This window comes from Lolium rigidum, chromosome 2 (assembly GCF_022539505.1).
Source record: "Lolium rigidum isolate FL_2022 chromosome 2, APGP_CSIRO_Lrig_0.1, whole genome shotgun sequence".
NCBI classification, from domain to species: Eukaryota; Viridiplantae; Streptophyta; class Magnoliopsida; order Poales; family Poaceae; genus Lolium; species Lolium rigidum.
The window spans coordinates 6,260,521-6,332,609 of record NC_061509.1 but is presented as its reverse complement, the minus strand read 5'-3'; the positions used below and the strand labels follow the sequence as shown (position 1 = coordinate 6,332,609).

The window sequence follows — 72,089 nt, the reverse complement described above, 5'->3', positions numbered from 1 at the left end:
TCCTCGCACGGGCCCACCTGGCAGCGACCTTTGTCGATGCGTCTTCTCAGTCGTGCCAGTACTGGCGATGAGGCATCACTTCGGCAGTCTGCGCCACGTTAATGACGATGTCTTGCCTGCCAAGCGTTTGTCACCCACCTCTGCTAACGAAGTTAATGGCGATGCCACGCATGCCGCGCCCCTCGGTTGCCTCCGGCATATATAAAGAGGGGCGCGTGCGCGGCTGCCTCATCTCCTCCACACAAACCCTAGCCGTCGCACAACCTCTATCGTAGTGCCGCCTCGCACTTCTCCTCCACCTTTGCCATGATGAGTAGCGCCGGCGGCGGCAAGGATACTCCGCCTCCACCTCCGACTCCACCTCTCCCGACCGACAGCTCCGACGACGAGAACGAAGATAGCGCGGACAACGTCATCGATGCAGCCATGGACGCGAAATTCATGGCTGGCGCAGAGTAGGATGCAGAGGAGGAGCGGGCGGCCCACGCGGCGTCGACACGGAGCAGCATCGCCGCAGGGAGGCAGCGGCCGCAGAGGAGGAGTCTGACGATGACGACGACTTCCACTGGAGCGGGCCTGACCCGGAAGATAAGGTGGCGGAGAAGGGAGCCAACGACGGGACCGGGCTGTCAACCGCCCCGAGGGGCGACAAATAGTCTAGGGGCGTGGGAGTGTGAAGCAATGGAACTCGGCGACATATGATCTCGCGGGAACTCGGTGTTTCATTGGTCCAGCAACACATCTGTGGTCCAGCGCTGGAGATGTGCTTTACGTATCAAGTGGTGAAAACTAGGCACAATACATGTCTCTGGGCCCGCTTTGTTGAGAGGGACGAATTTTGGTTGATATTTTAGGGCTGCAGCTGCTTCATGACTGCAGTACCGCAGGTCATTATTATGAGTTTAGGCAGAGACGTCTGCACTCTGCACTAGATATGCAGTGGCGACGTCGCAGCTCCTCATCTCCGTCCTCCGTCGCGCCCTATCTGTAGAAGCTCACCCTCGCCGCCCACGCCGCCTCTGGCCGGAGCTCGCCAGCGTCGTCCATCGGCCACTGCTCGTGTAGTCATGCGCCGTGGCGTCCGGAGCTCGCCGATGCAGCTCGCGGTCGCTGGACTCCGGACTCGGGGACGGAGATGAGGAGCTGGCTGGCGCCATGATCCTATCCGCGCTCGCCGCCATGGCCGCGGGGAACTACCCGTACCCGCGCTCGCCCGCGGCCGTCCCCGGTCGGAGATCGCTCGGGCGCGCCATGGTCAAGCTCATTCAGATGTGGTCCGGTTGGTGGCCGCATCGGAGACCGAGGATGCTAGCATGATAGCAGCTGCTCATGCGGCGGCGTGCGGGATACTTCGTGCTGCGGAGCTTCGAGCTGTTGTTGTCATGTTCTAGCACGTGCAGGTGAGTCCGGGCGATTATTCATGATACATGCATCGGTCTCCGGACCGGCAGGAGCTTCGGCAGCCCGGCGGTGGAGCGTTCGATCACCGGGGTCGGGATACCATCGCGTGCCTCTGGACCAACAGGAGTTGGCACAAACGACGTTGACGAGAAGGTTCCCCTAGTCCGGGAAATTTGAAGCCTTGAAGGGTTCCGGCAAGCCCCCTCCGCGTGCGACGCTGGTGCAGCCCCGCTTGCCTGCAACTATGACTCAGCCCGCCGTCGTCAACAAGAGACGAAGGAGAGAGAGAGCAAGAAAATTTGGGGAAGATACTCTGTTCATTGTTGGTGGAGTAAAGATAGAGAGGACAGTGGACACGGCTTGGTGGACAGTGGACACGGCTTTACCATTAATGCTTGCCCCACGTGTAGCGTATTCTGCTGGTATTGTTTGCTGTACCAAAACAATGGCTGCTGCTATAGTGGGTCCTATCTCCGCCTGGACCAACAGAAATCAGGCGCGTGCCCGGATCATATGTCGCCCGGTTCAACCAGTCATTTTCCAGGGGCGTTGTTCCTTCTTGTTTTTCCTTTATTTTGTATTTACATTATGTTTTTTAGTGGAATGAAAAATTTGTTGGAAAAATAATATGCATCGGTCGGGTGGAGGCACACCGAGATGCAAACGGATGCGTGGAAAAAAAATGATTATTTTGGTGTCCGTTGGACGACTCTAACGGACGCAGCCGGTTGATTTTGACGTCCGATTTGCCTCATCCTGTTGGAGATGTCCTTAACGAAAGTGAAACCGTGGACACAGATGAAAGACGAAAACTGTGGCGTCCTCCATCGGCCGGCGCGGACATATATATACGTACCACACCATTGTAGTGTTATAACTTGGGGTGCTTCCTTAACGGAACGAACAATTGATGTACCTCCGCTGTTCCAGAAAGCATGCATAAATTAAGCAACGTACATGCATGTCCCGTGGGGTGAGGTAAGGGCATCTCCAACCGGCTGATCCAAACGGACGCGCTGCGCCATCCATTTTGAGCCATTTGGGTGGCCGAGCGGACACGCGGACAGCGGCCCGCGTCCGCGTGTCCGTTTGGGTCGCGCGCTGCGTCCAACGCGCGGACGCGGCGCATATGAAATAAATGAAACAAAAATCAAAATGAAAAAAGAAAAACAACAAAACATAAATTTAAACTAGTTGGTAATTAAACTTAGCCCTATTTTGGGTAATTTTTACAGAAAAGAAAGCCCTATATGGGCTTTAAACTAAAAAAAAACCCTAGCCAGGGTTTGCGAGCAGGCGGTGGCCGCCGGCAGTACTACCCCCAGTAGTACTCGTCGTCGTCGGCGTCGATGACGACGAGGCCCCCCGGCGGCGAGGCGCTGTTCTGGCTAGAAACGTCGGAGGGCGGCGGGGACTCAGGCCAGGGCGACCACTGCGCCCTTTCCCAGCCGGAGTGCGGGTTCGGCGGGCTCGCCGGCCTACGCAATCGCGCCCTCCGCGCGGACTCCTTGCGGAGCTGCTCCTCCTCCTCCGCCCGGAGCGCGGCCCGGCGCTCCTCCTCCGCCAGGAGCGCGGCACGGCGCTCCTCCTCCTCCCGGAGCGCCGCCTGGCGCGTGTCCTCCTCCTGCCGGCGCGCCATCTTGAGGAAGGCCCACGCCTCCGCCTGGGCGTTCTCCTGGGCCTTCCTGGCCTTGTCCGCCAGGGCGGAGGCGCGCAACGTCTCGGCGAGGAGCGGCCATTTGGCCAGCTCGTCGAGGTCGCACTGCTCGCGGGACGCCGCGAGCGCCGCCTGCAGCTCCGGGTCGTCTTCGTCCTCCTGCTGATGGGCCTGCGGCAGGGGCTGCCTGCCAGGGCTGCGGCTGCGGCTCGTCGATGTACGGGCCGGCCGGGCGGCGGCCTCGCCGCCTTGCAGGTGTGCGCGGCTGCGCGCGAGGCCGCGCCGTCGGCGACGTGAAGCACGTGTGCCGGCGCGCATCGTGCTCCACCTCGAACCACAAGTCCCAGTTGGGACTTGCGTCGCCGTACGCGGGGTCCTCCTGGAGGTCCACCGGCAGCTGCGCGCGGCGCCTCCGGATCTCCGCGACGGCGGGCGCGGCCCGACGCCGGGATGGGCGGCACCGGAACCCGATCCGGGCTCGAGGTGCCGGCCGTGGGGAGGTGCACGTCCCCCACGGCATTGGGACGCCGGCGTCCCGGAACATCTGCGCCACCGCTACGGTGACGTAGATCCGGTCCGCGTCCGGGCATCGCCGGAGGCCCCATGGCGAGCAGCCGGCGGCGCGACCTGGCCGGCTGCGCTGCCGGCCTCGTGGTCGTTGGCGGACGGCGCGAACTCACGCTTCGGGGCCATGGCGGCGCGGAAGCCTCGAGCTCGCGCGTGCGGCCGGAGTGGATAGTGGGGACCGGATAGGGACAGTCCCCTCCCCGGTCCACATTTAATAGGGCCCAGGGCACCGACATGTGGGCCGGCCGGGCGGACCAGGGCGGACACGCGAGGACGGCGCGTGCCATCCGCGGCCACGCAAACCCGGCCCAGATTTGGGCCGGGTTTGCGTCGTTCCGGACGCCGCGGCCATCCGCTTTTGCGGTGCGTCCCAGCGTTGGGCCGCATTTTTGTTCGGCTCTACGGACGCGCGGGCGCGGTTTGGGTTGCCCCGTTGGAGATGCCCTAAACCATCCATGCAATCCGTACCCGGCGTACACACCCATGCATACACTTTACTGATCTGTACCCGGCGGCGCTGTTGAATGCCCCGCAAGTACTACTAAGCTTAGCGCGCACGCAAACCGTCTCATCTTATCCGCAATCAATCCGTAATGAAGCTCCTCTAACCGACGGCCCCGGCCGGGCAGCTAGCAGCACAGGTCACAGGACCTTCCTTCAAATTATTGGGGGTGGCGCCAAACGCCAGCTCGTCACCTCGCCCGCGCGCTACAAATACCCCTGCCTCGGTGCTCCTCTGGATCACTCATCGATCGAGATCCAACACCTCCTCAAGCCTCGTGTGTGTGTCTCTCTCTCTTCTCCTCCAGCAACTGGAGCCGTGGCCGCGAGCTCTGCAACTCGGACATGGCGGCGGTGTCGCTCCTCGTTAGCGCGCTGCTTCTGCTGTCGCCGGCCGCGGCGGAGCTGCAGCGGGTGCAGCACGCGCCCAAGGATGATGGGTCGCTCACCGTGCTAGCCGTCGGCGACTGGGGGAGGGGCGGGCAGTTTAACCAGACTCTTGTGGCCGAGCAGGTATACGTTAAAACTTCCGTCTCATGCTTGTAGATTGCTACTTAGAGAAATATTCCTGGAGCTGCGAGTCTGCGACATCACCAATGATCACCTGCATGGAATTTCAGATCAGCATTACAGAAAAATTTCACAAGATATATAAGTAGCCAATAGCACTTCTGGCAACTAGCTACTCCAAAATCTTAGCGGGGATCAGTACGGGATAAGTACACATGAATAAGCATCACGAGGACTGGGCCCTACAACTAATGGTCACCCATGACAACAACAAATAGAAGACAGTTGATATAAAGAACACCTTAAGATGCTAGCAACTTCTCACTGAAGTTATTTAGCATTACAGAAAGTTTTCACTGAAGGTACAAGTAGCTAACATCACTTCTAGCAATCTGCTATGAGCGACTCCAAAATCTAAGCTGGATCAGTATTGCTAGTACTCCACTACACTCGTATCTGTGAAGTTTTGGCAGGATAGCATCAGTATTCAGTAACCCTATAGTGATTAGTCCCATTAACGCACATGTTTGGTGCTCTAACGCGATTTCAGTTGGTCTTTCTTTAAGTAACTAGCCGAAAGCGCGAAAGTAGTGGGACGGCCGTCATTTATATCTCTAGTATTTGTTAGAATACGGTCGCACTATACACTTCCCTTTTAACCAGGAGATCTTTTTCTTCTTTTCGAAAAGACGCCCATATCTTACATATTTATCAGGGGAAACATATGATGATATTACAAGCAACACACAGCAAGCCTCAAAACAACCAATAATGACAAAGAAAACCATAATGACCGTCTTCTTCCTTCGCTCGCTCTTCGTCATCCGGAGATTAAAATAAGCACCATAATAGACAGCAAACACCCCTCTCGCCGTACAAGACTTTGAAGACAGCAAGCCACTTGATGATGTATAAAAAAGTGGCCGGTCATTCTATGAACGGATTATATATTTATATGTGTCAAAGTACTGGGCGATGCATTAAAAGTTTGATTAGCAGGCGCGTTCTGCGCACCTGCACATCTTTTGACTTTCTCTTTTTTGTATCTTTCAAATTATATAATATTTTAATTTAATTTTTTTGCATGTCACTCAAAAATAACAAATAAAATGGGAGAAAAATAGTTCAGAATTTTTTGCCCCTAAGAAGTCAACTTAGAACTGGCCTATTTCTCAGCTAGCCTAGAGCTAGCAAAATTGTTCAATTAAGAAGCTAGTTATCTGTGTAATGTATATGATTGTCTAGTTCTTTGTCCACTAGATCGGTCTATTGGTTGCTCTATCTAGAGCATGAAATTCCAAACTTGGTCGTTCCAGAATTACTTAATTCTCGGTTAGATGACCTCACCCGATTTCATATGCTATTGGAAAAAAAGATGTGTAATTACGAACTCATGAGCAATTCTCATGTGCACTACGAGATTATGGCTCACACAAACCAGTATAAGCTTGACTAGCATATTGGAAAGGTTAGCTTTTCACATAATTAATGACCACATGTGTCTTTGGTCGCTGGTTGCTCGATGGCATAGCTATTATTCAAAAAACAAATCGTTATTTTTACCATTGCCAAACCCCTAAAATACAAAATTTATTCTCTAATTTCAATTAGCGGAAGATGAAGGTCCGGGCCAAGTGACTATTTACGAGGCTTCATTGAAATATTTATGTTGCTCTTTTAGTAAAGTTTTGTATTGCGCCAGCTAGCGATTTTGTGGCAGATCCTCAACAAGATTCCTCAACCAATGCCTAGAACTATCTTGATCTTAGTAGATCGACCTAGAACCAAAAAAAAAAATTGAACAGTAAACATTTTTATTTAACTTAGCAACATTTTACAGAGAGAAGTGTGAAAGGGGTCACACTTGACATAGAGAGAACATCTCTGATTGTACATAGACCTGTATGTGAAGAGAGACATCTAAAAGCTAGAGAAGAAGCTTGAATTCTAAGGCCTAGTCTAGCTTGATGATGAACTTTAAAATTGAAGCATCTGTTGACATGAGAAATTCTGTTTGGATGGAAAGCCTGCGTTTTTTGGATATCTGCCAGAATTGGCCTTATTATCCAATGACCTGGGGAGCACCAAGGATTGAAGTTGTACTTGCAGCAGATTCCAGAATAGAACAATCAGTAAAGAAGTCAGGTTCCTGTATGTGGAGCAGATCCGCCACCTTCGAAGCTAGTAGGAGTGCATAAGCTTCCGCCTGTAGAGGAGAGTGGGCTGGTGGTGACAAGGCAGTGATATGTATCTGCTGACAATGTTGATTGCCTTGAATTTGAATGATGATTCCTACACCAGCTGGAGTTGGGTCTTGGTTGCTTCCACACTTCCAAGCGGCGTCAGTGCAGATTACATTGCCTGTAATAGAAAATGGATCCTGCTTTGACTTCAAGCATTGTTTAGTCAAGTGAGCCTGATTGTCTTGTTTGGATACATCATCTTAATCAGCCAATCTTGTTTACACGTACAGATGGGAGTAGTCGGGGAGAAGCTGAGCGCTGATTTCATCATCTCCACCGGCGACAACTTCTACAACGACGGCCTCTCGGGTGACAACGACACGGCTTTCTTCAAAGCGTCCTTCACCGACATCTACACCGCCGACAGCCTCCAGAAGCCATGGTACATCGGTAATGCCACCACAACCAGTTAATTTTGTGTATCCAAAAGATCTACGTACGTACGGAGCAAGCTGATGTACACGTTCGTACTATGTCTGGAGAGACTTAGCTTATGTCTTGTGTGCCACGCAGTGCTTGGCAACCATGACTACACCGGCGACGCTCTGGCGCAGCAAAGCGCCGCCATCCGGGAAGTCGACAGCCGGTGGACCTCCGTTAATAAGTCCTTCATCGTCGAAGCAGGTATAGTATACCATATGGTGTGATTTTTTTTTGTTATCTTAATTTGTATTTTGCTGAACACTACACACAAACAAATAGATATGGTGGACTTCTTCCTGGTGGACACTTCGCCCTTCGTGCTCAAGTACTGGAACGAGAGCAAGTTCGACTGGAGGAACGTTGCTCCTCGTGACACCTACATCGCCAACCTCCTCAACGACCTGGAGGACGCCCTGACGGGGTCCAAAGCGACATGGAAGATCGTGGTCGGCCACCACCCCATCAGCAGCGGCTGCGAGCACGGCAACACCACGGAGCTCCGTGAGCACCTCCTCCCAGTCCTCAAGGTATTAACCAAACTAGCTGCTAGCTATTGCGCATTATTGGCATCAGCAGTTTAATCAGAAATGTTTGATCTTTTCGCAGACCCATGGAGTGGACATGTACCTGAACGGCCACGACCACTGTCTACAGCGTATCAGCAGCGTAGACAGGTGATGAGAGCATGTTTATCCGTCAAATAGCTAATTCGCCTTCAAACTTCTTTCATCTTTTCTTATTTTTTCATGAATCAAAAAGTAGAAATAAGATATATTTTTTTCTGTACGAGCGCAGCCCCGTGGAGTTCGTGACCAGCGGCGGAGGATCTAAAGCGTGGGCGGGTAAGTTCAAGCCGACCTCCGACAAGATGGAGTTCCTCTACGACGGGCAGGGGTTCCTGTCCATGCATCTCACCGCGGCGGAGGCCAACTTTGTCTTTTATGACGTTGCCGGGACAGTCCTGCACACCTGGGGTCTCACCAAGTCGGCCGCCGCCATCATCGTGAGCTGATCCATTTCACACGTCGGACCGACGACACCATGTTATTACTGTTAACCTGTCGCAACCGATGGGATGCAAATGCTTCTCCTAGTTCTTCTTTGTGTCGAACCAGCGTACCTCTCTGTAACAAAATGTTCTGCTCGGTTCATTACTTAATTATTACAATTGTGCCCACTGTGGAAGTTTTTATTTTGAAACCAGGGCAAAAGCCTTGCTCCAATATATTAATTAAGAAGAAGAAAGTTTTACAAGACCGTAAATATTTATTACACGAATTGCTCTCCCGGCATCATTTCGCCTAAGCGTTTCGCACCCGCAAGCACCCAAAGCCGCGCCTCTCTCTTAATCTTATCCAAGATGGTACGGCCTAAGACCCGTGGGTTGCCCGATATCACAAATTGACCACGAACACGAGGGGTTAAGGGATGAACATGAAGAACATGTTGAACACACGCACAACTAACCCGATACAATCATGTTCACTACAGGAATGGCGCGATACGCCGAGGGCCTTTCATACGCCGACGGCCAAAAGTCGGGGCCGTCGGCGTATGGCCCGGCCAGGCCAGCCTGCTAGTCCGACCCTCGGCGTAGATAGGTCTACGCCGAGGGCAGCCCTCGGCATTGTTGGAGATATGCCCAAGAGGCAATAATAAAGTGGTTATTATATATCTTTGTGTTTATGATAAATGTTTGCATACCATGCTATAATTGTATTAACCGAAACATTGATACATGTGTGTTATGTAAACAACAAAGAGTCCCTAGTAAGCCTCTTGTATAACTAGCTTGCTGATTAATAGATGATCATGGTTTCGTGATCATGAACATTGGATGTTATTAATAACAAGGTTATGTCATTGATGAATGATATAATGGACACACACCCAAATAAGCGTAGCATAAGATCACGTCATTAAGTTCAATTTGCTATAAGCTTCCGATACATAGTTACCTAGTCCTTCGACCATGAGATCATGTAAATCACTTATACCGGAAGGGTACTTTGATTACATCAAACGCCACTGCGTAAATGGGTGGTTATAAAGGTGGGATTAAGTATTCGGAAAGTATGAGTTGAGGCATATGGATCAAGAGTGGGATTTGTCCATCCTGATGACATATAGATATACTCTGGACCCTTTTGGTGGAATATCGTCTGATTAGCTTGCAAGCATATGAATAGTTCATAAGAGATGACATACCACGGTACGAGTAAATAGTACTTATCGGAGACGAGGTTGAACAAGGTATGGAGATACCGATGATCAAACCTCGGACAAGTAAAATATCGCGAGATAAAGGAAATCGGTATCGTATGTAAATGGTTCAATCGATCACTAACTTATCGTTGAATGCGTAGGAGCCATTATGGATCTCCAGATCCCGCTATTGGTTATTGGTCGGAGAAGAGTCTCAACCATGTCTACATAGTTCACGAACCGTAGGGTGACACACTTAAGGTTTGATGTCGTTTTAAGTAGATATGGAATATGGAATGGAGTTCGAATGTTTGTTCGAGTCTCGGATGGGATCCAGGACATCACGAGGAGGTCCGGAATGGTCCGGAGAATAAGATTCATATATAGGAAGTCATTTTCTAAGTTTGAAAATGATCCGGTGTATTTATGGAAGGTTCTAGAAAAGTTCGGAAGAAATAACCATGGAAGGCGGAGGGACTCCACCTAAGGGGGCCGGCCACCCCACTAAAGGGAAAGGGGGCAGTCCCACCCTGAGTAGGATTCGCCCATAAGGAAGGTTTTTGAGTTGGACTCTTATTCGTTCTTTGGGCAACCCTTGGTGTGTTCCACCTATATATAGATGAGGAGAGGGAGGGGGCCGGCCACTCCCTTGGCCGCACCACCCAAGCCACCAGAGGCCGGCGCCCCAGCTCCCCTCTCCCCAAACCCTAGCCGCCCCCCTCCTCATAGACCTCCTGTAGCGCTTAGGCGAAGCCCTGCCGGAGATCTCCACCACCACCGCCACCACGCCGTCGTGCTGTCGGGATCCGAGGAGGATCTACTACTTCCGCTGCCCACTGGAACGGGGAGGAGGACGTCGTCATCAACACCGAACATGTGAACGAGTACGGAGGTGCTACCCGACTGTGGCACCGTCAAAATCTTCTACGTGCTTTTGAAAGCGGCAAGTGATCATCTTCTACAACAACGAGATCTAATCTCGCAGGCTTTGTAAATCTTCGAGGGTTAGTCTCATGATCTCCTTATTGCTCCCATCTTCTAGATTGCATCTTGGCTTGGTTTTCGTTCTTGTGGTAGGAAAATTTGTGTTTTCTATGCTACGAATCTCATCAGTGGTATCAGAGCCGTGTCTATGCATAGATTGGTTGCACGAGTAGAACACAATGGTTTTGTGGGAGTTGATGCTTTGTTGTCTTTAGTTCGTGTACTTTGCATCTTGCGGGATGGTGGAATGAAGCGGCTCGGGCTAACTTTACATGACCGCGTTCATGAGATTTGCTCCACGCTCGACATGCAACTTGTATTGCATAAGTGGCTTTGCGGGTGTCTGTCTCTCCCACCATAGTGAAGATTCAATCTACTCTTTCTATTGACAACACTAGTATCACCGTTGTGGCTCATGTTTGTAGGTAGATTGGATCTTACTCGAAAACCCTAAACCACGTAAAATATGCAAACCAAATTAGAGGTGTCTAACTTGTTTTTGCAGGGTTTGGTGATGTGATATGGCCATGATATGATGATGAATATGTATGATATGATCATTATTGTATTGTGGCAACCGACAGGAGCCTTATGGTTGTCTTTAAATTTCATGTTGATGTATTATTTCAAAGTAGTTGTAATAGTTGCTACATGGGAGAACAACCATGAAGACGGCGCCATTGACCTTGACGCTACGCCGACGATGATGGAGATCATGTCCGTTGATGATGGAGATCATGTCCGTGCTTTGGAGATGAAGATCAAAGGCGTAAAGACAAAAGGGCCATATCATATCACATATGAATTGCATGTGATGTTAATCCTTTTATGCATCTTGTATTGCTTAGATCGCGATGGTAGAATTATAAGATGATCCCTCTCACTAAATATCAAGATAATAAAGTGTTCATCCTTAGTATGCACCGTTGCTAATACTTGTCGTTTTGAAGCATCACGTGATGATCGGGTGTGATAGATTCTACATGTGCATACAACGGGTGCAAGCCAGTTTTGCACACGCGGATACTAAGGTTGGCTTGACGAGCCTAGCATGTACAGACATGGTCTCGCAACACGGGATACCGAAAGGTAGAGCATGATTCATATGATTGATATGATGAACACTTTGAGTGTTCGCCTTTGAAGTTACATCTTGTCTCGTGATGATCGGACTTGGTGTAGTGGATTTGGTTCGTGTGATCACTAAGATAATGCGAGGGATATTGTTTTGAGTGGGAGTTCACCTAGTTTAATTTAAGAATTAAAATTTGAACTCAATTTATCATAAACTTAGTCTAAACTCTTTGCAAATATGTTGTAGATCATGGCGTCCCCCCCTGCATCAATTTTAACCAGTTCCTAGAGAAAGAAAAGCTTAAAAGCGATGGTAGCAACTTCACCGTCTGGTTCCGTCATGTGAGGATTTTCCTCAATGGTGGAAATCTGCAATATGTGCTCGATGCACCGCTAGGTTCCCCACCACCACCTGCAGTATCCGAGGACGAAAAGAATGTTTACGAGACTCGGGTGACTCGGTACTCTCAAGTTCAGTGTGTCATCCTATGCAGCCTAGAGGCGGAGCTCCAAAAGCATTTTGAGCACCACAATCCTTATGAGCTGGTCCATGAGCTAAAAACTATTTTTGAAACTCATGCGGCCGTGAAAGCTATGAGGCCTCGAAACACTTCTTTGGCTGTATGATGGAAGAGGGCAGCTCCGTTAGTGAGCACGTGCTCGCTATGTCCGGGCATGCGAAGAAGCTCAGTGACTTGGGGATAGTGATTCCTAACCAGCTGGTTATTCATCGTGTCCTCCAATCATCGCCACCAAGTTACAAGAACTTCGTGATGAACTACAACATGCAGAACTTGAACAAGGAGTTACCTGAACTCTTCTCCATGCTGAAATCTGCTGAGATTGAGATACAGAAAGAGCACCAAGTGTTGATGGTCAACAAGACCACCAGTTTTCAAGAAGCAAGGCAAACCTAAGAAGGGCAACTTCAAGAAGAGCGGCAAGAAAGCTGTTGCGCCTCCTGAGAAGCCTAAGGCTGGCCCTAAACCTGATACTGTGTGCTATTACTGCAAGGAGAAGGGGCACTGGAAGCGTAATTTCCCCAAGTACATGGCTGATCTGAAGAGCGGCCTTGTCAAAAAGAAAGGTATATTTGATATACATGCTATTGATGTCTATCTTACTGGTTCTCGTAGTAGTGCCTGGGTATTTGATACTGGTTCGGTTGCTCACATTTGTAACTCGAAACAGGAGCTACGGAATAAACGAAGCCTAGCGAGGGACGAGGTGATGATGCGCGTTGGAAATGGATCCAAGGTCGATGTGATCGCCGTCAGCACACTCCCTCTACATCTACCTTCGGGATTAGTTTTAAACCTTAATAATTGTTATTTGGTGCCTACGTTGAGCATGAACATTATATCTGGATCTTGTTTAATGCAAGACGGTTATTCATTTAAGTCAGAGAATAATGGTTGTTCTATTTATATGAATAATATCTTTTATGGTCATGCGCCTGAGATGAATGGTTTATTCTTGTTAAATCTCGATAGTAGTGATACACATGTTCATAACATTGATGCTAAGCGAATTAAATTGAATGATAATTCTACTTATATGTGGCACTGTCGTCTTGGTCATATTGGAGTGAAACGCATGAAGAAACTCCATTCTGATGGACTTCTTGAGTCACTTGATAGATGCGAAGCATGTCTAATGGGAAAAATGACTAAGACTCCATTCTTTGGTACATTGGAGCGAGCTACAGACTTATTGGAAATCATACATACTGATGTGTGCGGACCAATGAGTGTAGCCTCCCGCGGTGGTTATCGTTATGTTCTAACCTTCACGGATGATCTCAGTAGATATGGGTATATCTATTTCATGAAACATAAGTCCTAAACTTTCGAGAAGTTTAAGGAATTCCAAAGTGAAGTAGAAAATCAACGTAACAAGAAGATTAAGTTTCTGCGTTCTGATCGCGGAGGCGAATATCTGAGTTATGAGTTTGGCATGCATTTAAAGAAATGCGGAATACTTTCAAAGTTGACACCGCCGGGAACACCACAGCGCAATGGTGTGTCCGAACGTCGTAATCGAACTCTCTTAGATACGGTTCATTCTATGATGTCTCTTACTGATTTGCCATTATCGTTTTGGGGTTATGCATTAGAGACAGCTGCATTCACTTTAAATAGGGCACCATCTAAATCCGTTGAAACGACACCGTATGAATTGTGGTTTCAGAAGAAACCTAAGCTGCCGTTCCTTAAAGTTTGGGGTTGCGAAGCTTATGTAAAAAAAGTTATAACCTGACAAGCTAGAACCCAAAGCGGAGAAATGCATCTTCATAGGATACCCTAAAGAAACTATTGGGTACACTTTCTATCACAGATCCGAAGGCAAAATCTTTGTTGCCAAGAACAGAACCTTTCTTGAGAAGGAGTTTCTCACTAAAGAAGTGACTGGAAGGAAAGTAGAACTCGACGAGGTTATTGAACCTTCTCTCGTAGATCAGAGTAGCACAGTACCGGAAGATGTTCCTGTACAGCCTACACCGATAAGAGAGGAAGCAAATGATAATGATCATGAAACTTCGAACGAGGTAGCTACTGAACCTCGCAGATCGACTAGGGAGCATACCACTCCTGATTGGTATGATCCTTGTCTAAATGTCATGATTGTGGACAACAATGATGAAGACCCTGCGACGTATGAAGAAGCGATGATGAGCCCAGATTCCAACAAATGGCAAGAAGCCATGAAATCCGAAATGGGATCCATGTATGATAACAAAGTGTGGACTTTGGTAGACTTGCCTGATAGCCGCAAGGCTGTCGAAATTAAATGGATCTTCAAGAGAAAAACAGATGCGGATGGTAATATTACTTTCTATAAAGATCGACTTGTCGCAAAGGGTTTCTGACAAATTCAAGGAGTTGACTACGATGAGACCTTCTCACCTGTAGCGAAGCTAAAGTCTGTGAGGATTTTGTTAGCAATAGCTGCATTTTTCGATTATGAGATTTGGCAGATGGATGTCAAAACGGCGTTCCTTAATTGTGACATTGAGTAAGAGTTGTATATGGTACAACCCAAAGGTTTTGTCGATCCTAAAAATACTGACAAGGTATGCAAACTTCAGCGTTCCATTTATGGACTGAAGCAAGCATCCCGGAGTTGGAACCGACGCTTTGATAAGGTGATCAAAGACTTCGGGTTTATACAGTGTCATGGAGAGGCCTGTATTTACAAGAAAGTGAGTGCGAGCTCTGTAGCATTCCTGATATTGTATGTAGATGACATATTATTGATTGGGAATGATATAGAACTATAAGCAGTGTAAAAAGTTATTTGAATAAGTGTTTTTCAATGAAAGACCTTGGTGAAGCAGCGTACATTTTAGGCATCAAGATTTATAGAGATAGATCAAGACGCCTAATAGGGCTTTCACACAGTACATACTGGACAAGATTCTAAAGAATTTTAGAATGGATGAAAGCAAGAAAGGGTTCTTGCCTATGTTGCCAGGTAAGGTCTTGAGTAAGACTCAAGGTCCGGCTACGGCAGAAGAAAGAGAGAGGATGAACAAGATCCCCTATGCTTCGGCAGTAGGCTCTATCATGTATGCCATGCTGTGTACTAGACCGGATATCGCACATGCTGTTAGTTTGACCAGCAGATATCAAAGTGATCCAGGAACGGAACACTGGAGAGCGGTCAAGAATATCCTGAAGTACTTGAAAAGGACTAAGGATATGTTTCTTTGTTATGGCGGTGACCAAGAGCTCGTTCTAACCAGTTACACCAATGCAAGTTGGAACACTGATCCTGATGACTCTAAGTCTCAGTCTGGGTACGTTTTTATATTGAATGGTGCTGCAGTAAGCTGGTGTAGCTCCAAGCAGTGCACGGTGGCGAAGTCTTCAACTGAATCGGAATACATAGCGGCTTCGGAGGCTTCATCGGAAGCAGTATGGATGAAGAGGTTCATTGTTGAGCTTGGTGTGGTTCCTAGTGCATTGGACCCACTAGTCATCTATTGTGACAACATGGGTGCCATCGCCAATGCACAAGAACCAAGGTCACACAAGAAGCTGAAGCATATCAAGCTGCATTTACATTCGATTCGCGAGTACATCGAATATGGAGAAGTAAAGATTTGCAAAGTACACACATATCTGAATGTGACAGATCCGTTGACTAAAGCTATCCCTAGGGCAAAGCATGACCAACACCAGAATGCCATGGGTGTTAGGTACATTACAATGTAATCTAGATTATTGACTCTAGTGCAAGTGGGAGACTGTTGGAGATATGCCCAAGAGGCAATAATAAAGTGGTTATTATATATCTTTGTGTTTATGATAAATGTTTGCATACCATGCTATAATTGTATTAACCGAAACATTGATACATGTGTGTTATGTAAACAACAAGGAGTCCCTAGTAAGCCTCTTGTATAACTAGCTTGTTGATTAATAGATGATCATGGTTTCGTGATCATGAACATTGGATGTTATTAATAACAAGGTTATGTCATTGATGAATGATATAATGGACACACACCCAAATAAGCGTAGCATAAGATCACGTCATTAAGTTCAATTTGCTATAAGCTTCTGATACATAGTTACCTCGTCCTTCGACCATGAGATCATGTAAATCACTTATACCGGAAGGGTTCTTTGATTACATCAAACGCCACTGCGTAAATGGGTGGTTATAAAGGTGGGATTAAGTATTCGGAAAGTATGAGTTGAGGCATATGGATCAAGAGTGGGATTTGTCCATCCTGATGACGGATAGATATACTCTGGGCCCTCTCGGTGGAATATCGTCTGATTAGCTTGCAAGCATATGAATAGTTCATAAGAGATGACATACCACGGTACGAGTAAATAGTACTTGTCGGAGACGAGGTTTAACAAGGTATGGAGATACCGATGATCAAACCTCGGACAAGTGAAATATCGCGAGATAAAGGGAATCGGTATCGTATGTAAATGGTTCAATCGATCACTAAGTTATCGTTGAATGTGTGGGAGCCATTATGGATCTCTAGATCCCGCTATTGGTTATTGGTTGGAGAAGAGTCTCAACCATTTCTACATAGTTCACGAACCGTAGGGTGACACACTTAAGGTTTGATGTCGTTTTAAGTAGATATGGAATATGGAATGGAGTTCGAATGTTTGTTCGGAGTCTCGGATGGGATCCAGGACATCACGAGGAGGTCCGGAATGGTCCGGAGAATAAGATTCATATATAGGAAGTCATTTTCTAAGTTTGAAAATGATCCGGTGTATTTATGGAAGGTTCTAGAAGGTTATAGAAAAGTCCGGAAGAAATCACAATGGAAGGTGACTCCGCCAACCTTGGCCGGCCAGCCAAAGGGAGGAGGAGTCCCGGGTGGACTCCACCTAAGGGGGCCGGCCACCCCACCAAAGGGAAAGGGGGGAGTCCCACCCTGAGTAGGATTCGCCCATAAGGAAGGTTTTTGAGTTGGACTCTTATTCGTTCTTTGGGCAACCCTTGGTGTGTTCCACCTATATATAGATGAGGAGAGGGAGGGGGCCGGCCACACCCTTGGCCACACCACCAAAGCGACCAGAGGCCGGCGCCCCAGCTCCCCTCTCCCCAAACCCTAGCCGCCCCCTCCTCATACACCTCCCGTAGCGCTTTGGTGAAGCCCTGCCGGAGATCTCCACCACCACCGCCACCACGCCGTCGTGTTGTCGGGATTCCGAGGAGGATCTACTACTTCCGCTGCCCGCTGGAACGGGGAGGAGGACGTCGTCATCAACACCGAACGTGTGACCGAGTACGGAGGTGCTGCCCGACTGTGGCACCGTCAAGATCTTCTACGCGCTTTTGAAAGCGGCAAGTGATCATCTTACTGCAACAACGAGATCTAATCTCGTAGGCTTTGGAAATCTTCGAGGGTTAGTCTCATGATCTCCTCGTTGCTCCCATCTTCTAGATTGCATCTTGGCTTGGTTTTCGTTCTTGCGGTAGGAATTTTTTTGTTTTCTATGCTACGAATTCCATCAGGCATATCTTTGGCCCTAGGCGTAGACAGGGCTACACCGTGGCGTAGGCCATTTTTCAAATTTGTCTAAGTTTGTAAAAATCATAACTAATTCATATGATGTCAGAAAAATGCGTATAAGGTATCAAAATGTTCAGAAAAAACATACTCTATCCGTTTATGTCAAAATCAAGCATATTTGAATCATGGACAGTACCATGTTAACATAGTAACAATTCAAACACTTTCTTATATGTCTTCGGGTTCCCGTTTTGGCCAGATGGCAATTTAAACAAGTCAGAAAATCCCACGGAGCCGCATGGCGCGTTTTTTCCTAGTAACCACTCCAAAAGATAGAATTGAGATACACAATTATGTTGGAAAACCCTTCACGAACAGGGCTATCAAGTTCGGGGTTTTATGGCTTTTAGGGAAAATGAGTAGGAAACGGCCCGTGACACCGCATAATTTGTTGAAACGAGGCCATATTTGGCACGCGCGTGGTTCCTGGGAATGGAAGCAAGGCCCCGGGAGCGGATTTCCAATCCGACCCATGGGTGATGGTTTTTTCATTTTCGGGGTGCCAAAACGGGTTTTTTTTGTGAAGCAGCTACATGGAGCGCATTTTAGTATTGCGTGAGATCTCCACGTAGTGTTAGGACACCGCCTTCGTACCACATATCACATGCCATATGTGCATGCTAGCTATCTGGGAATCCATGCGGCTTCCTGCGGTGTCCCGCCGAATCCGTTGGAAACTGACCGGATTTGAAATAGGGCTACACTTTTCGTCGCTCAATAAATTCCAGGAAAAATGTTTTTAGGTCTGTAACACATCACTTTTTATGCTAATTTTTTTCCGTTTAGCGCGATGGTCAATGGGTGAACCAGCGCGCCTGCGTAAGCCATATCGCATCTCCGTGGGGGCCCGTTTTGGCCAAATGGCAATTTAAACGAAGTCAGAAAGTCCCGTGGAGCCGCATGGCGTCATTTTATATGTCCTAGTAACCACTCCAAAAGTCGGAATTAGGATACGGAAATTATTTTGAAAAACCCTTCACAAACAGGACTATCACGTCTGGAGTTCTATGGCTTTAGGGCAAATGAGTAGGAAACTTCCTGTGACACCGCATAGTTTGTCGAACGAGGCCATATTTGGCACGTGCGTGGTCCCTGGGATGGGAAGCAATGTCCGGAGCAGATTTCCAATCCGACCCATGGGCGATGGTTTTTTCATTTTCAGGGTGCCAAAACGGGTTTTTTTTGTGAAGCAGCTACATGGGGCGCATTTTAGTATTGCGCGAGACCTCCACGTAGTGGTAGGACACCGCCTCCGCACCATATATCACATGCCATATGTGCGCGCTAGCTATCTGGGAGTCCGTTTAGCGTGTTGGTGAACGGTGCACCAGCGCGCATGGTACGGCCATTTCGCATCTCCCGAGGGGGCCGTTTTCGCCAGATGGCAAACTGGACGCATATTTGGATTCCTCTTATTTTTAGGTTCAAATGATGATATGGATGTTATATTTAGATTCCTCTCATTTTTCTGATCGATTTAGACATATTATTTGTGGAATTTCGATTTTCAGATTTAAAGATATTAATTATTCCATATTAAATAGGAAAAAGACCACAAAATAAAAATATTTTATTGTTATTTTAATTCAATATTATTATTACTTATATATTCATTGTTGTTTACTTAAGTGTTTGGAATTCAAAAATAAAGAGGTGTGGCATCACGGTCCAAGGGTTAATAGGGTTGATATGCTATTATTGTCAGCAAGGTATCAATTCTTTAATGGACACTCATCCGAATGGAACCAAGAAGTTAAGCGTGCTAAGGATGGAGTAGTGTGAGGATGGGTGACCAATTGGAAAGTTTAACCATGATTATAATTTGACCTAAGATTAAGTGTACTTAGAGTTAAAAGTGTATTGAGCGAAAGATAAATAAGTAAAAAAAGAAAAAATGGTGTAAAACAAATTAAAATTTGAAAAAAATTAACCCTCTATGCTGAGGGTTTTGCCGTCGGCATATAAAAAATGATTTTATTTCGATTTTTTTTTTTGGAAAAAGGAAATTTGAATTTTTTAATTTGTATGCCGACGATTTTGCCGTCGGCGTAACACGCTACGCCGAGGACCGGGCTACGCCGACGGCAATAGTGGCTCCGCCGATGGAGGTAGTCGCCGAGGAGCTAAGCCGAGGGCTGCCCTCGGCGTATCTGTTATCACCAGATTTTGGCCAAATCAGAAGATGGGCCGTAATTGAGATGGGCTTGGAGGATATACACGTAAAGTGTTTCTGAATCGGCCTCGTGCGAGGAGTTGGGCTAGATTGCCCGTGTATCTGTACATTATGGTAGATCAAGTTTTAGTTTAGAACTAAGAGATAGAGTTTGGTTCGTACACAGCTAGGTTTATTCCAAAGTTAGAAAGTCCACGGACTATAAATATGTACCTAGGGTTATTGAGAAAGGAGGACGATCACGTTCACAACAAACACAATCTAGGCGCATCGCCACCCCTTGTTTCGAGGGTTTCTTCCGGGTAAGCATCATGCTGCCTAGATCGCATCTTGCGATCTAGGCAGTATCGGTTTATTCGTTGTCTGGTGTTTCTCGTACTGAAGCCTTGTTGATGGCGAGCAATACCGTTTATCATAGATGTTTTGGGGCTTACATCGATGCTTTTCTGATATGTTTGCTTAGTTATGATGCCCCTCAATATCTAGCTGCCTTTACACTTATCTTGGGTGTAAGGGCAGCATCTTGCTTCATCTTTATTTAGTAGATCTGATCTGTTATGGTTGTTCCTTGTTATTCAAGGTTTAGTTTGATATCTGCATAGTTAGGCCTTGCAAACGGGTTGAATGATCCAGTAGTGCGTAAGGTATGGTTTGCCGATCCTAGATGGGATGTTCCGGGAATCGACTCTCTGTTGGTTTTTAGGCCTCTTCTAGGACCAGTTTTCTGTTATCTTTCGTATCTGCCAGGCTCAACTACGTGTAGGACGTTCCGGTTATGCGGTGAAAGCCCTAAACTGCCGTAGGTCGATTTAACTTGGTATTGATGAAGCAGGAAACCCATGTTGTCATAAGATCCAATACGAACCATGGGTTAATCGGCTCTTTGAGCCGATTCACAGGGTAACCTGAGAGCCGATCGAGGCTCATTTAATGTTTACGTGTCTACCATGCAGGAAATTAATCGAAGCAATCCAACACCTTCCTGACCAGGTATAGGTCAGGTGGCACGCCCTTGCAACCGCCAGGACGTGTGCCGGAGCATTGCGGGCCGTTGCCCGAGGGACCGGGGACCACCGGCAGTCCTGGGAGCCTCCCGGCTCTCCGTGTTGCTCGTCGCCTGCTCGCCGGTGGGTTTTGGCAGGCAACACATTCGGCACGCCCGGTGGGACATTCTACAACGAACTACATCAACATCTGCGACTGAGATGTCGGACGAACCGATCAAGTACGAAGATCTGCCTGAAGATCACAAGAAGAAATATGATGAGCTTAAAGCTCTCTTCGAAGCCGATCTCATCGGCTCTTTCGAAAGGACCCGTACACATGGCATTAGGTTTAAAGGATTCTCACCCGAAGGCGTTCTCGATGAAGTAGATCTGTCTCGCCCTTCGGAGGAACGTACCAGAGCTCTGCGCCGGGAAGTTAATTATATGGTGGCTCATTCTCTACACCGTCATTATGAGAGCCTGGTGAACACTTTGGAGCGTATTGCGGTTCGCGTGGTTCAGGAAATCATGAAGCATCAGTACTCTCCGTCAGGGCCTGCCCTAGGAACTCACCAGGGAGAGATACCGTTCCACACCAGACCGCAACTGTCATTCACGCTTGCAGCTCCAGAGCAACAGGGTTCACCGGCATACGTCGTCTACAAGGTTGGAGGCGATCCTGGCGATTGCCAATTCCTGTATGAGCCGCCTAAAGAGATCCCACATGGATACGTGTGCACATACGTGCCGGACTACAATAATTGGGCGCGCACGAACCAGATTGCAGCAGGAGGGATGTCTGGAGCAGATGCCGATAAACAGGCGTGGCTAGCTAAATATGCCACCGGAACGAGTCATGAAAGCTCAGCCCCGCAGCTCATACCATGGAACAAATCAGTACAATCTCGAGAGACCAGTTCGGCATCCCGCCAAAGAGGAGAACGATCGGCTATTCCAAGCCGTACCCCAATGAATATGATTTGATTCCGCTGCCACCCAAGTATCGGCTCCACGAGTTCTCAAAATTCAATGGATCAGAAGGGGCTAGCTCAATTGAGCATGTAAGCCGATATTTGGCGCAGTTAGGCATGATTCCAGCTTCAGACCCGTTACGCGTGAGGTTTTTTGCGCAATCTCTTACAGGACCAGCTTTTGGGTGGTACACCTCGTTGCCACCAGATTCAGTTCGGACGTGGAAGCAACTGGAAGAGCAGTTTCACGTTCAATATCACTCAGAAGCTACCGAGGCTGGCATTGTCGATGCGGCGCAGGTGCGGCGAAGCGAGGAGAGACGGTGTCGGAATACATTCAGCGTTTCGAGATCTGTCAAGAACCGATGTTATTCGGCTCGTTTAAGCGAGAAAGAAGCGATCGATGCGGCAGCATTGGGCCTCGCGGCGCCGATCAAGGATCCGGCCTTCCAAGTGGAATACAATTCAACGGCGCACATGGTACAGAAATTAACATTGTATGAACAGCGCCACCCAGAATTGTACCAAGACAAATTCAAACGCCCGATAGGCCTGGTCGAGACAGAAGAAGTTGAGGACTTTGCAGAAGACCAGGAGGTAGCCGTGGCTGAATGGGCTCGGGGGGCAGCTCCCGTGTCCTGCAAATGGGTGAAACAACAAGGGCCTGCAAAAGGGTTTGACTTTGATATAAGCAAAACTGAGCAGATATTCGACTTATTGCTTAAGGAAAAACAACTGAAGTTACCCGAAGGCCATAAAATCCCTACGGCACAAGAAATGAACGGGAGACCGTACTGCAAGTGGCATCACTCGTTCACCCATACCACCAATGACTGCAAAGAGTTGCGTCGGCAGATCCAAATGGCGATAGAACAAGGCCGTTTGATCCTCCGTCAGTTTGCCATGAAAGTAGACACGCACCCGTTTTCTGGCATCAACATGGTGGAACTCAATCATTCCATGAGGCAACAGCCAGGTTTCTCATTCGATGTTAACATGGCAGGACCTGTATACCATCATGGCAGGGATAAAGAAGAAATCGGTCCCTCCCGTGGCAAGGAAAAGGAGGAGGCCGGCCCACGCGACCGGCCCCGAGATGATGATGAAAGATATCGTCGGTCTGATGTTGACAGCAGAAAATATCATCGCTATGATAGAAACGACGAAAGATATGAGCATTGCGCTAAGGAGAAGTCAAGAGAGCAGGAAGACATGGACAGACACTGGGATTGTCCTTTCTTTAAACATTGTCGGGACTCAGGAATGAGCCGATTGCCTACAATCGACAACTGCCCGGAGTGTAGACAGCAGAAGAAGGGCACAAGTGAGGTTTCAATGTTCGAGCGTCTAGGACCTCTCCCATCTCAGAACAAACAAGCTGAGTTATCTCGAGTGGAAGACTTAGAGGAGTCAGAAGATGAAGAAGAAGATAGATACCACCGGCCAAGGTGGTGTCCTGATGGACTCAGTCATTCCCAAAAGCGTAGGGTTCAGCGGCTACGTAACTTGGAGGAAGCCGAGGCGCAGTACCTGTACACGTTGAGGAAGGCGCGGCCTGATCTGGCCGTGAAAATTCAGCAGACTTTGGAGACGGAGATGCATCCGCCAAAGAAAGAATGGCGCCCCAAACAAGCAAAAGCCGATGCGAAGGCATCGGCTGGCACAAACATGGTGTTCATACTCCCATCGGAGTTTTGCGCTCCAAGAACTGAAGAAGTGCCAGTAGCACAGTTTGACTGCGGACCACGGCCAGTTATCTTTGAAAAGCCACGTGAGAAGAGCTACAGACATTTGAAGGCCCTGTACCTAAAAGGTTATATCAATGGGCAGCCTGTCAACAAGATGTTGGTTGACACGGGAGCGGCAGTCAATATAATGCCATACTCCATGCTACGGCGTTTGGGACGCTCTAACGCAGATCTGATCAAGACCAACGTCACACTAAGCGATTTCAACGGCCAAGCATCAGAAGCGCAAGGTGTGTTGAACGTGGATCTAACCGTGGGCCAAAAAACCATCCCTACGTCATTTTTCATCGTCGACAGCAAAAGCACCTACGCTGTCTTGCTAGGGAGGGATTGGATTCACGCCAACTGCTGCATTCCATCCACAATGCACCAATGCCTGATACAGTGGGATGGAGATGAAGTGGAGGTCGTTCATGCGGATGACTCGATCGAGATCTCATTAGCTGGCATGAATATTTGGGATGCAGACGACCAAGAGCCGATCTCTGGAGTCAGTTTGGATGGCTGTGAGCGCATCGAAGCTTCAAAAAACGGGGTGAGGCTGGTCTTATCCACCGGCCTGATACAGTAGCAAGACCAAAGTCAATGGACGTACGTGGCAAGGCCGATCCCTGCGATCGGCCCCAAAAAATAAAAAGCAATGATCTCACCTCAAGCATGTCACGTAGTCGTAGTGGAGCACAAATAAGTTGTAAACCCTCATTGAGCAATGCAATGGAAAAGGAGGCCGATTCCAGCAATCAGCCCAAATTATCTTCATACGTTTTTCCTATTGTTCAGCATCAAGCTAGCAGGTGGAGTCGATGTTCAGGTACAGTTCCTGGAATCGGATGACTGAAGAGCCGATATCTTCAATTACTTGAAGATTCGGCTCGGGGGGGGGCACCTAAACGGGTAAGATACGAGGTCATGAAGTATGTTCCCGGTGGTTGTCAATGGCCAGCATCTCAAGAAATATTTCCCAAGTATGTGGGATGATGGACAGTGAAACATGGGGGCCGATGCATGAAATCGGCCAACAACAAAACAAAAAAAAGCCGATGCGCAGCCATCGACTCTAGAGGTACAAACTGTTACGAGCAGAGGTACAAACTGTTACGATCAGGTATCAAGTTACATGGAGAGGCTCTACTGGAGGAATGCCTCGAAGGCATGGAGGGCGTCAGCACGGACACGATCCACTTCGGCGATCTCGGCTTCGTCATCTTCGTCCTCGCCCGTCACCAGCTGTTTGTTCAGGGCACGTATTTCTGCCAGATCAGTTTTCAGTTGAGCTTTGAGGCCTTCTGCTTCCTCTTGGGAGCGGGAAATAAGAGCTTCCTTATCGAAAATAAGCTGTTTGGTTGCCCGGACCCTCTCTTCAAGATCCGCCAATTCCTTTCGCAAGGCCTCAAGTTCGGCGGTGCGGACGGAGGTGTCAGTTTTGGCATCTAAGGCCGCCTTTTTCTCATTAAGCCGCTGACATTTGTCTGCAATATCGGCTTTCAACGGGAGTTGGGCGTGGCGTAGATTGATTCTCTGATGAGCTAACTTCACCCTGGACCCATAAACAGACAGAGTCACAACTGGCCAGAGTTTCACCTGCAACGTTACCGGGAGATGGTGCTTGATTTCTTCAAGAACGCTCTTCACCTCCTCGGGGTCTTCGACCAACGTTTCGATCGGGGAAGAAAGCAAGGCCTTGAGACGCTGGAATTGGCGTAGGACGGCGCTGGGTCGTGGCTCATCGTATGCCGTAGAAGGAGCTGGTTCGATGGATTCAGGGTCGAACGCCAGCAAGCCCGAGAGGTCACAACCCTGACAAACAGAAACAGCGTCAGTATGCAGCGAAAAGGGAGGGTAAGCCAAACGAAAGGAGTATACCTCTCCTGAGACCAGGGAGACAGCCGATGATGAGGCAATCGGCTCTTGTGTCTCTGTTGGGGGTTTGGCCAAGTTGGCGACCGTGTTAACGGCACCTTCAGAGATTACCGGATCCAAGTTTGCGGAGGGCATCTGTACTTCCTCGACTTCCCCACTAGGAGTGTCATCAGACTGCAGAGGAGGTGGTTAGCCGATGTGGGCAGCAAGGGATTAGCATGAAAGATGAGCCAGGGAGAGTATGGAGGGTAATTACATTTGAAGCCTCTTGGTTTGATGAAGGGGCTTGCGGTTCCTTTCGAGTCCTCTTGGTGCTCACGCCCGGCCCCGCTTTGATTGGGGCTTGGGGAGCAACAGGTTCAGGAGCTGGCCTTTTCCTGGAAGCCGATGGTGGCAAATCTGGCTGGCTCTGCGTGGTGATTTTCCCAGAGTTATCCGAGCTCGAATCCCCTCGATTGGATGGTGTATCCTCGCTGGAGTTGTCCTCGGTGGAGGCCTATATAATAACAAAAGGAGAGTTAGTAAGCACAAGCATGTTGGCAGGAGCCCATAACGATAGATGAAATCAGTCGAGGCATGGATCGGCGTACGTGCAGGCTCTCTTGATCTGGAGAAGAGCTCCGGCGCTTCAAAGTTTTCCTGGCAGCTATTTTCCTCACCGTCGTTCTCGCCTTGGCCGAGGCTCGGGGGGCAGTTGGCCCCGAAGATACTTTGCTCTTGGAAGCCGATTTTGGTGAAATCGGCTGGCTCTGCATCACAACATTTTTCAAGGGTGGCGAGTTTTTGCAGAAGAGGACCATAGGAGCCGGTGGGAAGAATTCAAAGGGGGAGCCGTTAGCATGTGTAGGTTCTGGACCATTTTGTTGCTGCAAAAAGACAGAGCAAGGTTATTAAAAATCATTATAAGCCACTTCAAGAAAATTTGCGAGTAGTAGTACCTGTTCTGCGGGGATGTTATATTCAGCATCGAGTTGTTTCAGCAACGGTCCTAGAGCTCTCCTAAAGGCATGAGTTTTCCACATGGACCACCAGGTCTCAAAACCGTCGGTGGAAGAGGTGAAAGAGAGGTTGCTAGGGATTGGGATGGCTAGAGCATCAAAGAAAGAGTAACACCTCTGACCGGTGAGGATATCGGGCAAGTCAGCTCTGCTCTCTGTTAAGTGATGGAGGAAGAAATGGGGAGACACCTGCCCAAGACCAAACTTCCGGGCTGCTACGACCGGCTGATAGGACTCATAACCAGGTTTGATGATCCTGTTTGATGTGCTCATACCAACTGGAAGGAAGCAAGGACGGATCATGGTGGAGTACAATTGCCGGGTGCTGGCGTCATCGGCAAAGCTGTCTAGCCTGAAGGAGACTGGGTTCTCGAAACTCTCAGATTCCGTGTAAGGGAAGAAGAGAGGATTGTCTAGGCCTTGGAAGAAAATGCTGAACCATTTTGATGCTTCCTTGGGGATCAGTTTGCTACCTGGAAGGCTGTACAAAGCTTGGCCGTAGCTACTGCATCGGATTTGCTTCCCGTTGGCATCTGGAAAGGTGCGAGTGGCCAAAAGTGGGAAGTTTGGGATGTGGCTCTGGAAATATAGCTGAGCCCATAACCGAATAAACCACCGGGGACCTCCTGTTTTGACTGTCCTTTGAGAGTATAATTTGACGGACATCGGTTGGAGGTATCGATAGACCTCTCCAAGGAACAGTTTGCCGATGCCAAGTTGGGTGCCTCTGGCAAGTTCATAGGCCAAGGGAAGGTAATTCTTGGTTGGAGCAAGTGAAGGGCCACAGAATATGAAGTGTTCCAACCAGAAATTTAGGAAGGCCGTGTGTTCTTTCTCTGTTACAGGGCCTTTATTTTTCATGTGGCGTCGAAGGTAAGCACCCCAGTTTGTGCACTCTGTTTTGGAAGAGAGCTTGAAAGGAACCCTTGGCAGCATAAAAGCAGAGGGGCTGGGGGATGTAATGTCTAGGCCAGTGATGATCACCACATCTAGCAGAGTTGGTGTCATGGGGCCGTGGCCAAACATGAAGCAGTTCAGAGCATCAGACCAGAAGTAGCCGATGGTTTTTAGAAGGTTTTCGTGCTTCTCAAGGGGAGACAATGATAAAGACAGAGCATCGGCTATTCCTGTGGTTTCCCATGTGGATTGGTAAGTTTTGGATACTCTGTTGTACCAGGAAACCCAATCTTCAGGAGGGTTAGGCCAGGCTCGTAAGCAGTCGGCCCAAGAAGTTAGATCTAAATCCTGGTTCACGAAGGGGATCCTACGAGCCTCGCAAGAAATCAAACGGGCAGGACCCTCGACAGTACGGGGGCCAAGACAAAGAGAGTTTGGAAGAGAAGGATGCGGCAACAGAATGTCTGAAACCTAAAATTAATAATGGAATAAGGCATTAATTCAGATGTTTGCTATTAATTCCAACACTACGCTCGGATGGCGAGGGGCAGTTAAGGATTACCTTCAGGCCAGAGACCGTTGTGTTGGCGTTGGACGATTCCGCCATCTGATTCGCTGACGGAAATGAATCTGTGCGGTTGAGGATCTGGGATTTGCGCCGTCGCGAGTTGAATCTGTTCGATGGGCAATTGGGGATCTGAGTTTGGTCCTTTAGATGAGGGTCACAGGTTACCGTTTGAATTTGGGACTGAGTTTGGCCTTGATGGCGTTTTATGGTAAAGACAGATGCGTTGCCATCGGCTCTTTGTGCGTTGACCCACTTTGACAATCGGAAAAATTAGACATGGAGACATTCTTCATTGATTAAAAAGGGGATTTTACAATAAGAGCCGATTGCTCTCAAAAGGAAGATCTACTGCCTAATGCACTACTACTAGCCCTATTCTGGTAGTCCCTAATCTAGGGGCCGTCGCTGCCCTCGTCGCCGCCGTCCGCGCCGCTGTCGGCGCTGCTACCGGCGACGTCTTCGTCGCTGCTGCTGAAGCCGCCGGTAGGGGCTTCTTCTTCTTCGTCTTCGTCGTCGTCGTCATCGTCCTCCGAACCGGCGCGGAAGCGCTTCATCGGCGGGTACTCGTCGGAGGAGGTTTCGTCCTCCCCTTCGTCCTCCTCGTCGGAGGAGAGGTCCGCGCCCCAAGAGAAGGCGTCGTCGTCGCTTTCCTCCTCCAAGGCCCCGTCCACGAGGAAGTGGAGGTTATCCTCCCCGTCGGTCAAGGAGTCGTCATCCTCTGACTCGACGGAGAAGTTCCAATCCCTCTCGTCCCACCACTCTGGGGCGCGGGCCTCATACGCCCTTATCGGGTCGTACTCCGGCATCGGCTCACTGGAGGAGGAGGACTGGAAAGAGAGACCCGAGGAGGCAGAGGAGGAGGAGTCCATGGCAGAGGAAGGGGGTTTTCGGTGGCTAATGCAGAGCAAGAGGATGAGGAGGCGAACTGCTCGGATGAGTTTAAATAAAGGGGATATAGTGGAAGATGATTCAATGCTGTGGCAGTTTCGAGGATGCGGTGCCAAAACTGTCAAATCGTGCAGTGCGGAGGAGTTGAGAAGGCAAGGCATCATGATGAAAGGGCACTGTAGCAGTTCTGCTCTGTAACAAATGATCCGATGGGGGAAAACAGAGTGGTTTTGGAATTATTATTGCCAAAACCAGGGGGGCATGTGTTATCACCAGATTTTGGCCAAATCAGAAGATGGGCCGTAATTGAGATGGGCTTGGAGGATATACACGTAAAGTGTTTCTGAATCGGCCTCGTGCGAGGAGTTGGGCTAGATTGCCCGTGTATCTGTACATTATGGTAGATCACGTTTTAGTTTAGAACTAAGAGATAGAGTTTGGTTCATACACAGCTAGGTTTATTCCAAAGTTAGAAAGTCCACGGACTATAAATATGTACCTAGGGTTATTGAGAAAGGAGGACGATCACGTTCACAACAAACACAATCTAGGCGCATCGCCACCCCTTGTTTCGAGGGTTTCTTCCGGGTAAGCATCATGCTCTTGCGATCTAGGCAGTATCGGTTTATTCGTTGTCTGGTGTTGCTCGTACTGAAGCCTTGTTGATGGCGAGCAATACCGTTTATCATAGATGTTTTGGGGCTTACATCGATGCTTTTCTGATATGTTTGCTTAGTTATGCTGCCCCTCAATATCTAGCTGCCTTTATACTTATCTTGGGTGTAAGGGCAGCATCTTGCTTCATCTTTATTTAGTAGATCTGATCTGTTATGGTTGTTCCTTGTTATTCAAGGTTTAGTTTCATATCTGCATAGTTAGGCCTTGCAAACGGGTTGAATGATCCAGTAGTGCGTAAGGTATGGTTTGCCGATCCTAGATGGGATGTTCCGGGAATCGACTCTCTGTTGGTTTTTAGGCCTCTTCTAGGACCAGCTTTTCCGTTATCTTTCGTATACGCCAGGCTCAACTACGTGTAGGACGTTCCGGTTATGCGGTGAAAGCCCTAAACTGTCGTATGTCGATTTAACTTGGTATTGATGAAGCAGGAAACCCATGTTGTCATAAGATCCAATACGAACCATGGGTTAATCGGCTCTTTGAGCCGATTCACAGGGTAACCTGAGAGCCGATCGAGGCTCATTTAATATTTACGTGTCTGCCATGCAGGAAATTAATCGAAGCAATCCAACACCTTCCTGACCAGGTATAGGTCAGGTGGCACGCCCTTGCAACCGCCAGGACGTGTGCCGGAGCATTGCGGGCCGTTGCCCGAGGGACCAGGGCCCACCAGCAGTCCTGGGAGCCTCCCGGCTCTCCGTGTTGCTCGTCGCTGCTCGCCGGTGGGTTTTGGCAGGCAACAGTATCCTACGTCGACGGCCAAAACAGGCTATGCCGAGGGTTCCCGGCTCTCGGCATATCGGTCCATTCCTATAGTGTTTGTTCTCAACGGCCCGAGCCACCGTTGCGATAGAATCACTCAAGGAAAAGACATAAGGTAGAAGTCCCGAGTGAAAGACTGGCAAATCAAGAGATAGAATCCTATAGAAAGGTGAAAAGATTAAGGTTGAAAGACCAACAATTGATAGAAGTCACCAAAGAGAAAAGATCCGTCGATAGAGAGATCGAGTTGTACAATAGATATAATATAAGGAGGGGTTTTCCCCTTAATCTTTTCACCCTCCTAGGATTCTATCCCTTGATTTGTCGGTCTTTCATTCGGGACTTCTACCTCGTGTCTTTTCCTTGAGTGATTCTATTGGAGCGGTGGTTCGGACCGTTGAGAGCAAACCGGATTGTATCGGGTTAATTGTGCGTATGTTCATCGTGTTCTTCGTGTTCATTCCTCACCACCTCTTGTTCTTGGTCAAATTCGGGAGATCGGGCAACTCACGTGGCTTTAGGTCGCATCACTTAATTTATTTCTCCAGACATAGCCTCCGCATTGCCATCAACAAAGGATAAAGCTACGACGAATGTGGTTTATCGATCAGCCAAGTTGGACCTTGAAAATACATACAACACGTGAATTGTCCATAGCTATGCTACCACCATTTCTTTTCGAGGATACGCTATGCATAGACGTATCAGTTTCATAGAAGGAGAGGCTAGCAGGCAAAGATACAACGTGCTTATGGCACATACGCTAAAGAAACGCAACTTCACGCTACCTCGAAGAAATACAAGACACACACACTACTGAACTACTCGTGACATCTCCATTTATCCACTAGCTCAAGAACGCCTCTGAACAACCCAGAGCTCATCATTGTCGGAGATCTTCGTAATCAACGCAACTTTGGAGGGGTTGCACCTTCAAAGAACACACCATTTCCATGACGCCATAGACACCAACATATGAGCGTCAATCATGTCCGGAAGTTGCGGTCTGCTCCCGGCCTCCACGTTCCTCCTGCAACCAGCTACCACCATTTCTCATCAAGTCTTTTATATACTCCCTCATGATTCACTTTGGTGCTTTGTCTTTGTGTCAAGACCACATTTGTTATCCCAAAAAGCATAACTTTTATGGAGAGAGATTAAAAACAAAAATTTAAAAATATTAAACATAGGTATGATGTTGTTGCCGCGCGTTTGTATGATCTTGTGATCAGTGCCGCCGCCCATGCGCCCATTATTCGATCGTCAGCCACGTGAGATTAGGGTTGGCGGAGCGGATGAGTGAATTGGAATACAAGTATGTAAATAGTGATGTACGGTGCATAAATAATAACTACTATATTAAAGAGTAACAAACATCTTTTTTCTCATAATTTTGAGGCCTTCTCTGAATTAACCTGGTGTTAACACGTAAGCTGCTTGAATGGTTTGATTTTCACTGGTTTACTCTGTGTACAATCTAGGTGCTCTTTAAGATTTTTTGTGGAGTTCTGAGTGCTTCTTTGCTCCTTTTTGCTGTGTGGTTGGTGTGACTGTAGCCGGCGTGCTGTTTCTTCACGTGTTGGTTCATCCCGTCAAAGCGGTGCTTGATGCGTGTCTATATCACGAGCTGTCTTCATGTCTTCTGGGGATTTCCAAGGATAAGGTCCTGGGTAAAGGGAGAGGAGGGTTCGTGCGCCTGCAATCCTGCATACAGGAGGTCTTCGCCGGCGGCCGGCCGGTGGCTGCCACGGCCACGACCCGATGCGCTTCAAGCCCGTGACGGGATGAGCAGCGCCTGGACATCGCCTAGCATCGGAGGGAGGCAGGCCGAGGAGTGCCACCGTCTGCGTGCCGGAGGTTTCGCGGTGCCGGCCGGTTGGCCTCCATGGCCATGGGCCGATGGTTTTGCTCCATCTCCACGGACCTCCTCTTGCCCCGAGCGCCGGCTTCACCACGTATCCACTTTTATTTTCTCCTCCAATTTCCTAGGTGTAGATTGTAGATCATGCCCTGGTTCATGTCCTCTACTCATCTTTTTTGTCTGCGCCAAAGCAGGCACGCATTATTCCGTGACAGCAGCAACCGCCGCAACTCCCCCATGCAACAGCAACCGCAGCAGGGGATCGGCGGCGACTTGCATTCTCGCCGGTACAGGGGATCGGAATCGGGGCGTCATCGTCGTCGACGCAAGCGGCGGTGGCGGCGGGTGCGGAGAGCACGCGCGCCGCGCGCGGCAGAGCAGATGGCGTACGAAGACGCCTGGAAGGCCAGCACGGACTTTAGGACGCCCTTTGCCTCCATTGAGGACGCCATCACCAGGTGCGTCGTTCTAGAATTTTTCCAGACCTGAGTGGTCCGTTGATTCTTGGATCTTGCTTGACTCCCCTTGGCGAGCACGACCGAGATTGATTTTGCATCGTTGTTTAATTTGGTGTGGAGAATTGCAGTTTCATGGAGAATGAATGATTTGGTTTCAAATCAAACAGAGAATAACTGATTATTTTACCATGTTGGTGGTCGGCATATGTAGATATACGCAGGTTAATTAAAACATGGTTAACAACATATATTGAAAATTGCCTGATCAATAATTCTCCCTGTGAATTGTTAAAAATAAGCATTCGCCGTGATAAACAAGAAAAGGGCCGACAAACATCGAACCCTCTGAACATTTTTATGTTTCCGGACAGAATGTTCTGAAACCTGTTCATGTTTGCCTGAAATGTCTGCCAATTTATTAATAGTTGATCATTTGTCCCTTTTACAGAGATGCATCTATTATATGCCCCTCGTGAATGAGTCGGGGTCATGTCCGATGATCCTTGATCAGGCTAAACCTGCAGTCACTGTTAACCTCAGAACATATTAATGTCTAACCGGCAGAGCCTTCAGAAATATGACAGGCTTTATGGCTTATGGATTGCAGGATAAACACATGAAAATCTCATACATGATTCTGCAGGTATACTGTTTTTTCAATTTTATCAGCTACTGTCATATTTGTACTCCTAAAATTAATTCTTGAGCAATATATTTTCAACCTGCATATTGTGTGGGTGGGCATTCAGTAAACTCGCAAGTTATTCATAACTCAATTCTTGGATGTTAGTTGTGTCGTCCTTCTCTGTTATGACAACCACATACATAGCAGTTTGTATCAGCAATATGAACACAGTCAACTTTAATAACTACTATATTATAGGGTAACAAACATCTTTTTTGTGATAATTTTGGGAGAGGTTAGGAATTAAGATGGTGGTGACACGTACACACTTTGGACAGTTTGTTTGGCCCTGTATTTTCTCTGTGTACAGTTCTGGTGCTTCCTCGGATTTTTAGCTGAGGCTGGAAGCTCATCTACTGCCAACACGTGTGCAGACGTATGTACTTTCCATCGAGTTGCTTCATTCGTGGGGCTTTGGTATACGCGGGGTGTGGCTGTAGTGTTAGTTGAGCAGTCAAAGCGGTGCCGACGTTAGCAGAAGAAGTGCATCGTGTTCGGAGCCGACCGGCCCATTTGCCCCGCCGCTCACATCCCTTCCGACCACGGCGCTCTCCACTCCCGTCCTATCCACCGTGGCACCTACGGACCAGTCTAGCACTCTTATTTCTCTCGAGGTCGCTGGTGGCGCGGAGGAGGAGGAGGTCGGTGCCTTCTTCTCGAGGACGATGGCAGCACAGAGGAGGACCTCGGCGCATCCTCCTCTCCCTCCCGAGTCGGCGCGAATATGGGAGGAGACAACGTCGGCCGGGATGCATCGTTCCCAACGGCGAGTCCTCTCTTTCCCTCTCTCTGTGGGATGCGGCATCGACCATGAAGTCCGGCACGAGAGAGAGCTGGGCCTCCGCCTTCTCCGCCACAGCTCCTCACCGAGATGGTGTGTCCCCCGATCCTGCCGGTTGGTCCGTCTTCTCCGCGCTCGATGTCCAGCAGCCTACCGCCTGCTCCAGATCTGCGGCACCGGCGACTGATTCACACACGCTGCCAATCCTAATTCGCCGATTGGACCACTGGAAATATCTGGGTCGTCCTCGGCGGCGGCGTACCCGTGAAGCCAACCTTCGTGACCCGGCATCCTCCTCACCATCAGCCCTTCCGAGATGTAGTGGCATGATCCACGGCGCCTTGCTGGGCGCGGCCTTACGCGATGAAGGTTTCCGTCGGCACGGCCGCGTTGCTGCTCTCTCCAGGTTAAGTATGGGTTGCCTCTACCTTTCCTCCCGATTGGGTGGCCTCTGTTTTCTAACTTCTTTCTCCTGTTGTAATTCTGATGCGTGCCAGTATAGGGTTCGAGACAGACAGAGCACGCAGTCGTTGATGGAGGCATTGTGGGTGCTGGTGTGGGCTAAGATGGCGGAGGACAGACATAGGAGACCATGAGAACTTCGTGCACGAGCTTGCTGGCTTTTCGGGCGACCACCACAGCGGGCAACCCGGCGGCCAGGTGACCTCATTCTTCTCCTCCTTCACATCTCTAATCTCTTCTATGTCTTCAGTTTCAGTTTCAGTCCAGTCAGGACACAGGCCTTAGCATGTGCAGATTGTGGACGGTAGTTATTTTTCTTAAGCAGCATGCTGTATTGATATTGATCCGTACAGTAGTGGAGAATAATGAACGCACTATATACGAAATGCCTACTGCTCTCTTTCTCATATTGCTCCATATAAATCAATTGGCATCAATGAAGTGCTCTGTCTGCTTATCCTTTCGTGTTTGTCTTTCAGACTTCTTGCTCAATTCTTTTGACATGTCATGTTGTCGGATGGTGTCTCAATTGGTATGATTGTCTAACATGTAGCTGAATTTAGATGGAAATTAAATTAATATGTTTCCGTTGATCTTTTTATGTGCTGGATAAATAATCATGATTGGGATGATGTGTAAGGTACAAAATAATCTGTGAGAACTTGCAGATCAAATTGCAGAGAGACTAAGGTTGTGAACATGACAGTGGTCATTGCTACCATGCTTCCGCTGATCTTTTTATGTGCTGATTAAGTAAATATTGGCACCGTTGTATTGGCCGGTGAGCCATTAACAACTAAGCTAACAAGTGGCATAGTTGATTATTTTGTACTACTTCCAATTATAGTTTTTGTCCAAGTTGAAGTTTGAGATGCGCTTCTATGTATGTTAGATCAGTTCCATGCTGATATTGAAGGAAAAGAGGGATTCAAGGAATGTGTCAACATAAGCTTTCAGGTGATGCCTAAGTCGTTCAGAAAATTGATTTTATGATGTAAGATTTCTCATGTTCATTGCTTAACATTGGCACTATTATTTCCTGTGTTCGCAGTCTTTTTCGAGAACCCGCAACTTCCAATGATTAGTGTTGAACAGACATGCCATATATTTGTAGGCTGATACTTATGTAATGCAAAATGGAAGTAGACTAGGCAAGCAGAAAGTTTGATTTTGTTCGACAGCTTCTCTTCTGTTCCTCATATACAACGGAGTTTTTCCAAATCATGCAGATAGTTTGTTTTCTATTAAGAAGCTAATAGCCTATAGGAGATGGTGCATTCTCACGGAAGCTTCTCTTATGTTCCACATATATAATAGAGTTTTTCCTAAACCTAAATCATGCAGATAGATTGTTTTCTATTAAGAAGCTAATAGCCTTTAGGAGATGGTACATTCTCACTACCTACTTTATCCAGGATGAAAGTTCGAGGTTTATATATTATGTAAAGATCAACATGTATATTGAAATGCATGTATTATCTTTGATTTCAAGGCCATCATTTTTTTACTATTGATTGTACTACTTCAAATCTGCGATGCATTGATCCATTTTAAGTTCAAAATTGGGCACTATCTTAGAATGCACTGAGGAAAATAGGGCCTATAATATAACAACTGTAGGATTCGCATGGTCTTTATATACCCAAGATGCGCACGTATTTTTTTTTTCTTGCCCTTGTGAGTACAAAACTGGGAAAGATTCGAGATCTAGCTGGGCAAGTGGCCGATTGACAACATATCTGATGGTATCGGTTATGTTCCTTTTTTATGTGCCATCGCATTATTCTTGCTGTTGTTTTCTTGACTTCAGTTTAGCTTTGTGCCTCACTTGCTGCTTCTCTAGGTTAAGCATCGAAGTTTATATGACTTGGACTTCATTGTTTCTGACCATGAGGTACTCCTCCACAAATCCACACATATACACTCTTTCTGCATAAATTCCTTGAATTATCAGAAATAATTTTGGCCCTTCGCCAAAAAAAATGTACCACAATCCAGATTTGCTATACGATTATCACAGAAAAATTTGAAATAAACGTTCACCACCATGAAGATAATCCCAAGATTTTGATTTAGCAAATCTTTTGATTTCCTGCACCACGCACCATTCAGATACTGGTTCTAAGAATTTTTGTGTATGTAAGAAGTGAGAATTTAGGAGGTAAGGCATTGTAATATGGAAGACTATGATGGTATGCAATTGTGTATGTAAGAAACTGGTGTGTAAGTTTCTTTATTTTGTCAGTTGGGCCCTCTATGTTGATGTTCATTCATGAGCACTGGAAACACATGAACATGATGAAAGATCATAATGGAAGATCTGAGCAATGATCATCCACGCTGGATTAGTGTTTCATTTATACTAAAGATGGCGCAGCAAGTTTTTTCCGTTCAAACTATAAGCTTTTCTATTTACAGGATCTCAGTTCAGATTCTTTTATTGGATACCTGTTGCTGCTAATTTTTTTTGCATGCTCTCAAAGTTGAGTGATATGAACAATAATTTTACTTATTATATTGTGGTACTTAACTTACAAATATTACTTGCCTTTTGCCTCAATGAGTGTGACCAGCACCTCATGGCATGCAGAAGATGAAAAAGGTGAGGCGACATCTGAAACCGGAAACGTGGTATATCGAGAAATAGGAAACTGTTTGTGACAACATGAACAATTTTTTTTTGTACTTCAAGTACATGTAAATTTCATGCCATTGCGTGCATCACATCTAAATCACTTGCAGTTTGACCAGCCGAGGCATTACCATTTGTATATAACTGTTTGTTCCAATGTGAATGTTTTTTCTTGGCACTGCAAATATGTAGGTTCTGCTTCTGTGTGGTTTATATGTCCTTTTTATTTAATCCTCTTCTATGTATACTGATGCTCTGTCTTTTTCTTTATGTCACCTGCATTTCAATTGGTCGAAGGGACTAATGTTAGTGCTTCACTTAAATAATATGTACCACTTTTGTGAGCCGGCTATTTTCCTGCTTCATCTTCTCTTACAGATGCCTACTCAGTACTCACTAATGTTGCCAGCTTTCTAAATAATATATTACTTGAAACATTGAATCCCCTCTCACTTACGTTACTTCGAGCTACATTCTTATATAATTTTTTTATTATACCTGAGACAATGTTCAAGTTCTTATTCCCTCTTCAATGTGTTTCTACTTTATTGACCCAATCAGTATTTTAAGGTATCTGTTTTTTCAGATATTCTTATATTTTTGATGGTTAGCACCAATCTTCAGTTCTTACTTTGTGTATATATTATTGTAGATCCTAAAGAAACACTAAAGCGTTTTTTTTAATTCTAGGGATGAAGGATGTGTACCAGCTAACCGCATGAATCAGTTCAGAGACCAACTGAAGGAAGGTTCAGTTTACAACTTCAAAGCAATCATCGTAGGCTAGACGCAAAAGAAGTACAGAGCTAATGATCATCCATACAGAACCAAGATTAGTGAGATCACAAAGATGGAGTAAGGTAGTGGTAAAAAATTATAGTTACTCCATGGTACTTGTGATTTCTGTGAATGGACGGCACTTTTCATTTATTATTGAAATGGTCAACGCTGATGGTTTGGCCATGTACCTTGCCCTACGTCACGTCCAGATATCCTACAGGTCGATATGGTGAGTTTTGTTGAGTTTAATGTCTATACTCGCTGTTTTATCAACGTATGCAAAGCTCTTTTTTTTGGTGATTTCAGTTAAGATAGCACTGATTTTCTGCCCTTTTTGCTGTTGATTTCTCCAATGTGTCCCTCCAGTTTTGGGTTACTAGATAAGTGTTAGGAGTTCTTTTTGTTTGCCCCATAAGGGGAGGTGGGTATTACACGATTCATTGAGTTCTAATATCTTTGATCGGTTAGTTTTCCCTGCATACTTGAATGAACATGATCAATTGAGTATTAATTCTTGAATATGTTAGTTCTTCATCTGTTGTATTGAATGACGGACTACTTTTGGTTCAGTTCGGTCAAATGGCTACTTTTCAGAAATTGAATGATTGAGCCACATTATTGGGCCAATCAGTACTAATTGTCGAATATGTTGGTTTTTCCTAATATTTTCTTGTGTTGGCTACTTATTAGGTGATGCAGCTGCAATGGAGAAAACCTCATCTAACACTCAAGAGATGTCACCTCCTCTGTCCAGATCCCACTACACAAGTGATGGATCAAGTTGCTGCTGAACCTAGAAGAAAAGATATTGGAGGGGCCAATGTTGGAGTTGACAACAAAGGAAGTCGATGATGGAAGTGAGCACACACTGGTTCAATGTTGGTTTTGGATAGTGTCAAGATAACATAATTAATGACAAGGCGAATATATGACCAGCAGTTCCGAGCTTCCTTGTGACAATGCACTCTTTTTATACAGAGAATAATATGCTAATTGATGTGGCTTACTTTGTACTCAAATTATCAGCATTTATGTTCTGAAAGTGTAGTGTATTGGGCCATCGATCATGTTGTTGGGGATTTGTTGCTATTTTTTCCATGCATTTGCCTTTTTCCTCCTGACTACCCCAAGGGCAGAGGATAACTGGCTGCCCAACACGCCCGTACTCCTGAAGAAAAAACAATGAATGCCTTATTATCTTTTTATCTGATGACGAAAATAGTAACACCCAAGCCGTAGACCAGGCGCGGCGTGCCGCCACGCCGGCCATTGCTAGTAAGCATAAGTTGCTAACAAGCTAATGGTCATACGGTGGTTTTGCACGCTATTTACACCCATGAACAAAATCAGCATCAGGGAGCTCCATACATCCATATGCTCTTTGTCAGCTAGAGCCCCTTGCCCATTTTAGTCTTTCCACCGGAGCATTTTTCAGATCCACCTGTAAGTTATACAACTAATGGTAAAATTTCAACTGCAAAATGAGCACACTATATCACTTTAAGAAATATCTGCATTTTTACATATAAAGTGATCATATTATTCTTAATCTATAAAACCTCCGCAGGTTCAGTATATCATTAAGTGGATCAAGACAACACTGAATTAGTTTGAGCTAACGTTATGGTCAGGAAGCATACCATCTTTCTTCCCAATGTTCTCCACTACTATGCATGGATGCTGCACTGGAGTTGCCTGATCTGTTTTGAGATGGTCCGTACGAGCATGCTTGAAGCCCACTGAAAAGAAAATGTGAAAATATCTCAAAAGGGAGAGCATGCTTGAATGTTGCTTGGGTGAGTGCACACTTCATCTTTCTTTCCCAAATTGTGCTTGCTTGACCGTAGTTTGCTGGCTTTGGTTGCTATCGCCCATGGCTTTCATGTGTGCGACTACCACTCGCGTTGTCCGATGGTGTAATCGGAGACAGCGCGCACTACAACTGATATGCCAATTAAACTAATATGGTTCTGCTACTGTAATTAATATGCAAAATGAAAGTATGAAATAAATAAAAGAGTAAACTATAAAGAGGAAAGGCATATGATCCAAAGCCTTCAAAGACGTGAACATGGCAGTTGCCAGTTCTACCGCCACAGTGGCTAGCTAGCCATGAACATCTACTAATTCAAATTATTATTCATGTCCAAAGTTGATTGAGATGCACCTCCATTTATATCAAGACCAATTCCAGGGTGGGTGATTTTCCTACAAGTTCAATATGTCCAAAGTGAAGAAAAAAGAAAAGTGACGAACGGGCCAACGTACGCTTTCAGGTGATGCATAAAGGTGTTCCGAAAAACAAAATTCAAGTGTATGATATAAGATTTCTGTCACACATCAAATTACTTTGTCAGTATTGTTTTCTGTGTTGACAAAAACATCTCAGAACCTGCAACTCACAATGCTTTTGTTATAGTATATTTGTAGATTAAGACTTATTTCAAGAAAAATGGAAGTGATCTGGGCAACCAGAAAATGTTGATTACTATTCTTAAAGATCATTTCTGATCATTTTACCGAGGATTTTAGCATTACAATTCACGGATGCATTGATTCATTCTTTTAGTTAAAAAAATGGGCACTACCTTACAGATCTACTGAGCAAGTAGATCTTATAGTTGGACTGTCATGAGCTTTATATGACCAAGAAGATACGCAGGTGACCTTTTGGTTTGCCATTGCGAGTGAAAGACTGACAAAGATATATGTTAGAACTCATTCATAGTCTTGCTCCTTTTTTCCATGATATTCGTGCTAGATCTCACTAAAGATATTTTCTATCATGATGTGATCTGTTCCTCTTGATTTTATTACAATTTCTTTTTTATTGTAGCATGTTCAAAAGAATCAATATCATCATGGCAAGTCGCAATCTAGATGCATTTGCAGGATGGTCTATTCACTGTTATTTGTTGAGTACTATAAATATATTATGCATTAAGAAGATATTACATAAATTCCTTTGCACTTCAGCGTTATTATATGCTTTGCCTAGGTTTTATATTTTCCCCATGAATGATGTCATCTTTCTGTTTCATGTCTTAAGTAATCAAGTTTCAGAAAGTGATTTTTCTATTACTTCACTATAATATGTTTTCTAAGCATCAATTATATCCTCAGTTTGTGCCAATTTGAGCTTCCGTTTTATTCTTGCTGCATCATGCCTCTTAGGCTCTTAGCTATCATTGTTGGTATTATATTAATAACTCCACATGTGTTCCTCCGTTTGGACTTCCCATTAGTACCTTTTATGAGAGCCTTACTTACATTAGGACTTGATAGCTGCACAAGTTTCCATGTTCTCATTACAAAATTATTTTGATCTGCATGTGAATTTTTCCATACCACGTTGTAATGATGTTTTTATGTATCACTTCCTGCATTTGTTTTGAGCACAATTAGGATATGAGGAGCTTTGTTGCTTCGGCTGAAGATATTCAAATTGGGTCTATGCATGCATGCTGAGGTCTTTTAAGGACATGATCTCACCATGCTTTACATTGTTGCATTTTGTTACTGGTTTGTCGGCCGAACTCCACAACTTGGGGTTGTATGTTGGTTCCAATGGATGTATTTTTTTTCCATGCGCCATGTGATTCGCTTTTTTAGTGTTGATGATATGTCTATGTGAAAAGGGCTCACCTACAATCTGTATATATTATTGCTACTAAATAAAAGGACAATTTGTTACCAAGTGTGTCAAGTTCTTGAATCCAGCGTTTTATTGTTTCAAATCTAGGGTTTTATTGTTTTCTTTATGTTCAATGGTGTACTCAGTTTTGTGACAGATCTAAACTTGAAAGCTAATCAGCATGTCAGTTTACTCATACATGTAGCACGTCCACATGTATCTACACTTTTTGGTGACAATTAGGTCCAAATAATATTGAAGACGATGATTTAATATTCATGAAAACTTTGCAACACACTCTAAACAAAACCCTACCTTTTATTCTTCAACTTGCAACAACAATGGGCGCGGCGTGCCGCCGCGCTATCTCTTGCTAGTACTATACTAAACGGTGAACCAACTCGATTTTTCTCCTAATTTTGAATTTTTTTTGGGATTAATGATGGGCTGGCACGTATAGTTTTTAGATGGCTTAATTTTCGTAGGGTTCTCCGGTGTGCGGTTTGGGGCTGTATAGCGTTTTGGGAAAAAACTGGTTACATATGCTACCCATGGTAAGCTTCAGTGGTGAGTGTTTTCCTTGTGTGGACGTAGCTGGCTTATTGCGTCTGTCAGCGCCTCGGTTTCTGTATCGCTGGTCGGTTGTGGGCTCTAGACGCTTGCCGCTTCTCCTCGAGTGTCGAGTCACGATGTCTGTGGAAATCCGTGTGTCTTTCTCTCTCTCAGTCCCTCAAATTGCCTCTTCCCCACCACAATCCGTGTAACAAAAGGGCAATCCCTATCCATACAACCACTCCCAGAAATTTCGTGGTGGCCGACAGTGAGAAAAGGAGGCGGTGATCGGCGAGATGGGGAGTGGCTGCCGGCGGAAAGAGAGGAGGCCGTCAGTGGCCGGTGGTGGGAGGGGATGCAGCCGCCGTCGTCCGGTGATCGGAAAGGATGTAGTGGCCTATCCAGAGTACATACCCGGCGCTGCAGCGATAGCGACGACGAGGATCCTCCACCGGCATGGTCCCTGCTCTGCTCTGGTGGACGCTCACGGGAAGCCGCCGTCCCACGCAGAGATCCTCGCCGCCGACGAGAACCGCGTCGCGCTGATCCGGCGCCGTGCGTCCGCCACGACCTCGGTGAAAGCGGCTGCATCGGTGGGCACTGCCTCTACGCTATCCAGTACGGCGACGGCTCCTACACCATCGGCTTCTTTGCCCAGGACACCCTCACCATCGCCCACGACGCCATCAAGGTGTTCCGGTTCGGATGCAGGGAGAAGAACGACAGACGGTTCGGGAAGGCGGCCGCGGGAAGACGCCGCTGACGGTGCAGGCGCAGTACGGTACGACGGCGTGTTCGCGTACTCCTCCAGTCCTCCCTGCTTCGTCCTCGAGTACGACGGGGCACCTGGGTTTCGGCCCCAGCGCGGCCTGGCCAAAGCGAGGCTGACACCGATGCTGACCGACAAAGGGCCGACGTTCTACTTCGTCGGCCTGACAGGCATCCGCGTGGGCGACAAGCCTTTGTCCATCCCTGATTCCTTCTTTTCCAAGGGCGGCACGATTGTGGACTCATGCAGGGTGATCTCGCGGCTTCCGGCGACCGCCTACGCCGCTGTCGTCGGCGTTCACCGCAGGCATGGCGGTGTGCGGTTTCAAAAAGGCGTCGGCGCTCTTCATCGTGGTGACGCCCCGATGGTTTCGCTGGTGTTCCAGGGCTGCGCCGGCCTGGACGTGGACGCGTCCGGGATCATGTTCCCGGTCACACAGGCGCACGTGTGATGTGGACGAGGATACTGTCAGCATCCTCGGGAACACGCAGCACAAGATCTACGGCGTGGTCTACGACCTCGGCAAGAAAACCGTCGGCTTCGCCCCCGGTGCCTACTTCAGGAAAACACCGTGCCACAATCTCTCTGTTTCTTTGCTTCTGTTGAACTATACAAATTTCATCACATACAGTTGCAGTCACACTGCTGCAGTTTATTTAATTATTTATGTGTAGTAATCACTGACCACTTGCTAAACGCAACTTAGTTATTCATGTAATCACCAGGAGCTCAGACCTGTGATAATTTTAAGGTGGAGGAACCTGCGGAAGAGCCTGCCATGCTGCGGAAGAGCCTACCATACTCGATTCGAAGGTGACATGATTCATTTCACTCATGCATTTCAGAATCCTTCCATATGCTCCTTGATAAGACTCTAGATTGTGGCATTCCAGAATTCATCAATTTGTTCCTTGTTTTGTCTGTACTATTTAACGTAGTAACTGAAATATCTTGAACTGATTCTTTCCTACATATTTTCAGGTAATACATCCTCATAGTCATTGGTGCTTCCCCTTTTCTACAAAGTTCTTTTCTTCTGTTAGTCCCTTGCAGCTGGGCGTTTGTGGTGGTGATGCTTCTGGTTGATATGCAATCTTTGATAGAAGTAATGTCTCTGTTGCTTTAGTTTTAAATAGAACTGCAGCTGCTGAACTTTCACATCGTTTTTTCACTCCCAAGCTCATATACATATGTATTCACACACATACCTTTTTTAGACACAAATTAAAACTAGCAGTCATGTATTCCACACTTTCAATGATATGGAAAATAATAATTGTAGAACATTATTGTGGAAAAAAAAAATGAAACACCAGTGCAGCCAAGTGTTTGGTTCTCTGCACCCACACAATATTCAGGCTTCGCGTTTCATTTTAGGCAAGGAGGTGACACTGCAAAGTGAATCTATTTAAAAGGTTAGCACATTACATCGTCACTCATGCATGCTTTAAAATATCCATACGATGAAATAATTATGTTAGATCTCTAATTATTAATGTATGTGCTACTCTTTGCTTACTATAGAACTTGCTGCCGACAGGTTTACCTGGTTTCTCCCTGTAATAAGAATTCCACCCTAATCAATATTGCAGGGAAATAAAAGAGGGTGAGCCAATGCTACTCCTAAGGAAATGAGAGTCATTATTGAAGTTACAGATGAAACAGGGAAGTTTTGGTATATTGGTACAGGATGAAATTACATACCAAAAATGTTATTTAGAGATTCTTTGAATGTTCAAAGCAACTTGATGCTTCATATTTCTGTTCAGCTATGCAACTTATAATTCAGTTTCCTTCCTTATATTGCATTTGAAAAAGAGTTTCCTATTGCTGAGAAATGCATGTAAACAAGCTTCAGACATACTGTCTGTAGAAGCGCTATACACAGGCGCGAAGCACTATTCAGGATTCCATGGATATTGTGATGTATTTGATCTAAGTGAGCCAACTAATATTTGTCCCATTGGTCAGTTTACATGGTTGGGTTTGTTTTGATTCTTTTGTTTTTCACATCATTACACGCATACTCCATTTGTCTTCTTGTTTCAGCTACCAATCAAGATTGAAGTGTATGGAGAGATGCACAGCCTGGCACATGCTCATGCATGAGCAAATTCAACTGAGAAATAACAAGTTCCACATAGTGCTATCAAAAGGCAATCCACCCATTCCTGCTTCATTTTTCTTTGCCTTGAATCAGGGTTGTATTCAAATTTTATGGCTCCCACGCCTGCTCATAGGTACATGTGAACGTATTATCACAAGATGTTCAAACTATTTTGCTTATTGCACGCAGAACTCCATTATTCATGTGGTGTAAGCTATGCACAACATAAGAAATCTTGGTAATAAAAAAAGTGAGGTGCAGAGTATCTCAAATGCTTATCCTCTGGCTTCTAGCACATATTTATATTCCCATAGTAGCTTGCAATACTTTTTTTTCTTTTCTTCTGCTCATGGCTAAAAATCACTTCTTGATGCAGTTCTAGCCCGGCAAAAGAATCCTGCCTCGGCCGGTGTTATTGCAACTTCTTCCACCATGGAGTGGGCGCCAAATAAAGCATTCTAGCTTTAGACAAGCAACACTGAAATAATAGATGTATCATTTGATGGAGAAGACGAGCATAGCTAAAGTAGGATCTATATATGGAGGTGGAACTTGGTATGTAGTATATCAACAAAATTAGCAAATTTACTGCCCCCATGTACGCCCCCTGCCGTCAATGTATCATGTATCAAATTTCGTTATGAATTGCTTTCTACCCTATTGTTTGGCCAGCAAAATATTCACCATTTTTTTGAGTCCAATGAAAAGAAATCTAAAATAGCCAGAAGACTCATCATTTTGCCACACATTATCTTTAAATTTTACTTCCACTACAATATAGATATAAAATTAACCACACTGCCAAAATAACCATCAGTCGCTCATGATATGCCGGAAGTCCCGGAGCAGACTGAGGCCACAGGAGAAGCATCAACCCCACCACCGTATACAGATCTTACACCAAGTAAAGTTGTATCATCAGGTTCTGCAGCCCATAAGGTAAACTTAATTTCTCGCAATGTACTGCCTTTTTTCTTCTTTCTCATTTGCCGTATACTCTTACAAAATAAATTCTTCTTCACCTGGCTCACAAGTAAAATATCCTTATAACCGCAGGTTGCCTCCGACTCATCTGGAAGAGCAAAGTGCAAGAATGGTGGCAGCACCAGTAGCCCCATGTCAAAGAAAGTGCTGCAGTTTCCAGAAGACGACTAGAATGCCATGTGCCTACCTATACTAAGACAACTCAGTCGTTAGTAAACTTATGCCTACCGTCAGTCATGTTATTTCCAGATCGTCTCTCCACCTAATATGTAGCAAAAAGACTTCCATATGCGCTTCATTTTGGTTGTTAAAAGCCCCTCCTCTGGGGCTTTAAGCGCTTCTAAGTATTTCTATGTCTATGCCTAGCATGCATCTCAAGACAATCACCTGCTATGTAAAACAGAACCTCTTCTGTGCACGCTATTTTGGTTGCTAAAAGCCCGTGGTCTTCGGCTTTGAGTGCTCCCACCTATCTATGTGTCCAACGACACCAAGTAGATCATACAAAATATTCATGTTGTACCTACTACCTTCAGTCCTTATGTATGACCTACTATTAGAGCTTCTATTGTATTGCACCTGCCTACAAGCTTCCTTCGTATTATGCCCACAGACACACTGACTAGCTACTAGCCACTAAACCGCATGCAGACCGGACAAACCCAACCGATAAAACTATATCTCAAATAACACGTCCACAGAAGAAAAAAAAGTAACGCCAGACTTTGATAAACAGTAAAATCAACAAAACAATAACCACAATCCAGCGCGGCGTGCCGCCGCGCCTTCATTTGCTAGTAGTCACAATCAAGCGACAAGTTGGTAGTCAGCAACGTAACTAGACATTTTCTAGCATGGAACCCACTTTAAACGTTGCTTAGAGTACATGACACGATAATCAATGTCTCTAACCCTAGCGTTGCATTAGAAAATGCCGCTTTTGCATACCACCTACCAAGGCACCCAGACGAACCTTTATGGACTTGACCATGCATGCCACATAATTACCCGCCATCATTTCTAGTCACCGTGAAATGTCAATTCGCCAAGTACTTGTGCGATGTGTGATGAGTTTATTTTACACTTATTTTATCCTCGTTTAAATCAATAGTTTGATGAGATTATGTCTCTTACCTACAACCGATCACTAATAATTGTAAAGATGTACAAATTTATTTGTTATTTATTTACTTATAGAAATAGAAGCTTTAGTGATTAAATCTGAACATTTATGTGAGGACTTACCTTGATGGAAGAATAACCAAGTCAACGGTATGCCGAAGGCAATCAACATGAGACTTAACAAGTAGAAATACAATAAAGGCATGACCATACCGTACGTCAGCTGCTCCATGAGATCCTACCAAACAACTAAAGAAGCAACCATCCGAATCGCATTAGAAGGCCTCCAAACCCCTAAGTTCGTCCACTAACTCTATATAAAAGAGGGGGAGTATCCGCCAAACACATGTCCATCAATTCCTCAACATTGAAGCGGCATCGCCATCACCTCCATCTTCATAGCCATTCTCGTAGCCATCTCCATAGCAATAAGCAGTATTTATTTATTTGCGATTGAGATGTTGTAAGACTATCAATTACTCATCTTCAAATACTTTAATTACAATGTCTATTATTGTTGAATTAATCGTGATGTGTGATTAGTACCCTCGGGTCAAGGGCTAATGTCTAGGGTCGTAGCACATGTGTGCTTTTACTATGGAATTATTAGTGTCTATTATTGTTGAATTAAGCGTGATGTGTGAGTAGTACCCTTGGGTCAAGGGATAATGTATAGCATTGTAGCACATGTGCGCTTTTACTATGGGATTATTAGTTTAATGGATTCATCATCTTGCATATGTTTGTTTTATTTTCTAGACCTCGCTCATGGACTTGTAGGTACCCAAGACCTGAAGAGTGATCGAGGTAGAGGTATTAATGGGGCTACATTAGCTAAAGTAACCCTAATAGCATTTGTCGTGCGGATGACCCCACATACACCAAACTTGGTGAATATACAGGTCCCAAGTATAGCACATAGGATGTTTTATGAAGAGGAAATAAGAAAAAGATGAAGCTACAGTAAACTGGGGCGACTTAACCGTATGTAGGCCAAAGTAAACTTAAATCTGGTAGGACCACATGCCAAAAACAACCGAAACAGGGCCTCTTTCTGGCATAAGGCCCCAAACCGAAATAGACTATGCGGGACAACCCATCCCGGATGGGCCATTTCGGCTCATGCGGCCTGAACCGGTTTACAATCAGCCAAATCCGGCTTCCGCCCCCACCTGGGCCAGCATTGGCCTTCTTGGCCTGCTCCCGCTCCCTCCTAGGCCGTTTTCGGCTTTGCCACCTGGCCCCGTTGCAGCTTCTTCCCGGGCTGGCTCCCACTCCCATGGCCCATCCGGCTTCCAGCTCCCACTGACTTGCTCCCGCGCCGGGTCGCACCGCCCTGGGCCGACTGCTGGGCCCCAGCCTCGTCCAACTGCCGCCCGGCTGGCTTCCGCCTCCTGGTATGGCCGCTCCTTCACCTCCCATTGGGCCGCCCCTAGGCCGACTTCTGCGGCCATCTGGTTGGCGCACGTACGTGCGGTCACCCTCGCTGGCATGTCCGCTTGCCCCCAGCTCCCGATCGTGGCCAGCTCCCTGCCTGCTACTCCTCCACATGCATGACCGGCTGGCCACCCCACACGCGAGGCCTGCTGCTACTTCCTCTACTCCACATACCAGCTCAAGGAATCCAAAGCAGGAGATAAGATCAAAAATACGCACGAGATAAGGAAATGAGGCATCATGATGCTCTGCCTGGACAGCTGAAAGTGCATAGAGCCTCCATGTGTGGTTTTGGTAATTAATGAAAATCCCTATGGACTAATGATTGCATTGAGTTATATGTATAGGAGTTGTCCATAAGGCAATGCTTGAACGATTAGTTGGCGTCAAGGTTGCAATACGAAGAAATGAGGTGCAAGTTCAAGATGAGTCAACTCGAAAAGCCCACATTCTTGAAGCTTGCCATTCATATGTGCTCATGGATATGTGAAGATGCACCGAAGAAGAAGCTCTCCTATAGTGGATTATGGGAGAGCAATCCGCAAGACATCAAGCAAGCACAATCAAGAACGGCGTTCCATCCTTGTTGCGGTCAAGATCTTCATCATTGAGCTCAAGTGGAATGCGCAAGGTTAAGGTTTGCTCTTGATAGGGTTTCTTTCTCACCGGTCTCGTGGTTTAGTTGGGAGACCGGTTTATAGGATAATGGTCGTACTATCAAGGGGCTCTCTAGTGAGTAACTCGGTCGTATCGCTCGGAGTACGATCAAACCTTTGCATCCTTGCATCATCTTTCTTGGTTGTTATTTGGATCTTATCCATGTGGTGTTTTAGAGCTTGTGGTTATTTCCATGAAAAGCTCTAGTTCATTGAAAACGAATTTCGTATAGATCACTTGCTGCGTTTTTGAGTTTGGTGATTTTCTCGATTTCTCGTATTGAGGTGTTGCACCTCTAAAGTTAATAGAAAATCAACCCCCACTAGTTTCCATATTTCCAACAAAATTGGTTTCGTCTCATTTGGATTTTCCAAGCTCAAGATATTTGCATTTCAAGTTTGAATTTAAAAGAAGAAAAAAAAGAAATGGAGAGGAGGGGCCAGCAGCCGGAGCTTCCGCCGGCCACGGCTGGAACCACCGCCCTGCCCTGGCCGGAGCCTCCAGGCGAGGTACCGCTCGCGGCACCGCTAGTGCGGCCTGGCTCTCAGTAAGTGTCCAGGGGGGTTGGGGGCTTCGGCAGTACCCGGGCCGGTACCTTAGTCGGAGCCTCTGGTCTCCCCCTCCTGGCCCGCGGCTCACCCTCTCCCATCTCACCACGTTGCCTCCTTCCCTGCGCCCCGCGCCGACCACGGCCGGTAGTACCGGCCCAACTTGGCCGGTACTACCGGTCACACCATCTCCAACGGGCAGATTTTTTGGTACCCCTATAAAAATACTTTTTATCTCTCTTTGGTAGTACTTCTTCTTCAACCTCTTGCTCTTCACCATTGTTGCATCTTGAGAGATCTTGCTCTCCCTCAATCCCTCCATGATTCTTGCTCAAATTTGAGGAAAAGAGAGAGGAGATCTAGATCTATATTTGCACTAATCAAATCCCCCTCTTTGTGAGGGAATCTCTATATCTAGATCTTGGAGAGAAATTTTGTGTTCCTCTTCTTATTTTGTTCTTCCGCTCTTATTTCCCCAATAGCTTTAGTATCTTTGTTGGAATTTGAGAGTGAAGGATTTAGGCATCTTTGTGGTGTTCTAGCCATTGCATTTGGTGCATCGGTTTGACTTCTCCGCGGTGATACGAGGAGGTGAAAGTATGTGAGATATTCTCTTCGAGAGCTTGTTCCCGGAGCTTGTTCCTCTTGGGTCTTTGGACCCTAGACGGCTTAGTGGTCTTTGTGGTCTTTGTAGTGTTCTTGGGGACTCCAATTAAGTTGTGGGGTTTCTTCAAGGGCAAGACCTTTGTGGCAATTTATTGGGAGCCTCCAATTAAGTTGTGGAGATAGCCCAAGCTTTGTGCGGGTTCGGTGACCACCCTAAGTTTCCATAGTGGATCGAGGACATCCCTTTTGTTGGGAATTCTTGAGGAGAATACGGTGGCTCGCGTGCATTTGCAGTGACTTGTCCTCCACACCGCTCCAACGGAGAGTAGCACTCGCAATAGTGTGAATTCGGTATACATTGTTGTCTCCGCGTCACTTCGGTTATTCCTATACCCGATCTCTTTACTTATGCACTTTACTTTGTGATAGCCTTCGTGCTTGAAGTTATATATCTTGTTATCACATAGTTGCTTGAATTGTTTAGCATAAGTCATTGGTGCACATAGGTGAACCCTAGTTATATATGTTATGTGCTTGACAAATTAAACGCTAGTTTTATTCCGCATTTGTTAAGCCATATTCGTAAAAGTTTTAAACCGCCTATTAACCCCCTCTAGGCGGCATCCGTGTCCTTTCAAAAACGACCAGGCAGGAGAACGTGCTACGTACAACTATCGATAGGGCTAGGCATAGCCCCTGTAGAGCAATAAGTAATGTATGTACACTGTACCTATCATTTTAGCTATCAGGAACAGTCCGATTAGACCCCAGTAGTCCTTTCAGTAAAAATTATTGTGGGCCTCACATGTCCCCTAGGCTGCCTATAAAAGGAGCACTAGGGGGAGACGCTCGCATGCAGCCACTTCGGGCCTCATTCCTCCCCAGCTCTTCTCTTCTTCCACCTCTAGCTATTTAGTTCACATGAACACCATTAGAGATAGAAACACAGCTCACAGCTCAAGGAGCACCATTGTAGCTCCCATATAAAGCTCGTATACAGTCAGACATGCAGGTGTAGGGATTTTACCTCCTCACGGGGCCCTGAACTTGGATACATCGTGGTGTTTCTGCGTTCTTCTGTGTGCGGTCTTCGTCGCATCATCCATCCCCGGATCCTCCGGTGTCCATCGACCCCAACATAAGCCTACCCCAGGCATCTGTTTGTTCACCACGACGACAGTTGGCGCCCACTGTGGGGCCAGTGGCGCCGGCTGGAATTTCATTTGAACAGGACCTTCTTCATCAACTCCGGTGAGTGCCTCGGGCTCGGTTTCGAGGTTCAGCTCGCTGGATGGCTGCATCAACTACATCACCGCCGCCATCACAAAGGGGTGTAGCTCGCTGACGACTCTGCGCCATCTTCATTTTCTTCCTCATCGTCGGCGAGGCGGTCCCGCCAACCGCTCGAGAAACTCAATGGCTCGTCTGGGCCATCTTTTCTATGAGTATTCACCATACTCTTGCAACTCTTGCAGGTGAATAGTCCCGAAAGACACACGGGGGCTATCACCCATTAGTTTTCTCGTTGTTGTATCTCACGGGAGCCATGAGAGTGACCTGGAGGCTAGCCACCTAGTTGAGTTCCTATTTTCACCTAAGGCCATAAATTAACTTGGGGGCTTCCCCGAGACCTAACCATTAACTTTGTGTATAAAACTATTGTTCAGATTAGGAATATATGACTTCTGTGTGTTCCCTGTTGGCATAGCCGTGTTGTGATGTAAATGCTTTATTTAAAGCAGATAAGAGTAGATATCTATGATATGTATGTATATCTGCATCGACTAACTCTATTTCAGGAAAAACACTGCTGAGGTGGTAAAAAATCTGGGTTAACTCCAAATCCGGGTTAACTCCAAATCCGGGTTAGCTCCAAATCCGGGTTAACATCCAAATCTGGGTTAACTTGAAATCCAGGTTAGCTCCAAATCCGGGTTAACATCCAAATCAGGGTTAACTCCAATTTCGGGTTAACATCCAAATCCGGGATAACACCTGAATCAATTTTTCACTTCCAAGTCTGGGATATAACACCTACTCCGAGATAACATTGAAAACTGATATCAGGTCAAAAAATGACAATGCCCAAGCAGAAAACATCTCAAACATGCCCATGATGGCAAAATCTTATCCCGGTAATTGCCCAAGAAGGCTATACACCGGTATGTGACAAATGGACACGCAGGAAAAATGTAAAAAATGCCCAAGATGGAAAAAAAATTATCCCGGTAAATGCCCAAGAAGGCTATACACTGGTATGTGACAAATGCCCAAGCAAGCAAAATGTAAAAAATGCCCAAGATGGCAAAATCTTATCCCGGTAAATGCCCAAGAAGGCTATACAACGGTATGCGAGAAATGCCCAAGCAGGAAAAATGTCAAATATGGCCAGAGTGGCAAAATCTTATCCCGGTAAATGCCCAAGAAGGCTATACACCGGTATATGACAAGTGCCCAAGCTGGCGATATGTCAAACTTGCATATGTCAGCGAGATATTATCCAAGAAATAATTTGGCACCAAATTTGATGAAATTGGTGAGCCTACGCACGACTCTACGAGTCCTACCTAGCCTCAGGGGCTAATGTTGGGGGATGACCCCGGGTACACCAAACTTTGTGAATATACGGATCCCAGGTATAGCACACATGACATTTTATGAAGGGCAAATAAGAACAATACGAAGATACAGTAAACTGGGCCGACTTAACCTTATGTCGCCCAAGTATACTTAAATCTGGCAGTGCCACAGGCCAAAAAACCGGAACTGGGCTCTTTCTGGCATAAGGCCCATAACCGGATAGACTATGTCGGACAACCCATCCCGGATGGGCAATTTCGGCTCCTACGGCCCGAACCGGCTTACAAACAGCCAAATCCGGCTTCAGCCCCACCTGGGCTGGCTTTGGCCTTCTCGGCCTGCTCCCTCTCCCTCTTGGGCCGTTTTCGGCTTCGCCACCTGGCCCCGCTCCAGCTTCTTCCTGGGCCGGCTCCCGCTCCCGCGGCCCATCCGGCTTCTAGCTCCCACTGGCTTGCTCTCGCGCCAGGTCGCACGCGCTGGGCCGACTGCTGGGCCCTGGCCTGGTCCGACTGCCGCTCGGCCGGCTTCCGCCTCCTAGGCTGGCCGCTCCTTCACCTCCCGCTGGGCCGCCCCCAGGCCGACTTCTGCGGCCATCCGACTGGCGCACGTACGCGCGGTCTCCCTCGCTGGCATGTCCGCTAGCCCCCATCTCCCGATCGTGGCTAGCTCCCTAACTGCTGCTCCTCCACATGCATGACCAGTTGGTCACCCCACACGCGAGGCATGCTACCACTTCCTCCACTCCATGTACCAGCTCAAGGAATCCAAAGCAGGAGATAAGATCAAAGACACCGGATACGTACGAGACAAGGAAACGAGGCATCATGATGCTGTGCCTGGAAAACGGCCAGGCAGGAGAACGTGCTACATACAACTATGGATAGGGTTAGGCATAGCCACTGTAGAGCAATAGTGCTCATGTCTGTACACTGTACATGTCAGTGTAGCTGTCAGGAACATTCCGATTAGACCCTAGTAGTCATTTTAGTAAACATTACTCAGTGTACCTTGAGGGCCTCACATGTCCCCTGGGCTGCCTATAAAAGGAGCACCGGGGGGAGATGCTGATGCATGTAAAATGCATACATGAACTTTGTCCTTTATCATATTTAATTCCCACATATTTGCAACATATATGATGATAATACTATGTTTTACATTGATTTATGAGAATTTACCAATGACCCCTTTATTTAGTTTATAACCCTACAGAATAGGAAAACCATGTTTCGCGTATTTTTTTACTTTTAGAGACCTATACGGAGTCAAATTGATCTGCGATTTTTGGAGCATCATTTTTTCACCGGGAGAAACAGAATGCACTTTTGAAGCACACCTAGAGAGGCCCGAGGTGTAAGGGTATATTGCCCCTATGTGTGGTTTTGGTAATTAATGACAACCCCTATGGACTAATGTTTTCATTGAGTTTATATGAAGGAATATTCCATAGGTACTACTTGTACTCCATGTGTTGGATTCAAGTGTGGATGCCATGAAGATAAAGATATACCTTGTGTATTGGCATCAAGATCATCGATTTGAAGATATATATGTGATATGATCAAGAAGAAGAAATGAAGATGGAGTTCTTATGTGGAACTCAATATTAGCCATGTTCTATCCTATGTGATAAGCAATGAATGACCACGATCTTGAGAGCTTGATTCCAAGTGAAGAATTTTTTATACACCTCAAGATAGTACGATAGAGTATGAGAAGATACAAGGTTGAGTCGTGCAAGTTCAAGATGAGCATCTCAAGTGGATCACATACTTGAAGCTTGCCTTCCATGTGGCGATAATGGACATGTGAAGATGTGCATCAATGGAGCTTTCCCATCATGGTGTATGGGGGAGCATTTGTGAGTCTTCACGAAGCAACGATGATCAAGTTGAGGCATTCCGGTTTGTGTGGAGCTTGAAGAGCTATCATCAAGATCAAGCGGGATGCGCAAGGAAAAGGTATGGCCTTGCTAGGTTTTCCTTTACCCGTTCTCAAGGTGGTTGATGGGAGACCGGATTATAGGATAGATAGCCGCACTATTAAGAGGGGCTTTCGGTTGGGTAACTTGATCACATCGTCTTAGGGAGCTCAATCCTCTGCATACTTTGCATATCCCTATTGCTTCTTGGTGTTTCTCTGTGTGAGGTTCTTGAGCTTGTTGCTAGCGTTACAACAAGCCCAAGTTCATCGAAAACGGAATCCGCATGCATCTTCTATTGCGTTTTTCGAGGTTGGGTGATTTTACCGGTTATTCATGATATAAGGTTCTACCTTGTATATTCATGATAAAATCCCCTCCTACAGACTTGTGTGTTTTCACTTTCTATTGGATAGCATTCGTTGCTATCTTCCAAACAAAATTGGTTTCATTCGATTCGGAGTTCCGGAGCTTTTGTTATTAAAGAAAAAAAGGAAAAAGGAAAAAGAAAAAAGTATAAAAAAAAGGGGGGAAGGGGCCAGCCGGCCGGACCGGCCCAGCCGTCGGCCCACCCGGTCGAAACCGGCCCAAGCACTGATGCCAGCCGGGAGCCTTACTGAGGCGGCCCCGGCCTGGTCCGGCCCAGTGCCCGGCCACCGACCGGCCCGCCCGGCGCTGGCTCCGGCCTGACCGGCCACCCAGCCGGCTGGGCCTCACGCCCCCGCGCGGCCCACTCGGCCTGCTCACCGCGCCGCCCCAGGGCGGCCGCTCGCCACCGCGTGTCGCTCGCTCCCGCGAGTCGCTTGCCCCCGGGCGCCGCACTGTTGGGCCGCTTCTCCCCCCGCGCGGCCCACTCGCCCGCCCAGGCTGGGCCGCCTAGCCCACCGCGCGACCAGCCTCCCCATACGGCCTCAGATCTGGTTCGGTCGGGGTGCTGACCGGCCAGTCCGGCTCCAGCCCCGGTCGGCCGGCGGGTTCGACCGGCTGGGCCGATTTTTCCTGTGCAACTTTGTGTTTCTTTTTCCCAACGGTTATTTTTTCCTCTTTGACTATAAATAGGCGTCTTCCACCTTGAGCTGAGCTAGTTCTTCCCCTTCTTCACCTCCATTGTTGCTATTTGAAGAACTTGCTTCCCCCCTTGATTCCTCCCATGATTCTTGCCCATTCTTGAGGATTTGAGAGAGGAGATCTAGATCTACAATCTTCACCAATCAATTTCTCCTCTAAGTGAGGGGAACCCTTTGGATCTAGATCTTGGAGTCTTTTGTTGACTTTCCCCATTGTTCTTCCTCTCCAATCTCATCTTAGCATTTGTTGCTTGGGTGGGATTTGAGAGTGAAGGACTTGAACACCTCTAGTGTTCTTGCTTTGCATCATTGCATAGTGTTGAGCTCTCCACCACGATTAGTTCGAGTGAGAGACCGTGAGCTTGTTACTCTTGGAGGGAGACCTCCTAGTTGGCTTGGCGGTTGGTGCTCCGGTGATCTCTTCAAGAAGATTGTGAAGAGGCCCGGGCTTCTCCTTCGTGGAGCTTGTGAAGTGGTTGTGGAGCTTGCCATCTCCGGAGCGGAGGAAAAGCTAACCATAAGGAAAGGGCCATTATCCTTTGTGGGTGTGGTTCGGAGAATAGGGTGAGCCTTCGTGGCGCGGGGAATCCTTCGTGGACCTCCACTCCTCCAAACGTGACGTACCTTCTTGCAAAGGAAGGGAACACGGGAATACATCCTCGTCTCCGCGTGCCTCCGTTATTTCTATACCCGAGCTCTCTTTCCTTTTGATAGCCATCATGCTTGAAGTACATATATCTTGCTATCACTTGTGCTACATATATCTTGTGCCTATCTTGCTTAGCTCTAGTTGCTATTGTTACACTTAGTTGAGCTTAGCATATTTAGGGTTTGTGCTTGTAAACTAAACGTTAGTTTAATTCCGCATTCTTACAAGACAAATCCGCAAGAGTTTGTAATTGCCTATTCACCCCCCCTCTAGGCGACATCTCGTTCTTTCACGAGGGCCAAACAAGGCCAGGTGGCATGGCCCACAATTCTAGCCGCGCCGCCCACCTCCGTTCGACCGTCGATCGTCCGTTTTCCCTAATTCTTTCGAGAACCGATGTATTTTGACCTAAAAACACTATATATATGGCCCCGGAGAGTTCTCTGGAGGAGAACGCCGCAAAAAGACAGAAACACCAAAACGGAGGCTGCTGAAGAGAAGATTGGAGGGGAAAACTCCGCCGGGATCACCATCGGAGGGATCTCCACCTTCTCCAACTTCTTCATCATCATCACCATGATCAAGAGGAAGTATTCCACCTCTGGACTACGGGTTTGTGGCAGTAGCTTGATCTATTTCTCTCATGTTCTTCATAGTACTTAGTGTCATATGAGCTGCATATCATGATTATGGCCATATTTGTAATACCTATGTGGTGGATCCTTGTTCTATGATATTATTATATGAGATATGATCTTATTATATTTGTGAGATGTATCGATAGATGTATGTTATGTACCCGTTCTTAAGTTTATGTTCTGATCCAACATCTATGCAAGAGCGTGTGTGGGGTGATGTGTGTGTTAGATGGAGTAGTAGGGTTTTAGTGATTGGATAGTGACAATATGTTCATGATCTATTATGGCTTTGCCTTTATTTTTCTACCTCACTACTGATAAAGTGAATGCATGTGTTATGTTCATCATGTGACAGCAATGACGATCTTGGCGCGGGGAATCCTTCGTGGACCTCCACTCCACCAAACGTGACGTACCTTCTTGCAAAGGAAGGGAACACGGGAATACATCCTCGTCTCCGTGTGCCTCGGTCATTTCTATACCCGAGCTCTATTTCCTTGTGATAGCCATCGTGGTTGAAGTACATATATCTTGCTATCACTTGTGCTACATATATCTTGTGCCTATCTTGCTTAGCTCTAGTTGCTATTGTTACACTTAGTTGAGCTTAGCATATTTAGGGTTTGTGCTTGTAAACTAAACGTTAGTTTAATTCCGCATTCTTACAAGACAAATTCGCAAGAGTTTGTAATTGCCTATTCACCCCCCCCCCCGCCTCTAGGCGACATCTCGATCTTTCAATTGGTATCAGAGCAAGGTCTCTCCTTGTTTAAGGCTTCACCGCCTTGAGAGTAAAGATGTCGGCTAATAATATAATGCACAATGACACAATTATCTTTGATGGCACAAATTATCTTTTATGGAGAAATTGCTTGCTTTATAAACTTCGGACCTTGTGTCCAAATATAGAGCAATTTCTAGATGTAGGTTTTTCTCCTCCGATGGATTCTCAAAATCTATCTTTAGAGGATGAGAAAAACTTACATCTTGAAGCTCAAGTATCTAATGAGCTTGTATTCTCCTTGAGACCAGATTTTCATAGGTTCTTGATATATATAAAGCGAAAATCGTCTCATGAGATGTGGATCAAGCTTAAGGAAATGTTTGGTGGATCCACTTCTCACTTGGTCGGTGGTGACTCCGAGGAGCTCTCTTCCACTTCACATCATGAAGAGCTCCAAGTTGCTTCCACCTCCGGTCGTGATGAGTTATCATCTTCTTCCACTTCACCAACGTGTAGCAAGACACGAGGTAATGATATGGTGAGTGGTGAGGAAAATTGCAATGTTGATATTGTGCTCAATAGTGATGATTCTTCATCTCTATCCCATTGCAATGCTTCCTCTTTGGACTTAAACACATCTAGCATTGAAAATAATCTACATGCTTGTGTTGATAGTCCTTGCATATCATGTGTAAATTGCTTACATAGATCTCATGATGATATGCTTACCTTGTCTTGTTCCCATAATCAAAATGCTTCTATTTCCTCTAGTTGGTTGTTGACTAACAATGTAGAGAAAACCGAACACTCTATGGATCAAGACATGATTTCAAATGAGGATTCAAGAATATCTTCATCTTCATTCTCCGGTTTGCACATGTGCCTTATGGCAAAAGGATCAAAGGTATCTCCTACTTTGACTCCTAACACATCCTCTAACGATGAGAATGATGATGATGATAATGATGAAGAATATAATACCTTGGTGCATAATATGGCAATGGTATATGCTTCTCTTCATGGTAATAAAGAAGCTCGTGCTAATCTCGAACACTCTATGGAAACCTTGAATAAATATAGGGAAACCATAGTGGAGTTGGAGTCCCATGTTGAAAATGGGGAAATGAGATTCACTCTCCTCAAGCATGAGCTAAAAGATGAGAAGCATACTAATTTTATGCTTACACAAAAAATTGAATCCTATATGCATGAAAATGAGAAAACTATTGTTGATGCTTGTGCTACTAACTCTACTTCTTGTGAAGCATCTATCTTAAAGGAGAATGTTGAGTTAAGGGCTCAACTTGAGTTGCTAACTAGCAATTATAGGGAATTGGAAGAAAGTCATAAAAAGCTCTCGGGCTCTCATGATGATCTTCTAATTTCGTATGATGGGCTAAAGTTAGCTCATGAGGCTAGTATCACTAAGGTAACATCTTGTGAGCCTCATGTGGACATTAGCACAATCTCTACTACAAATTCTATATTGCCATGTGCTAGTCCTTGTAATCATCTAGTCAAACTAGTGACACACCTTGTGTTGGATTACTTGCTTTGCCTCGTTGCTCTAACAATGAAGCTTCTACTTCCTCTAGTACTTGTATTTCTACTAACCATGTAGAGAAAATTAAAGAGCTCGAGGCCCAAGTCCTTTCTTTGAAGAAAGACTTGGAAAAGCGTCATGAAGGGAAATCCGCACTTGACAAGATGCTAAGTGTGCAACAATCCCCCAATGACAAGAGTGGACTTGGATTCAACTTCAATAACAAGAACAAGTCCAAGAGCAAGAGCAACAAGAAGAAGGGCCAAGACAAAGTCAAGGATCCGGCCAAGTTGGTTTGCTTCAAGTGCAAGGTTGAAGGTCATCATGTTAGATCATGGCCATTGAAGAAGAAGAAGCACTTGAGTGAGAAACAACAAGGGAAATGGCCACAAGGTCAAGGTCAAGCTCATGCTCGACCTCAAGTTGAAGATAGGCCACTTCCCAAGAAGAATCAAGATATTGTTCCCCAAGAGAAGAAATCAATAAAGAAGAGAAAGGGGAACACTTGCTACTTATGCCGTGAGAAGGGGAACTTTGCTTCTTCATGTTTAAGTGGTACCTTATCCAACCCTATCATTGTTGATGATGATTATTCTCTTAGTAAGGATAAGGATGGCAATGTGTTTGCCAATTTTGTTGGAACTCAAAGTGGTTTCAAGAAAAGAACCATTTGGGTTGCCAAGCCTATTGTGACTAACCTCTTAGGACCCAACTTGGTTGGGGACCAACAAGCTCAAACTTGATCAATAGGTGCATGTGGAGGTCATTGGAGACTTGGCTAATTCATGAAGAATTAAGGGATCTCCATATATTATATTTTGACCAAGCCAAGTCGTATGGATCATCATCTATATCTTATATCCAATGTTCCTCCTTGCGGTAACTTATACTTCACTCTTCATATTTATTGTAAGTTACTTGCCCCTTTGCATGTTTGGTTTTGTATCAAATATGTGTTTGTATGTGTTGAGTCTTACTTGCCTATCTTGTGTATTCAAGTATGTTTGTTTGACTCATCATATACTTGTGTATTGTTTTGAGCCTAATGCATCTTGATGGTATCTTATTTGGCTCTGTTTGAGTGATTAATGGAACATCCCATTTTGGGGGAGTGATATACATTGTACATCTCTCTTTCTCTAAAATGTGTGTACATGGGTATCACCACTTAGTATTGATATTCCAAGATTATCTAGTCACTATGTGGTATGCCATACTCATGAGAAATTCAAATTCTAGATGTCCATTAATCATCTCTAGTTGAATTTTAGTTGCCTCTTGTTTAGAAGAAATGTTTTATCACATTATGGGGGAGTAATATGTTTTGTACATATCACAAGCCTAGAAAATGTGAACATATGAGGTTATGCCACTTAGAGTTGATGCTCTTAATTATCTTGTTCCTAGGCGGTATGTTTGCTCAAACAAGCTCCACTTCTATTAAAAAACTTTTATTGGCTCATCTTATGGATTCTTGTTTGAGTAAGAAATTCTTGGTATGGTTTTTCCTCAAATACATATCTCTATATATTATTTGGGCCACCGTTTGCTTCAAGTTATTCTAATCATTGCTGTGCATGATTATTTGACTAGTTGAAGCTATCAAGAATCTTCATCCGTGCATAGTGCTTAATTCTATATACTTATCCTATGCCTTTTATTGTGAAGTTGATCCTTACTATCATTGTCAATTCACCACCGGAAATTATTTCCAATATACTCATTGTCTTTGACAATTGATAACCTTGTATGTGGTTGAATTCATGGATCATCTTCACCTTGGATTGCTTCTTATTTACTTATTTTATTTCCAAGAAATCTTTGTTGCTCCCACGTGTCTTCTTTGTCCCTTTGAAAAATCTTTTGATAAATTCTCTTGATTCATATCAAGTGTTTGTTTTGGAAGACAAACCTTTTCCTTACGGTACATTGTGCCATTGTGAAAAGTGTAGAGGGTTTGGTTTATTTGTTCGAACCTTGCTCTTTTGGGAGTTTTCTATCTCATTCCTTCTTACATGTTTTATTTGCTTGAATGAGATAAATCTTTGAGCATGTTTGCTTTATTTCATCCTTTGTGCTCAATGGTTTCTTCTTAGTTCATTTGTTGAACTTTGTTGAACAAATCTTTTGTGATTTGCGTCTTTGATATAATTTGGACATCAAATTTGTTTGGTCACACCTTTATACCTTCTTCAATTCATTTGATGTTTTGTCCAAAGTATATCTTTCTTGGATCTTTAAAAGTCTTTGTGCGTGCTTATATGTAATTTATTTATATTTATAGCATGCTTTCTTTCTTCGATCCATTATATAGGGTATACTCCATCAAATCCTAAACGGCTAAGATGTGCATGAAATTCAAATTTCATCTATAAATATGCACATATTTATATGGAGTGTGTCCTATGTATTGTGGTTAGTCTAACCATTTTGGACCCAATAAGTTTGGGGACCAAGATGTACTTGAATGTTGCGTTAGGTACATTGGAGATGCAATGGAGGCTTGTCTCATCTATAAGGAAGGTGTTATCACCATATGATAATTGGAGTCAATCTAGGATGATGAATGAACTCTTATCTACTACATCATGCCATTGCTATCTCGGTAACAAGTATCTTATTCATGCATACTCCTATAGCATCCAACCTCTTCTAGGTTGCATCTTGGCATGAAATTATTTATTTCGAAAATATTGCGGTTCTAGAAAAATTCTTTTTAAAGAAAACTTCTTATTGAACATTTGAGTAATTTGAGAAGATGCATATGATAGGAATATACATATCATATTTATGATTCACCTATCACAAATATGCCCTCTAGCAATTTATTGCATGTCAATTCCTCAAAGAGCTCTTATGTGCAATATTGATGAAATTGTGAAATAAATCTGTATTTGTGATACTTGTTGCCTTTCTCAAAACATTCCAACTAGCTTTACTTCCCTTATTGTTAGTTGCGATGTTTTTGAAATTTAACTTGGGTGAAGTTCATTCATATACCATAAGTGAAAAGTGGAGCCATAGGCTATATATGCTTTTAAGCAAACATCCTTTGGTATATGTTATTACTTCTTCTTGGATATCATGTCTTATTTATTTTATTAGTCTCTTGTGTATGCCTGTTTCTTTATGGATCACTTTGTACACTTTAGAAACTTATATACATGAGAGCGTTAATCCATCTGTAGGATAACGTAGCATAGAAAACAAAAAATTTCCTACCGCGAACACGAAATCCAAGCCAAGATGCAATCTAGAAGACGGTAGCAACGAGGGGATTGTCGAGTCTCACCCTTGAAGAGATTCCAAAGCCTACAAGATGAGGCTCTTGTTGCTGCGGTAGACGTTCACTTGCCGCTTGCAAAAGCGCGTAGAAGATCTTGATCACGGCGCCACGAACGGGCAGCACCTCCGTACTCGGTCACACGTTCGGTTGTTGATGAAGACGACGTCCACCTCCCCGTTCCAGCGGGCAGCGGAAGTAGTAGCTCCTCTTGAATCCGACAGCACGACGGCGTGGTGTCGGTGGTGGTGGAGAAATCCGGCGGAGCTTCGCTAAGCGTGCGGTATGTGGTGGAGGAGAGAGGGCCGCTAGGGTTTGGGAGAGGAGGGTGCCGGCCACTATGGGGTGCGGCCACCTTGTGGTCTATGGGTGGCCGGCCCCCTCCCCTTGGCCCCTCATTATATAGGTGGATGCCCCAAGTGTTGGACTACAAGTCTCCGAATAAGACCCGAACCCAAAACCTTCCATGTGATAGGGAAACCTACCCAAGGTGGGAATCCCACTTGAGGTGGGATTTCCCCCTTCCATGTGGGGGGGTGGCCGGCCCCCATAGGGGAGTCCACTTGGGACTCCTCCCTCTTAGGGTTGGCCGGCCATGGGAGGTGGAGTCCCTCCGGGACTCCGCCTTCCTTAGTGGTTTCTTCCGGACTTTTCTAGAACCTTCTAGAACCTTCCATAGAACCTTCCGGATCATTTTAAATCACATAAAATGACTTCCTATATATGAATCTTATTCTCCGGACCATTCCGGAACTCCTCGTGATGTCCGGGATCTCATCCGGGACTCCGAACAAATATTCGAACTCCATTCCATATTCAAGTTCTACCATTTCAACATCCAACTTTAAGTGTGTCACCCTACGGTTCGCGAACTATGCGGACATGGTTGAGTACTCACTCCGACCAATAACCAATAGCGGGATCTGGAGATCCATAATGGCTCCCACATATTCAACGATGACTTAGTGATCGAATGAACCATTCACATACGATACCAATTCCCTTGGTCACGCGATATTTTACTTGTCCGAGGTTTGATCATCGGTATCACTCTATACCTTGTTCAACCTCGTCTCCTGACAAGTACTCTTTACTCGTACCGTGGTATGTGGTCTCTTATGAACTTATTCATATGCTTGCAAGACATTAGACGACATTCCACCGAGAGGGCCCAGAGTATATCTATCCGTCATCGGGATGGACAAATCCCATCGTTGATCCATATGCCTCAACTCATACTTTCCGGATACTTAATCCCACCTTTATAACCACCCATTTACGCAGTGGCGTTTGATGTAATCAAAGTACCTTTCCGGTATAAGTGATTTACATGATCTCATGGTCGAAAGGACTAGGTAACTATGTATCGAAAGCTTATAGCAAATAACTTAATGACGTGATCTTATGCTACGCTTAATTTGGGTGTGTCCATTACATCATTCATATAATGACATAATCTTGTTATTAATAACATCCAATGTTCATGATTATGAAACTAATCATCTATTAATCAACAAGCTAGTTAAGAGGCTTACTAGGGACTCATTGTTGTTTACATAACACACATGTATCAATGTTTCGGTTAATACAATTATAGCATGGTATATAAACTTTTATCATAAACATAAAGATATATAATAACCACTTTTATTATTGCCTCTTGGGCATATATCCAACAGTCTCCCACTTGCACTAGAGTCAATAATCTAGATTACATTGTAAGGTACCTAACACCCATGGCATTCGGTGTTGGTCATACTTTGCCCTAGGGAGAGCTTTAGTCAACGGTTCGACACACTCGGAAACGTATGTATTTTGCAATTCATTTGCGTCTTCACGCATCACTCATTTTCCAAATGAGTCGGCATTAAATGTGTTTGGTCTTCGGTGGAACCTTAATTCCGCGGTCTGAAATATGTCACTAATATTGTCATACACAATATAGCTTCAAAGTTCTGACACTATCGGAACTACACCAAGTTCTCAAAGAACCTCTTGACTTAACATCCTTAGTCATTGTCAAAACAATGACATATTCTGCCTTTGTTTGTAGAATCCGTCACAACATTTAGAACTCTTCTAAATCTAGCATTGTGCTACCTTTTAAACAACACTTAGCCTAATTTTGAGATTGAAATTTTATTTTTATATGTGACAAAACCAATATCGGTGCAACACCTTACAGCGATTTGTTTGTCATTACTCCATACAAAACTATTTATATATCCTTGGTTCTTCTAAAGTACACAGGGATATTCTTACTGTTTGTCCAATGATCATCACATGAATCATTTCGGTATATTCTCCTAACTTTTTAGAACACAGGACATCTGATTGTGTACATATTAATTGTGATCTAAATCACTCATGTGTTTTTACTCATTGAGTGTCAGATACACTCAAATTTTGTTAAAACTTCACATGACAAGAACATTTTCTTAATATTTCTATATTGAACTACTTCAATATCCTTTCTATGTACTTTGACTTAAACTTATTATGTGTTTCAATCTATCTTCATAGATCTTGACACTAAATATGTTTCGATCCATATCCTTTCATTGAAGTTAATTCTCAATGAAACCTTTTATAATCAAGTATATAATTACATCATTTATAACCAACTATATGTATCTACATAAAGTATTATAAATATGTCTCAGCGCTCCCACTTAATTTCTTGCAAATGCAAGCCTCTTCATCGTTTCTGATGAAATCAAAAACTTTTTGACTATTTCATCCGGTGAAGATTCCAACTCCGTGATACTCACTTCATCCAATTGAAGTTCGTTTACCTATCTAGTATTCCACGGACTAGCAAAACAATTGGTTGTATCTTGTATACACCTTTAATACACACTTCTGTTAAGTAATGTATTTTGCCATCCTACTATCATATCTCATGAAAGAAATATGTAGCGATTACTAGAATAATCCACATAGACTATAAGCATTGCTACGGAAGATCTAATCTTATCGTAGTCGACTCTTTGAACTTTGTCGTAAACAACTTTTCGACAAGTCGAGCTTTATTCAAGGATATTCCATCCAAGTCCATCAATTTTATAGATCCGTTTACTTTCAAAAAGTATTCATCTATCTTGGATTTCATGACGTATAGCCATTTTAACGGAGTCAGGGCCCATCATAACTTCTTTGTATGTAGTTGGTTTATCATTGTTCAAAAAACAATCCTTTGTTCACAAATCATTTATTTGATCACAAAGTAAACCATACCTACAAGGTTCAATAAGTACTTCGATCTCCATGACTATAACATTTTGTAGACATGGGAGCCATGATCGTCGTGGCCGCTTCGGAACCAATTCCGATGCTGCGCTACTCGATCATTATGCTCGGGTTCATAAACCTTATCAAGTTTTATTGTCCTCCCACTCAAATACTTCGCTAAAAACAATTTCTTGGAAATAAGTAAGAAACATCGACAAACACTTTTGTCTTTGTCTCCATAGTGGAAAGAATTCCCAATCAATTTTATGGGATAACCAACAAAGACATTCATCCGATTTTGGTTGTAAACTTATTTACTTTATGCTATGCATTCCAAAATTTAAGAAAGGACTATTAGGGTTCATACCCATGCCATAACTCGTATGGTGTCATTTCAACGGATCATGATGATGCTCTATTTAGTGTAAAAGCGGTAGTCACTAAAGCATAATCCACAAAAATATAATAGCATCAATATTTTATCTCATCATTGACCCAACAAGATTTGGATACATCTCTCGGATACTCCATCATCACTATGATACTCCAAGAAACGTGAGTTGTAGAACATTTTCATAACTCTCTTAGATGTTCGCTAAAACTCGTAATTCAAATATTTCCACTATGATCCAATCATAGATATTTGACTTTTCTATTACGATGATTTCCACCTCATGCTGAAATTTATTTGAATCCATTCAAATGTTTCAAACTTCTTCCTTATCGAATATATCCACATATATATACTCAATTCATTGTTGGAAGTTTTCATGAAGTAGAAGAATCTCCCGCACACACCTATGCCCAGTGAACCACATACATCATCATGTATTTTTCCACTAAGTTAGTTGCCCGCTCAACTCTTGGCCTATGAACGGTATTTTAGTCATTCTCTTTAGAAAAGATTTGCAAGCGCCAAACGATTCAAAAATCAAATGACTCCAAAAATCCATTTGCATGGAGTTCCTTCATGCGTTCCTTTCTAACATGACCTAAATGGCGGTTCCACAAATAAGTGGAATTCAAATCATTTGCCTTATGGCATTTTAGCGTCAGTGTTATGTATGTGTATTTCACCATTAATATTTATAATAACTTATCCATCGTACATGGAGTAATGTCATAATTTGAACAACTTATTGTTTTCATTTGACCAGAGCAAAATAACAATTATTAAGTTCTTTATTATAAATTCTAAGGGCTAGATAGAATGCCAACGACGAACATAATAACACTTTATTTTTGTTCCAGACGTGCATTCCTATCATATTCCTTGTCAGTCACTTAGGCCATTGTATTCTTGTATTGCGTTCTTTTGTATGACATTTCATACCAACCAATATGGTACTAATACCCAAGAATTTCATTGTGTGACCAAACTAGGAATACAACCATAACATGTATATCATGTATATACACCTGAGCTAGACTTTCTAGTCTTCTCTTTTCTTTCTACCAAAATATCTTTTGTAGTTTCTCTTTTAGCTTTCCTCATTATTCAGAAAATACTTCACCTTCAATAACTTCTAGGTTTGTTGGTCAAATACCAATAACCTTGAGGTTCTTACTTTGAAGTTGATCATCATATGACAAGTGTTTCAGATTTCACTATTAGTAACTTTGTAATATGATGAACAATTTCACTCATAATTTTATCCATCATATCATGACAACTTTTCCGAGACCATGTCTGTACATGCTAGGCTCGTAAAGTTTAACCTCAGTATTCGCATGTGCAAATCTGGCTTGCACCCGTTGTATGCACACGTAGAATCTATAACACCCGATCATCACGTGATGCTACGAAAAGACAAGTCTTAGCAACGGTGCATACTAAGGATGATCACTTCATGGATATGCGAGCGGGTCCTCTGGAAAGAGCCGATGAGGTCGGCTTCGAGGACAGCTTTGACCTCGTCATACTTCTTCTTGAGCTCCTCAGTCAGATCTTCGTACGTGACTGGAGTACCTTCCGCCATCTCAGATGTAGATGGCGATGCAGTTGATGTCGAAGACTGTCCCACCGGGCGTGCCGTGAATGTGTTGCGGTCAGAAACCCACCGGCGAGCAACGACGGGAGTAGAGCCGGGAGGCTCCCAGAACTGCGGCTGGCCCTGGTCCCTCGAGCGACGGCCCGCAAAGCCTCGGCACGCACGTCCGATGCTGGTGCAAGGGCGTGCCACCTGACCTATACCTGGTCAGGAAGGTGATGAATTTTCTTCGCTTAGTTTCCTGCATGGCATACACGTAAACATTAAATACGAGCCTCGATCGGCTCTCAGGTTGTCTCGTGAATCGGCTCAAGGAGCCGATCCACCCATGATTCGTATGAGGTCTACGATCACATGGTGGTCCTGCTTGATCAATATAAAGCTAAAACGACCTACGACGATTTAGGGTTTTCACCACATAATCGGAACATCCTACGCGTGATTGAGCTCGGCAGCCACGCACGGTGATAATAAACCAACCCTAGACAAGGCCTAAAAACCAACATGAAGTTGATCCCCGGAACATCTTATCTAGGGCTAGCAAACTACACCCTACGTGCTACTGGATCCTTCAACCCGTTTGCAAGGCCTAACTATGCAGATATTAAACTAACCCTTGAAGAACAAGGAGCAATCAAAACGGATCGGATCTACTAAACAATGATCAAGCGAGGTGCCGCCCTTACACCTAAGATAGGTGTAAGGGCGGCTAGACGTCTAAGGGTTGCATGGACAAAAGCATGTGACACGATGAAACAATGCTAACCCTAACACATCTATGATAACTACGTTGCTCGTCATCAACAAAGCTTCAGAGACGAGCAACGCATGAACAACGAATAAACGTATACTGCCTAGATCGCAAGATGCGATCTAGGCAGCATGATACTTACCCGGAAGAAACCCTCGAAACAAGGGGTTGGCGATGCGCCTAGATTGGTTTGTGATGAACGTGATTGTTTTTTTTCTCAATAACCCTAGATACATATTTATAGTCCGTAGACTTTCTATCGTGGGAATAATCCCAACCGTGCACGAGCCAAAATCTATCTAACCGACACGTATCCTACTATATTTACAGATACACGGGCAAACTAGCCCAAACTTTGCATACAAGGCCGATTCATGTATATCTTCCGTGTATATTCTCCAAGCCCATCTTAATCGCGGCCCACCTCTGATCCGGTCAAATTCTGGTGATAACAACCGGTTCCTACTTGTGTTTGCTGCAAACAACCTTGCTAGCCAAAGCCTTGTACTGAGAGGAAATGCTTCTCGTGCATCCAAAAACCTTGAGCGAAAACCTATGCCATTTGTGTCCACCATAACTACCTATATGTGGTATTTTTCTGCCATTCCAAAGTAAATTGCTTGCGTGCTACCTTTAAAAATTCATTGCTTGTCTTTGCAATACATAGCTCATGGGAAAGTAGCCTAAAAAACTATTGTGGTAATGAATATGTTGCTTATGTATCTTAGTTCTTATAAGTTGCTTGTTGAGCGGTAACCATGTTTCTGGGGACGCCATCAACCTGTCACACCTTTGTTGAATATCATGTGAGTTGCTATGCATGTTCATCTTGTCTGAAGTAAGGGAGATTTCTCATGATTAAATGGTTTGAGTATGCATATTGTTAGAGAAGAACATTGGGCCGCCAACCAAAGCCATGTATCATGGTGGAAGTTTCAGCTTGGACACTAATCCTCAGAATCTCTTATGAGAATATTATTTGTTGTTGAATGCTTAAGCATTAAAAAGAGGAGTCCATTATCTGTTTTCTATGTTGTCCCGGTATGGATGTCCTCAAGTTGAGATCTATCAAAATCGAGAAATCAAATGCGAATTATCTCCTTGGACCTTTGTACAGGTGGCATAGAGGTACCCCTTTGTGACACTTGGTTGAAACATATGTAATGCAATGATAATCCATGGAAGTCCGAGCTAATTAGGACAAGGTGCGGGCATTATTGGTATTCGATGCATGAGGCTTGCAACTTATAGGAGGTTTTATGCATAACACATATGAATTATTACTACCGTTGACAAAATTGTTTCCATGATTTCAAAATAAAAAGCTCTAGCACATGAGTAATCCCTGCTTCCCTCTGCGAAGGGCCTTTCTTTTACTTTATGTTGAGTCAGTTTACCTACTTCTTTCTATCTTAGAAGCAAACACTTGTGTCAACTATGTGCACTGATTCTTACATGTTTACTTATTGCACTTGTTATATTACTTTGTGTTGACAATTATCCATGAGATATACATGTTACAAGTTGAAAGCAATTGCTGAAACTTAATCATCCTTTGTGTTGCTTCAATGCCTTCTACTTTGAATCTATTGCTTTATGAGTTAACTCTTATGTAAGACTTTTGATGCTTGTCTTGAGAGTAATATTCATGAAAAAAATTTGCTATATGATTCAGTTGTTTAGTCATTATCTTTTTGTTAGCAAAACTATATACCATTGCTTTGAATCACTTCATTCATCTCATATGCTTTACAATAGTATTGATCAAGATTGTGTTGGTAGCATGTCACTTCAGAAATTATTGTTTTTATCGTTTACCTACTCGAGGGCGAGTAGGAACTAAGCTTGGGGATGCTTGATACGTCTCCAACGTATCTATAATTTCTTATGTTCCATGCTAGTTTTATGACAATACCAACATGTTTTAGTCATACTTTATAATGTTTTTATGCATTTTTGGGACTAACCTATTAACAAGATGCCGCAGTGCCAGTTCCTGTTTTCTGCTGTTTTTGGTTTCAGAAATCCTACACAGGAAATATTCTCGGAATTGGACGAAACAAAATCCCACGGTCCTATTTTCCACGGAGCCTTCCAGAACACCGAAGAGGAGACGAAGAGGGTACGCGAGGCGGCCACACCATAGGGAGGCGCGGCCCCACCCCTGGCCGTGCCGCCTTATGGGGTGGGCCCCTCGGGCGTCCCCCGACTCTACCCCTTCGCCTATTTATTCTCTCCGTCGCGAAAACCCTAGTACCGAGAGCCACGATACGAGAAAAGTTACTGAGACGCCGCCGCCGTCAACCCCATCTCGGGGGGTTCTGAAGATTGCCTCCAGCACCCGCCGGAGAGGGGAATCATCACCGGAGGGCTCTACATCACCATGCCCGCCTCCGGACCGATGCGTGAATAGTTCATCCTTGGACTATGGGTCCATAGCAGTAGCTAGATGGTTGTCTTCTCCTCTTGTGCTATCATGTTTAGATCTTGTGAGCTGCCTATCATGATCAAGATCATCTATTTATAATGCTACATGTTGTGTTTGTTGGGATCCGATGATTATTGAATACTATGTCAAGTTGATTATTGATCTATCATATATGTGTTATTTATGTTCTTGCATGCTCTCCGTTTCTAGTAGAGGCTCTGGCCAAGTTGATACTTGTGACTCCAAGAGGGAGTATTTATGCTCGATAGTGGGTTCATGTCTCCATTGAACTGGGGAGTGACAAGCAACCCCTAAGGTTGTGGATGTGCTGTTGCCACTAGGGATAAAACATCAATGCTTTGTCTAAGGATATTTGTATTGTTTACATTACGCACAGTACTTAATGCAATTGTCTGTTGCTTGCAACTTAATAGTGGAAGGGGTGCGGATGCTAACCCGAAGGTGGACTTTTTAGGCATAGATGCATGCTGGATGGAGGTCTATGTTCTTTGTCGTAATGCCCTAAGTAAATCTCATAGTAGTCATCATGATATGTATATGCATCCCTATTTGTCAATTGCCCAACTGTAATTTGTTCACCCAACATGCTATTTATCTTATTGGAGAGACACCACTAGTGAACTGTGGACCCCGGTCCATTCTTTACATCTGAAATACAACCTATCGCAATCATCTGTTCTCTCGTTGTTCTTTGCAAGCAAACATCATTCTCCACACCATACGTTTAATCCTTTGTTTTCAGCAAGCCGGTGAGATTGACAACCTCACCGTTAAGTTGGGGCAAAGTAGTTTGATTGTGTTGTGCGGGTTCCACGTTGGCGCCGGAATCACCGGTGTTGCGCCGCACTACACTCCTTCACCAACAACCTTCACGTGGCCTTCATCTCCTACTGGTTCGATAAACCTTGGTTTCTTACTGAGGGAAAACTTGTTGTTGTACTCATCATACCTTCCTCTTGGGGTTCCCAACGAACGTGTGCTTTACCGTCACAAGGAGCTGCCTCACACGCCAGCAGCAGGGTTTTAACTCCTCACGAG

The 72,089-nt window shown here is 45.3% G+C and overlaps 2 protein-coding genes and 1 pseudogene across 2 annotated transcripts; all 3 read left to right on the top strand.

Annotated features, from left to right (window-relative positions):
- The first annotated feature begins 4,471 nt into the window (after positions 1–4,471).
- LOC124689150 (purple acid phosphatase 17-like) lies at positions 4,472–8,314 on the top strand. Its single transcript, XM_047222728.1, has 6 exons — positions 4,472–4,639; positions 7,110–7,269; positions 7,393–7,503; positions 7,582–7,829; positions 7,909–7,976; positions 8,098–8,314. Exons 1-6 carry the CDS (start codon positions 4,472–4,474, stop codon positions 8,312–8,314), a joined length of 972 nt encoding a protein of 323 aa, XP_047078684.1.
- Positions 8,315–33,888: 25,574 nt separating this feature from the next.
- On the top strand, positions 33,889–34,907 carry LOC124685890. Its single transcript, XM_047219915.1, has 2 exons — positions 33,889–34,340; positions 34,437–34,907. The coding sequence occupies exons 1-2, from the start codon at positions 33,964–33,966 to the stop codon at positions 34,528–34,530; spliced, it is 471 nt and encodes a 156-aa protein (XP_047075871.1). The 5' UTR covers positions 33,889–33,963; the 3' UTR covers positions 34,531–34,907.
- A 7,442-nt stretch (positions 34,908–42,349) lies between these two features.
- On the top strand, positions 42,350–45,530 carry LOC124689149 (annotated as a pseudogene).
- Positions 45,531–72,089: the final 26,559 nt, after the last annotated feature.

Bases quoted from the DNA above. Each gene is read 5' to 3' on its own strand.
- LOC124689150 (XM_047222728.1), top strand. From the start codon at position 4,472: ATGGCGGCGGTGTCGCTCCTCGTTAGCGCGCTGCTTCTGCTGTCGCCG. The intron at 7,504-7,581 runs GTATAGTATACC...ACAAACAAATAG, and splicing joins GTCCTTCATCGTCGAAGCAG to ATATGGTGGACTTCTTCCTG. The intron at 7,830-7,908 runs GTATTAACCAAA...ATCTTTTCGCAG, and splicing joins ACCTCCTCCCAGTCCTCAAG to ACCCATGGAGTGGACATGTA.
- LOC124685890 (XM_047219915.1), top strand. From the start codon at position 33,964: ATGAAGTCCGGCACGAGAGAGAGCTGGGCCTCCGCCTTCTCCGCCACA. The intron at 34,341-34,436 runs GTTAAGTATGGG...GTGCCAGTATAG, and splicing joins CGCGTTGCTGCTCTCTCCAG to GGTTCGAGACAGACAGAGCA.